This window comes from Chiroxiphia lanceolata, chromosome 2 (genome assembly GCF_009829145.1).
Source record: "Chiroxiphia lanceolata isolate bChiLan1 chromosome 2, bChiLan1.pri, whole genome shotgun sequence".
NCBI lineage: Eukaryota > Metazoa > Chordata > Aves > Passeriformes > Pipridae > Chiroxiphia > Chiroxiphia lanceolata.
The window spans coordinates 58,972,341-59,043,775 of NC_045638.1; the positions used below are offsets into that span (position 1 = coordinate 58,972,341).

The 71,435-nt window shown below is 41.3% G+C and overlaps 2 protein-coding genes across 3 annotated transcripts; one reads left to right on the forward strand and one right to left on the reverse strand.

Moving 5' to 3' along the window:
• Positions 1–1,683: 1,683 nt before the first annotated feature.
• On the reverse strand, positions 1,684–22,982 carry GPALPP1 (GPALPP motifs containing 1). Of its 2 annotated transcripts, none has more exons than XM_032680020.1 (8): positions 22,838–22,982; positions 16,499–16,643; positions 15,380–15,475; positions 11,447–11,555; positions 8,643–8,777; positions 8,255–8,419; positions 7,735–7,833; positions 1,684–5,533 (listed from the first exon to the last, which is right to left on the reverse strand). In XM_032680020.1, exons 1-8 carry the CDS (start codon positions 22,920–22,922, stop codon positions 5,315–5,317), a joined length of 1,053 nt encoding a protein of 350 aa, XP_032535911.1. In that variant the 5' UTR covers positions 22,923–22,982; the 3' UTR covers positions 1,684–5,314. The 2 variants fall into 2 exon arrangements, with proteins under 2 accessions (XP_032535911.1, XP_032535912.1); XM_032680021.1 differs by having other exon boundaries at positions 16,499–16,637; positions 22,838–22,963.
• Positions 22,983–23,083: 101 nt separating this feature from the next.
• Positions 23,084–46,712, forward strand: NUFIP1 (nuclear FMR1 interacting protein 1). The gene is made up of 10 exons (XM_032680572.1): positions 23,084–23,721; positions 23,986–24,071; positions 25,187–25,291; positions 25,949–26,011; positions 26,341–26,417; positions 33,300–33,392; positions 36,930–37,192; positions 40,052–40,180; positions 41,075–41,307; positions 44,458–46,712. The coding sequence occupies exons 1-10, from the start codon at positions 23,151–23,153 to the stop codon at positions 44,791–44,793; spliced, it is 1,956 nt and encodes a 651-aa protein (XP_032536463.1). The 5' UTR covers positions 23,084–23,150; the 3' UTR covers positions 44,794–46,712.
• The last annotated feature ends 24,723 nt before the right edge of the window (positions 46,713–71,435 follow it).

The following is a 71,435-nucleotide window of genomic DNA, read 5'->3' on the forward strand; positions in this document are numbered from 1 at the left end:
CACATGCGCTCGTGTGTCTCCCTTCATCCTCACCAGGGAGACAACCCAGGTGTCTTCAGAGGACTTTTAGTTCCCTCCTCAGCCCCAAACTCCAAGCCAAAGCAGTGTGGCTCTGTAACATAAACCAAGCCAGATTCAGAGCATTCACTTTGGAGACTCAAATGCTTAAAAAATTAATAAAAAGAAGTCGTGGTGGACCTAAGCCAACTTATGCTGTGTAGACTGTAGGATGCCACAGAGATATGAGCCAAGCATCCAGGATGGATCCAGCCCAATAGTGCTGTGTGAGCCCCCCTAGGCTGTCTGGCCAGACACTAAATAGAAGTGTCTTCAAGATGTTTATTTAGGAAGGGGCATGGCTAATGAAGAAATGGGTCCTGCTGAGCAATAGGGCTGCTGCTCAAGGTAAGGAAGGCAGACGTACCCATGGGGCTCTCCTGCTCCAGAATTTCTGCTGTTTGAACAAAAGTCTGGCTTGCAGGACTCAACCAGAGCAGCTGACAGGGTCAGGATTGTGCCACAGTTCTGCTGCTCTACCATAAACCCATCTATCAAGCTCCAGTGGGCAAAGGGTCTTCTCTTTCTTGAGCTGTAGCTGATGTAATAATGCTGCTCCTCTCCCCATCGTGTCTGGGCTCAGACAAATTCCTTCCTGATCTAAGCTGATGGGTGGCAAGCCTGTACAAACCCACAAGATCTAAAGGCATATCCTAGGAAACACAAAGCAGTAGCCACAAAACTCTGCAACTGGCTTGTTCCAGGACCAGTGATGGGGAGAGCTGCGAGGGCTCTTCCAGGGTTCACACAACTTAAGATGTAGCAAAAGTATTTGTTGATGTACACAAAGTGTTTTGCAGCAGCTCGGGTACTAGCAAAGGTAGGGAGAGAGGCTCTTCAAGAGAGTCAAACCCCTGGCCAGGTGTACATGTGCAAGGACAAGTGACTACAGCCCTATGAAGTGAAACAAGTGGTTGCTATGTTAAGCAGCCGAGAGCCTGGCCCAGCCACTTCTTTCCTTCCCCTTCCTCTAAAGTCTGCTTATGAGAATTCTTTCTGAATATTTATGTTTGGAATACTTATTTGGAAGAAGTCACAGCTGCAGCTGCTCCTGCTGAAATGATTGTGCTGCTGTCTCCTAGAGACTTAAGTTCCCACTCTAAAAGGAAGACTTTGTTTTTTAAAAATAAGGCTTGATTTGCCATGCTGATTCAAAATGGTATAATTTCTAAGAGCAATGGGATTTATTACTGGTTTAAAGACCAGTGTAAGGAAACAGACGACTGAAACCACAAGAAATGAAGATGGGATGATGAAGAAAGGGTTTTTGCCTGTTGCAGTGATGGTCACTTTGGGAGGACCCAGAAGTGGCTGCTATGAAAAAAATCAGCTCTGCACAGGTAATGCCTCAGCCTCCATGTCAAATTTGGAAAGGACAGAAATGCCACACTTGGGTGACTTACTGTTGAGGGTCACCACTTCCCATTCATCTGCCAGAGCTGGGAGCATAAGGAAGATGCTTTTCACAGATGCACGACGACTGGGAGCTGCCATTGCATTCCTTATGTAAAAAGACACCATTTCATTTGTAAGCACATGAGAAAAATCTGAAGATGTTGGCTGAAAGACACTGCATAACTTGTTGGGGTTTTTTTCCCTAGCATATAAGCCACTGCACACAATTCATAAGGACAGAAAATCACATGCATGTGTTTTATTTGAGAATTAGGTAATCACACAATTAGCAACTGTATGCACTGTATGCAGGTAGGGTGGCAGAAGTTAAGGATGCATGTTCACAGATTCTGATTTTTAATGCATATTACTCTTAAATAAACATATGATTCATAATTGGCTGGACAAAAATAACAATAGGTTTTCATTTCAGAAACAAAACAAGTCCCCAGGCTCAATTAGCTCTGAACTCTTGGAGTCCTCTGGAGCATTTAAAAACTTTTATCCATAAAACCCCCTTTCCTAGTGGACAGAAATATATCAGTGTTTCATCTCAATGTTTCTAGAAGAAAGCAATTTCACCAATGCCTCTTTGCTGCCAACAACATGATGCCATCAAAGCCATCAATAAAATGCATTGTTATTGCTGTTTATTATTTGGGAAATGCAGGTCATCCAGAAAAGCCAGCATGCACAGGGCATCCAGCAACACCAACAGCAGAAGCAAAAAATAACTCTCCACAAATAGGTGTTTACATCAAAAGAGCAGAGATAGGGATTTTACTCAGGTATTACTATATCATATTCTAACAAAATTTTCCAGCTCAAACATCATGGTAGATGTAAAGAAATCAGTAAATTTTTTTGAAATGCCTTTATTGCTTTTAATTGTTCCTTGGTAACAGCAGACTCAACAAGGGTTGGTTTTCTTTCTTTTCTTCCTTTTTTGTTATTAACAGATAATGTTCCTTAAAATTACTTTTAAACTTCCAATTTATCATACGCCTCCCACAAAAGCCTTCTTTTTATTGACCACACTATGAATTACACACCTATTTAACATTTCAGAAGGAGGGGGATCCTACTCTTGAGCAGAAATTTTCAACATCAGTATTAAAAAGGATGTCTATGGCAGCACAAACCAAAGGCAAGCACTTTAAAATCTAGGCTGGTAGACTCTTCACATCTCCCTGCCATTTTTTTTACAAAACAGGGTTTCCTGATATGCCTGGAGTCAATATGCTGAGACACAGGCTGACGCTGCAGAATAGCAATAGCATATATTAAATCTGTGTTGGGAGCTGGTTACCAGAGATGTTACATAGTAATTATGGAGAGGATTTTCTATGAAATAGATTCTGGTTTTTCAAATGAGATTCTGAAAAATCACCCCCTAACATTTCTGCCGAAATGCTTTACAACTTGTCTAAATTGTAGAGGATGCCTCATCTTTTCCCACAAAAGCTTATAAAGCTTGTAATTTACTGAGTTACTGCTTGTTCTAATGGCTATTTGAGGGAATGGCTTCACATGGGTAAGAGGAGATGAGTTTGTATATTAAGGCAATTCAAAGGTTCACTCAATTTACACAAAGTAATGAAAAGCTTAACTTGAGCTCTCAACAATTCCACTTTCTCCCAAGTTTGTAACATGGATTTCATCAAGTCTTTGAGAGGCTGCCTGAGAGCGGCGAAGAAAAGATTCAGCAGATGACTGAAAACAAGTTTCCAGTTCTCATCAAGGCTTCACTAATTAGAACCACACGTCCCACATACAAGAGGTATAATGTAGGACCGCAAAGGGCCTGCCTGCACTCCTGTTACAAGAGCTCTCCTCCTGAGCAACATTGCAGAGCCTCCACTCAAACATATCCCTGGAGAGGGCAGGAGGCCGTAATGGAGCTGGGGAGGGCAGAGAGCAAACAGCAGGAAGCCAGTTGGATGGCAAGGTCTAGCCACCTGTGACATCTGGTGACTGGTCCTCAGTTTGGAGGAGGAGGGACCAAGGAACAAAAATGAAAACAAAGCACATAACAACAACAAAATCTTCATACAAGCAGCCCTCATCCCTGCTCCAGACTTGTCTAAGTGAGGACTGCACGACGTGCTCATGAAATAATCTTCTGTCAACTGTGAAGATTTAGCTAGTCACATCATGCTTACCCTGTCATCGCTTCAGTTCCTGAGAAAACCCCAAACATTTCTAATACTGCTTTTCCAATTAAGAAATCTATATTTGCTCAGAAAGTAGAAATCTAATGAGGCCTTGCTGGCTGAGTTAAAAAAGTAGAGGCACTAAGAGAAGTCTGTATTAGGAGAGGAAAAATAAATAGCCCTTGTTTAAACCCTCCTCTCACCTCAAAACAAAAGGCTCAAAAACCGAAAATGGATTAAAGAAAAAGCAAATACAATACGAAATTAGTCTCTCTTCCTCCTGAAGGTAGCAGATTTTTCAGAGGCAAAATAAATTGTCTATTAAAAAAGAAAAAGCAGTATCTAAATACATTCTACGTAAGCATTCATTTGCAACACTGGAAACTCTCCAAGCCTTCTCAGCCCATAGAGCCTGTGGCTTGGGCTCAGGCCCATGTGCAATAAAATAAGACCAAGTTTTTAGCCATTCGTTTCTGGGGATTGTTAGGCCACTGCTCCATTAATGTGAACCAACCCAGGCATCATCTATCAGGGCAGCCTTTTTTAAATTACAGCAAACCCCACAGTATTCAATACTTCCAAACAAGTTACCAGCATCTCATATATAAAATTATTTCCACATATCAATACTTTCAGTAACTCCTTAAAAAGGACCCCAAGCATTGTTTGAATCAGAAAGGGTGAAAGTACAAGTCTAATTTTGAGTAACAAGAATCACAGAATCAATTGGGTTGGAAAAGACCTCTGAGATCATCAAGTCCAACCTTAGATTGATGATGTCAACTAAAGCATGGTACTAAGTGCCACATCCAGTCATTTCTTGAACACCTCCAGGGTAGTGACTCCACAACTTCCCTGGGCAGCCCTGTTCCAATGTTTAGCAACCCTTTCTGCTGCTCACACAGAGGAGGTAAAGAACTCTAAGCATGAATGTAAGCTTTTTTAAATGTCAGATTTATTTCCTTTTTGATACAGAAGAGCTGTTCTGCTCTGCAAATTAACTGGCAAAATCAGCTTAATTTTGATTTTCCTGTTGCATTTGCTTAAAAAAAGATGGATTTCTGCTGACAAGCCTTAAAAATTGGAACTCAAATTAGATTTTGTCTTCTCATATACTATTTTACAACTAAATCTGAAAACCTCAAGGTTCTACTACTTCTGCTACCACTAGCTCTTCCTGATATAGTACAGAAACTATACTGTATATATAAACCTGTATTTATGTACAGACAGACATTCACATAAATAAAAACACTGGGTAGATGTAAAAGCTGCCATTTGAGTTTATACTCCCCAGCAGGAACTCCAGGCAAGCAATGTTCTGCCCACAAGCCTAAGGGGAATTTTTCCATGGCCTCCAGGTCAGGTTCAACAAGAATATCTTAGGTGCGGAAGGAGAAAAGGCAAAACTGCCAATTGCATTTCAAGATCAAATCTAGCACTCCTTTTAATTAATTATGTATATACTAACAACAAAAAAATATACATATCAAAGTTTTAAAGTAGCAAATTTACATTATCTTTTTCTATACCAAGACTTTCCTTTACTAGGTTAGTTTTAGTACAGGTCATCCTCCCTAACAGCATATTTACAGACAAGGAAAAATAGTTAAACATCAGGATATTTATTTTGCATACAAATATTTACAGAAAAATACTTACAAAAATTAAGTATGCAAAGTTTAATTGACTTCAAAAAAGCTTTTATCTTATAAAAACATATTGCCTTTACTGTGCTCAAATTTACTATTCAGATCTCTGGATTTTCTTATAAGAGCTTTCTTCTGTGCTTCATCAAATCGATTGACTTTGAGATCCTGGTCTCGGTCAAATGGCCTTCTTTCTTGAGGTTTGGTCTTTTCTTCAGAAGCTTTGCTCTTCAGCTTTTTCTGATGTATGTCCATGAGAGATTCTGACCTCTTTGACTCCTGAAAATAATGAGAAGAAAGAAGAGGAGGTAAACTATTGCAGAATATGAACAACATATAGAAAACCTGAATGTAAAGATTGAAGTGAGGAAGACTAAAAATTCTAGAAAAAGAAGACAGCTTAGTAACTGGATATAGAATCATAAATTTAGCACACATGGAACAGAAAATATGAGCAATCTTGTCTAGGCTGAGTAAAATACTAATAATTCACTGATGTTAGATACCCAGAATGTTGTTGAATCTCCACGGACAATGGAGATAAATTATAAAAATAATGCAAAAGAAATAGAAGAGTTGCTCTGCCATTATTAGCAGAGAAAAATGAAGACATCAAGAGAAATATCTCAATGTACAGGCCTAGTTTCTTATATGCATCCCCTAAGCACCTGGTTTTGGTCACTGCTTGGGGCAGGAATAAGCTAGATACCCTTTTGATCTGACTTTCATGCACTACGGTGGTTTTTTTTAATGTATGCTCCTAAATTTGAATCATCTGTTGAAAGCCCACAGGACAAAGTCACAGGCTAGAGCCAGAGCATGTGTTTTGCCAAGCCAAGGGCTTATGTTCCATTTCTTAAAGAGCATGATCCAGCCCAAATACAACATAAAACTTTTGCTGATTTCACACAGCAGCAGGATTAGTCCTCACAACACCATATGGTCCATCCTGTACTCAGATACAGTGCATTTGTGTATCCAAACCAATTCTTTCATCAAAAAGTGCAAAAGATGAGCAGCTCTCTTTTCTCGTGATTTTTATTCCAAAGGTTCATTTTCCTTTACTTCCTGTGCAAACACTAACTTCATCACACGTACAAATAATGGTTCATACATGACATAAGAAATGATTCTCATGGAAAACAGAAAATGGGCAATACTTATTCAAGGTATAACCGTGTCAGTGTTGACAGAATCGCCCCAGAAAATGTATGTAACATCAGCATTGAGAGAATAAACTGTAAGAAACTATTCTAGGAATGAAAGCTCCTGTTCTAGGAAAGTAGCCTTGGTAAATGTCAGAAATAGGAAACAATAGAGGAAAAAACTGTAAAAGACAAAGCCCATAACAAACCACCTGAAAATCAGAAAAGAGTTAATTAGAAAAACAAAACCAAAACCAAAACAACCAAAGACAAACAAACAAACCCCCCCAACAAAACAACCCAAGAAACACTGTCCTTAAACAAGATGCCTTCCAGTTTTTTTGAGAGAATTCCATTAACCTTAGGGACAGTAAAGGCCTGTGTATGTTTTATTCTGCCAATGGTAGAGAGCAAACCCCAAGTTTTACACAAAAATTATTCTACTATATTCATAGTGACAGTAGAAACAAACAGTAAAGAAGAAATTTAAGGCAGAATGCTAATAGCACCCGATTTGCAAGTCTCTAAGTCGAGGGACATGTGATTTAATGAACTACAAATAAATTATTAGAAGAGCCAGATAAACATAATTCATGTAAAATACGCCAAGGCTGTAATTCTCAAGTTAATTATACTCTCAAGAGACCAGACTGCCTTCCATAAGAGTTCAGGCCGTACATCAGGGAAGAACTGCAACTAACAGCTGTAAGGCAGGCAACAGTCTATACACTCCAGTGGACAGGGCTGGTAGACAGAAAAGTGAGAGGAAATTTGACATGGAGTTCAGATTTCTAGTAATCAACATCTGTCTGTGAAAATTATCTGCTCATGTAGAGATTGAGGAAAACTACATGTAATGAAGTTGCTGTAATGAGCAGTTAATGTAATTAATGATGTAGTGTAATTGACACATTGATCTCCTTGGCCCACCAAGCCTCTTTTAGTTTGATGCATATTTGTCCTACAAGTTAAACCTCCACCATTGTTTTATTCTTGGGATGCTGGTAATGTGTTGAAGCAAGCTAATATTTAAATTAAGGTTGCCTATTCCCAGCAACCATGTCCTGACATGAGGGTGATTTAAGGAAAGCACCATCTAAAACTGAGACAATATATACAAACCCAAATTCTGTCACTTTGGAGAGGACTCAATCCTGCTCTAAGTCAATGGTAAATGTTCTAATGACTTAAAACAGCAGTAGGTTTGGGCACTAAAAGGGAACACTGTGGTGGCATCACCATGGGAACCAGCAGCACTAGAAATGAGAACCAGAAGAAAAGAGTAAAGAACTAAAGGAAATACATGAAGAGGAAGTATTTTGCGATTACACTTACATTGTATGAAGTCACTTGCTCAATGAGTCTCTTGTCCCTCCCAGATAACACTATTTCTTCCTTATCCTTACTGGTTGACTTTTTTGCCTCTTCTCTTTCCTGATGAGTAGAAGCAAATCACACACTATAATAATCAGAATGTCTGAAGTAAAAAGCAAGGAAGCCTATATCTACTTTAATCAATTCTGAAGGGTGGAGCTCAAGATAGAGCCCACTAGATATATTTTGCTCAGCTTGACAGAAGAAGAAACTGGACACGCTAATTGGAAATTCAATGAGTTGATACAGAGTATCTGACTACTCCAAAAGGAAGCAGGAATAAATGAATATCAATTATACTTAATACTGTTCTTTCAGTGCCTTTACCTTTCAGCCTAAATTAGTAAATTTTGATAACAAAGAAAAATCTGGGAAATAAAATTTCATGTAACAGCCCAGGGTATCTTTATTTGGTTTTCACAGAACATCAACAACATACATATTGCCTGCAGGTGTATTTGAGTAATGAAAAAATGCTCACCTTGGCTTTTCTCTCTCTGTCAGCTGGAGTATCTGTCCAAATAGATCTATCGCCTGATGTGTCATCAGCTCGTCTCTTGAATGTTCTTGGGCCAAATCCAAAACTTTTCAACTCAGGTGGAAGCTCTGTCATCCATGATTCCCTGGTAACTTGCTTAGGTTCATTCTTTGCAAAAGACATAGGGACAGGGGGAAATAAAAAAAGCAAAATCAAAAATTACTGTCTAAATCTCTTAGCTTCCAGCAGAAATCACGGATTTTTCTTTGTGTTAACAACTGCAAACACTCAGCATCTCCAGCAGAACTGCAACTGGGTTCACAGAGAAACAGGCAAAGAAAAAGACAAATACAATCCAGCAAATTATGAGACATTAAGAAATACAACTTACGCTGTCTGCTGAAGTAAGTTTTTCTTTCATTCTCTGAGCTCTGCGTTCAAATTCTTCAGTCACATCAGACTCCACCGGTCCTTTTGCAGGCATTGGGCCTATAAGATTGTCTTCTTCCTCGCTACTATCTGTTACCTTCCAAAAATAAAACATTTTTCTCAACCATAGTGCCGAGAGCATCAAGAAACACTTTAGCTTTACAGGATTAGAATGATTTTGTCTAGAAGAACATATAAACCTAATGCAATGCATCTGTCAGACAACAAAAATCTGGATTAAAACTCCAGATGAGACTTGTTCTAGCCCTTCAACGTGGATGCTTAGTCTCCATTTTGCCAAAAGCACCATCTCTTGTCTGAGACAAGACGGCTGGTAAGGACAGTGGCAGTACACCAAGTTCTGCTGCTTTACATTGCTCTGCATGCGGCCACACAGCCTCTGTGGCCGCAGGCAGATTTGAAACACACAAGGATACATCTTCGATACTTTGGGCTTTATCATCACTAGCGATATTTGGATGCATCTCCATAATAAGGGTAGCAATTTCACACTGTAAGAACTGTCTCGAGCTTAGATTCTGTAAGGATGATAGAAAGATTACCATGCAAGGTAGGGTAACAGTGGCGTGCACGGTACTACGCTCCTGGATGTGTAGCATCTGCCACTCTTATCTCTTGGTTCTGTCATTTGCTTCTTCAGTCCCTTCAGGATCCCTTCAGGAAGAATTTCTTCACTGAAAGGGTTGTCAAACATTGGAACGGGCTGCCCCAGGAGATGGTGGAGTCACCATTCCTGGAAGTGTTCAAGAAATGACTGAATGTGGCACTTAGTGCCATGGTCTAGTTGACAAGTGATCAGTCAGAGGTTGGATTTGATGATCTTGGAGGTCTTTTCCACCCTTAATGATTCCGTGATTCTGGCATTGCATTCTAAGCAATTATTTGGAGAAGGGCTCAAAAAACTAAGTTTGTAAGGGACTAGAGATTAATAAGAATCTTTGTAGTTGCCAGGGGTTGTACAGAAAGCTCACAGGTCCCTCCCTCCAAGTTCAAACAATACAGATGTGGATGGAGGCAAAACCAGACAGAAAATGGTGATGCCACAGTGTCCTGGAAGCAAAGCTCAGGTGCCCAATATCTACAAAAGAGCAAATATTTAGCCACAGTCGGAATGTGGGTGATAAAGCAATGGGAATAGGCATGACAAGGCTGAGCATTACTTGAGAATACATAAGTGGCAATTCATTATATTCACTAATACAAAGTGAAGAGTCAGCATGAAATAAGTTGCCTCTAAAGATGTACTACAATATAAAATAATTAAATAAATTAAAAAAAAATAAACAAAAATTGCTCAAATTGAAAAATTTTAGAAAGAGTATTATTAGGAAGAGGTAAGAAAAAGATCATTATTAGGAAGAGAAAAAAGGTGAGTTCTGTAATAGCTGTAAAAAAGCTGATGCTAGAGGATGTATTTATAAGAAAAGAGACTTTTTTGTTTGCAAAATATATAAGCAGACCAGTTTTGACATCCCTGCCTCAAGAGATTTGTCACTATGACAAATTGCTTAATTGTTATTTGGAGTTATAAGATGATGAGTATCTCAGAAATGTCAGATAATCTTTCTTCGTGATAGATTACGACAGCATTTGCTGTAGGAGGCTGGAAAATTATATGCTTTGCAACTACTAACCAAAAAAGTGAAGTTTCAGAGCAGCCTTTGCATCCTTGCTTCCTAGCATCTCCCACAGTGTCTGGGAGTTAAATGTAAAAATATAAGTATTTTGAAATGAAACAAAATAACGGTGAGTTCTCACAAGAAATTAATATTCACTTTATCATAGCATGAGAGAGATTCAATTGCCCAAGCACTGGTATCCAGCACCATTTTGGTGTCTTAGGGTATCCTGCCAGAGGTGCTGCTCAAGAAGGATGCAATCTTCTCTGAAGTGCTACTCCTGTCTGCCAGCCCCTTCCACAGACAATTTGGATTCCTCAGAATGGTACTGGAGGCCCACGTCCAGGGCGCTGAATTTTCCCCATACTTCTAGTTGCATTTTATCACATATCTTAGTCCTGAATGTTCTTTAGTAGCACATGCTTTATTTTGTAGTTAGGTATTAGACTACAAAACTTCTACCTAGGTTTTACCTAATCTGATGGAACAGTCAAAAAACACAAACCAAAAAGTTGTGTCAATGTCACTGTCCTGCACCACCTCACGCCCAGTTACAGGTATTATCTTGCTATTGATAAGAACAAATAGTGACACTATAACATAATTCTTGATTGTATTCTTCTAGATAAACTTACTTAATGAAGCTACTAATAAACATCCTTAAGGAGGTGAAGATTTGTGAAACATTCGATCATTTTGCTCTCCCATCAGCAAAGGAGTAGAAGCTGGAACTACAGGGAAATACTTTCATTCTAATAGGTTTCATTACTTCTTTAATGCCTTTAAAACTCTGAACTTTTCCAGGATGTTCACTTGTTAAGGATGGCAAAACAAAAGAAATAATGGAAAAATATTAGGAAGAATTATTGTGACTGCAGTTTAGGATGTCTAGATCGCTCGTGTTCAGTGAGTGCACCATTTATCTAACAGCAAAAGCACAACAAACCAGACCAGTCTTTTTGTTTTTAAGGCTTTGTTATGCTTCAGTATTTGACTCAGGCAAAAATATTCCAGACACTTCCTGGTCCAAAATTAAACTGTCATCCTGGTAAGTAAGTCTAGTAGTCTTTTTCAGGATGCAACTTGTTTAACCATTACTAAACAAAAGGCTTCTGTTTTTACAAACCTGAGGACTGAGTTCTGATGAAACACATGGTCCTATGAAACATTTGCTACTCCTGGTGTCCTCTGAAGGTCTCTTAAAGCCAGGTGGTAATGCAGGACCTATGATGGGTCTTGAAGGGGGAAAAAAATGTAGCAGATTAATATAGAAATATAAGTCAAATATTGATGCAAAGTGTGACTCTCCTTCCTCCCAATGTCAAGTGTGCCCACTATGCACACACCACAGAAATAACTAAGAGTGTCTCCAGTTTTTGGGAGGGTCTGTGCAGACAGCTGGGATGCAAAAAAATCCCAGGAAAGTTGCAGCATATAGTCAAGGAAATCCACTTTTTTCTTCCCTAGCTTCCTTCACCAGATTCAAGAGCAATGAAAGGTGTTAAGCCCAATATACAGTCCTCCTTCTCTAGCAACAAACCCAACTTTGTTCTTCTTGTCTTGCACCACAGTTTCAGTGCCCTTCAATAAACAGAAATAGTGAACTGCTCTGATTTTATTTTCCCTTGGAGTGGGGATCAGAGAAGGAAAGTTTTGTGATTACAGGTAATTTCACTGATTTGTTTTTACACAGCAGCTCTGCAAGCAATTTAATTCAGTTGTCTCCACAAACACGGGAATGTGAGAATCTCTTTTCAACGGTGAAAACAATTCAAAGAATAGTACAAGCTGTGTTTGCAGTATTGAAAGTCTTTTGTATGTGACTTCCTCTTAATAATCCACCATAATGTTCTTTAAAGCTAATAAAAGCTAATTAAAAACCCAAACAACTGTCACCTGAAGAAATATCCAGGTGACAGTATCCTCGCAATGTATCAGCAAAGACTTTTGTTTATGATCATCTTCAGTTCTGAGCTTCAGGGTGATCAAATGTAACAACGTGAATTTGCTAATTATGGTCTTCTTCTCGATCCCACATAAGCTAATCACTATAGCCCTGCTGTAGTGATATTATTGTTAGGATTTAAATTGGGGAAATAAAAATCAGAAAGTCTTGATGAAGAGCTAACAGATATACAAACAAGAGCAACAAATAAGAGCTCAGGCCAGGACAAGGGCACTGGTGAGGTTTCAAACCCAGGCAAGAAATCTTGGTTAAATATGAAGTTCCACCCCCACCTAGCTGCTGCAATTTTATCTTCCTCCCTTCCTTTCTGATTGCTTTGTTGTTAAAACCATGTTTTAAATTTCCAGTATAACTTAAAGAGGTTGAATTTAAACTGATAGAGATACAGCCAAAAAAAAAAATCTCTTATTTCAGTATATAAGTACCTTTATTTTGCATGAAGAGACAGTTAAATCAACCTATAAAAAAAAGCTTTCTACTAAAAGATATACGAACATCTATGTTGTGGGTTGTATCTGTGAAACCTATGAAAGACAATCAATCTCACATGCTCTGTCTTGATTCTGTTACAGCTCAAAGGATCTTCAAAGGAATAGAAAAATGGTTCCCATATTCATCCTTCCCACACTTTCCACTTCTTACGCTTCCCCCCCCATGAATAATGCTGCCTTGTCAGCAGTACACAGCTGACATGACTCTTGACAGCTTCCTGGATGTCCAAAAGGTCTCTCGATAGGTGAAGTCAATCTAAATAAAACGCCGTAAAACACATTTTACTGCTGTTACCAGCTTCAGTACCTATATATACATGTTCAAAAACGCCTCCCAAACTCATCATGGACTGAGCTTTAATTTAAGGAATATTGCATTTCATATATGGCAAAGAACGTTCTCCTGTTGTTGGACTTGGGAGTCCTTGTTAATGCATGTTTCAAGATGGGCATTTCAGCATACTTCTGATGTATAACATAATCTTTTTTAAGACAACCTTCTCTCTTTACCTTGATGTGTGAACGTTTCAGAAATATTTACGAGTGCTGCATTTCTGTCTAACATTGATAAACAGCAATATAATTTCCAAAGTTGAAGGAAATCTTTTCACATACATATTTTATGCTGGAATGATTCAAACCATTTTCAACAAGCTGCAAATTGCCACGTGAGCTGCCCCTAATCATGAATATATTGCTTTGACAAGTCTGGAAAAGATGTAACAGAACAAAAGCTTTTCTAGAAGAATGAGTATGTCACACAAAACTAATAAACAGTATGTCCATACACTGAAACAAACAGCCTGCATTTGTTTCAATTATTCATGGTCTGTTGTCAGCTTGCAATCTGCTCAAGGCTAAGGGCAATGCGGCAGGGACATAGTCAGCAGCAGTGTCTCTGCCCCGCAGAGCTTACACACCTCAGTGTGTCAGTGCAACCAGACTCCCAGGTGTACAGGGGTGGAAGACAGACAAGGCTCTTCCCATACATCACATCTTTCCCACCTATTTATGGAATCGGGCTGGGTGCAAAACAGCTCTGCTCAATCTGCTTTCTCAGCATGTGCTAGGAGCAGTTGTATGGTGAGGCAGGAAAAAAGATAGCAAGTGCCTTCTACTGCTTTAATCTCTCATACTCATAGACACAGAGCAGACTCTTGCCTCAATGTAAATGCAAGTTATCCAGCATTTTGGAAATAAAATAAATAAAAATAGAAGTTGGGTCAACATACAAAAGACAAAGGTTACATAACGGGTGTTAGTGCTCAACTCCCTAACCTTCAAACTACAAGGCTTCTTTTCTTCTTTTCCTACCACGAGTATTCATGTCAAAACTCAAGAAAGCAAGAAGGCTACTTCTGCTGATATTAAAAGTTAAAAGCATTTATTTGCTTTATTTGAGATCCCATTAGTTTTAGTGACCTCCAAAATTTTATAATTAAAATAACACACTGTGCATACGGAACACTAGAAAAAGGAAATCAAAGCACCAAACAAGCCCACTGAGCACGATACTCAAAATACAAAAGAGTTTGTTGGTTACAGCAAAGTATAACCAAATATATACAAAGAGGATACTTCCAAATAACCTTGGTCACATAAATCTTGTTTTTCTAACTGCTGCATCATAGCAGTTTAAGCAGTTTCTAACTGCTGCATCATAGCTGCATCAAGCATCATAAAAATTTATCAAAACTGAAAAAACATTTAACTTTGAAATTTCCTTTGAGATGGTATACTACATACACAGTTCAACAATAAACTGAGTCACCTTCCCAGAACTGAAAACTCACCGCTGACAAGCAGGTATTGCTTTATTTTATCTACCAGCTCCCCATTGCTCTGAGGAAGGTAACAGTGATCAAGAGACTTGTACTTTTCGTCCATAAGCATCCCCTTGGAAGCACCAATTTCACTAAGGATTATCATTTCAAATTACAGAAGGAAGTGCACAGGTTGATGTAAAGACTAAAAGGCTGTGAGACATGGCTGAGTTCTGCATAGAAAATCCATAAATAGGTATTTTTGGGAAGTATTTTATAATTGTGTGCAACCAAATGGAAAGCTTCCTCATAGAGACCATAAATAATGCTTATTTCCTTAGACCTGACAGCTTGTTTTCTAGAAACCTACACTGTTCAGAGGAGTTTTGTACCTGGAGACACATAAACAATAATCCTTGATGCATTAGCAAGTGACAGTTCTAATAGTCTGCACTGTGTTGCACCACACAAAAGCTAACTGCCCTAATCCCCCACAGACCAGAATGAACTACAGAACTGTGGATCCTCATACCTGTAATTTGGGTTTTTTTCTGCACTGATCTGAGACCTATCAAAAGAAATGGAAGAAATTTGACATTCAAAATACATCTGAGACAATTTACATTTGTTCTTTTTCTCTCCAACCAGGTCTAGGAGGGCTGTGTGTTCTGTTTCAAGGGAATGATGTTCCTGTTCTCAGAATGTGGAGGAAGAATTAGTTCTAATCATCTGAATCTGAAGTGCACAACTGAAGTGTTCTGTAATAGTGACACTAAATATTTTATCTAAAATAACTGTGTTTTAAGTAAAAGAATCTGAATATAATTCATTTTAATTACCTCTCTGGAGAATCATCCTGTTTTTTAAATCCAGGAGGAAGAGCAGGCCCAAAAAAGCCATCATCATCATCGTCTTCAAGAATTCTTTTTGGCTTTCTGCAAATACAGATTTCACTTCATAATTACCTTGACATACATAGCAATTATCTACATTTTAAAAAGGAAAAAAATACATAAAATTATTTCAGATGGTCTTATGTACTAAATATCCTACCGTTATCAAGGAAACAATGCAAAAGGATCCAAAATAATTTGAAGCAATTAAAAAATTGGGAGCTTAAGCTTCATTCCAAAAATGCTCTGACATTTAAAAATAAAATTTAAAAAAACAAAAACAAATCCAAAAAAACACATTATACTACTCTTCTTTCTACAGCAAAAGCATTCTTAATGTTAAAATGCCATTTTCTAGTCCCAAAGTAATTTCAAAATCAGCACACTTCTTTCTCCATTTTTATACACTGTCTGCATTTCGAGTAGTATTTTTCCCAGTAATTAACTGAAAAACTATTGAATAAGAAAACAAGAAAAAAGTGAGTAATAATTACTCTAACATTCATTAAGATGGCAAAATGACCTTCAAGTCTCTTATACAATGCCTAGAACAAACACACACAAATTCTAAACACGGCACTTGTGAGTAATCAACCCACCAAATGATTGTGTGTGCATACTCCCATTACTTGCTAAACAATTCAGGGTTTTTTTCCATTAGACTTGACTTAACTGAAGGCATAAATTCATGCCCATAAATAGTATTTATGGCCTCTCAATGCTAGCTAGTATACCAAAAACAGGGCAAAACAGTACCAAATATGTACATGATAAGTGGTGCCTGTCCTTAGTATAAACACCAAAATTACAAAACTAAAATAAGACATGTAAACACAGAGATCTGATTGCCCCAAATAACTTAATTCCACTGTAGGCTATCAAACTGGTCAGCTTAACATTCTGGACCACAAAGAACATGCAGAACATGTAATCAAAAGTCTTATACAGGTACAGAATTTACCTTTTTATTTTTTTACACACCGTTGTCCCTTTCTCATAAATTAGACAGACACATTTAATTTGCAATACAAGGTAAACATACAAATAAAGTAAGAACATACTTACTTGGATGCTGGATCTCCTTCTGTCTCCTCTTCAGAATCTCTGTTTGCATTTCTGGGTAGAGGAAGAGATTCCGAGTCGTCTTCACTGTCAGGAGTTTCTGAGCTACAGCTGCTTTTGTAGCCTGGAGGCAGTGCTGGTCCTGCAACTGAACATTCAGAGTTATTTGGGATCATAAAATCACAGAGTGCTTTGGATTGGAAGGGACCTTAAAGATCATCTAGTTCCAGCCCCCCTGCCATAGGCAGAGAACCTTCTACCAGACCAGGTTTAATAAGTATATTTATTAAACATTTCAAATGAGTATGATCTATCGTGGCATTCCCAAAATAGGTATCTACTTGGAATTAAGTTTATTCAATCACTGCTCTGTCTGGCATTTAGAGAAGATATCTAAACAAAATTCTACAAGTTACTTTTTTCAGCACCATATTTCAATGAACAACCTGCCCTGAATTATACTGATCCATTACTAAATGAGTGTCTTCTGGAACAGGACTAGAAAGACCTGATTTATATAACAACTGATTTACAAGGCACATGATATAAACCAATATATTTAAAAGAAACTACCCCCTTAATAAAGCATCTGAGGCTTACTGGTGAAGAAACACATAATTTGTGCATACACAGAGTGGGAGGCCATAGATTATTAAATGGGAGCATTGCAACCATAAAGTATTAAATTAATTGCCGGCCTGCTTTAGGAATAGTTTAACCATTAAGGTTACACCCAGTCTAGCTAAGTGTGAACAGACTTAAGCAGGCACAGACTTAAGTATTCTGCTGAAAAAGGGATGATTTAGGCATTCAGAGAATGAATTTTTTAAAGAATCGCTGCTGTCAGAAGGCCATGGTAGTGGATGGAGAGATCTTGTGCTCTGGTCAACTCTTCACCCTCTGGATTAACAACAAGGGGGGATATCCCAGAAAAAGAAAAATTCAGACTAACACTGCTAACAGGCCCAAGCTACTTCTGGCACTGTCCCCACCAGCAGGCACTGATCTTCATAGGTTTATTTGGATACAGTACCATGTACATGGATCCAGAAGGAGCTTAACCATTGTTCCTAAAAGCAAATGTCCCCCAAACAAGACACTTAACAGCGATACCCTCACAGACTCAATCAACAATGAGCCAACTGGAGTAAGCAAAGACTAGCAACGGCCCCAACAAAAGAGGCCTTCCCAGATACAGGACAACGTATGCAGGACCAGCATCCATTTACAGAGACACATTATGAACAGCCTACTGATGATTTAGCATCCTGAGGCACAGACATCATTCCTCCTTTTAATATTTCCAGCACTGAGTACAAGACTGACAGGACAGAGAGGTGTTTTGGTGAGAAGAAGACATTGTTCGCTTTATGAATAGTCAAGGGTTAGATGAAAAGATGAATGGTACCAGGAAATTGCATCTCCAGTTAAAGAACTAGGACTTTTTGATAGTGTAAAATATAAAACCTGATACAGATTATGGTTCCATTGTTAGCTGACAAAGGCCAGGCAGAAATCGAGTCCTTCGAGCAAGCTTAATAAAGCTTTTACTCATCTTGAGCATAAGACACAGAACAAGGACAGTCTACTAGTTACAAAGCATCCAGACAGATATACCACTTCTTTGTTTTCTGTTTTAATGGGAGAGACTTTAACTGGGACATAAAAATCCATTTCAGCACTAAGAAAGAAAAAAAAACAACAACAAACTGCCCCCTCACCCCCCAAAAAATCCAAACGACACAACACTCCAGCCTATAGAGGTAAAATAAGCTCAAGATGACAGAGAAACAACAGACAAATGCTAAATAGGAATAAAAACTGCTATCAAGAAGTCTCCTCTTTTGATATGAGAAGCACCACTACATAAAAAGCACTAAAACACCAGATAAAACCTGCACAACAGCTTTCTCCAGCTGCCTGGTGCCCTGACATCATGCAAGCAGATTTCATTTGCTCTGAACGCAGACAGGTAAGAGAAAGGATTTGGAGTGAAAGGAACAAACTCAGGTGCAGTTTGAGGAGTCTGATACTACAGAGAAAGAGAGAAATTGGGAGCAGCTTTGTGAGCTGGAAAGAACTCAGCTGGAGAGGATCAATGTCTACTACAAGGAAGCTGCTGGTAACAAGTATGTCCCACGTGCCATCCTCGTGGACCAGGAACCCGACACCATGGACTCTGTGTGCTCCAGCCCCTTTGGACAGATCTTCCATCCTGACAAATTTGTCTTTGGTCAGAGCAGGGCCAGGGAGGTGGTGGATTCACTGTCCCTGGAGGTTTTTAAGATGAGACTGGATGTGGCACTTAGTGCCATGGTCTAGTAACCATGGCGGTGTTGGTTTAAGGGTTGGACTTGATGATCTCGGAGGTCTTTTCCAACCCAGTTGATTCTATGATTCTAAACTCAAAACTATTTATGGAGGGAGACTGGTCCCACTGACATGTTGTTCAAAATCAGGGCTAACATACGTACTTTCATCCCAATTCCTCTCTGTCATGTTGGCACAACTGTTTGCATGGGCTATGCAATAAACTGGATCAGGGAACTTGAGAGGCATAAAAATAACACTGCAAAACCCAGCACTCCTCTGAAAGAACTGTTTGTTCGTGAAATTGCAGCCCAAGAAGGACAACCAGGAATGAAATAGAGACGGAGACTGATTAATTAAGGGAAAATGGCATTTAAAGCCTAAGGAAGAAGAAGTCATTGCATGTGGTGAAAAGAAATGGAGGAGAAATAAACTTGGGATTAAATCTTAATATGGTCATGGTACTGACTGAGACTAACAACCTGCACAGGCAAAGATATAGGTACAGATAGGGTAGTTTGGGGAGCCACAGGAAAGAGTAGAAAGGTAGGAATGGGAATTGCTAAGCATAGATTCTGGGAGCAAAGAAAAGAAAGGACAAGAAGGGAGACCAAGACCTAATCAGAAGTCTGTGAATGAAAGCCAGGGAAAAGTGGAAAAATGCAGATGAAAGGAGGAACAGGGGAGAGCTCAAAGTGTCAGGAAACCAAAACCAATGAGGTGAGGAAGACAAATGGGTGTAGCAATAGTAGAGCAACAGAAAAGCGAAAAAGTAACCAGAGCTCAGAACAATTTGGAGCAGAAAAATGGCATAAAAAAGTATGAGAAGGAAATTTTAGGGATGGAGAGGAGAGAAACAGAACCAAGTCAGATTGAAGTGAATGTTTTAGGGCTGCTAGAAATGGCCATCCTACTAATGTTGCTCTGACTTGCCTTCTCCAATGAGCTGGCTCTGGTGACTCTCTGCCTGAAAATTAAGTCAATTCAATTCAATTCAGAAACCAAATTAAAACCTTTTTGTTTTACTAAGTTAATTTCTGCTGTATTTTGGGATTCTGAGCCATCTATCATACCATCAGGTATGCACTGGGAAGTTCTCAGGGACAGACAGGGCCTTTCACCTCCAGCAATAGTGGTAGATCAACTCAGACATATCACATCAACACATCAGTATTGAACAAATGTGGCCCCAATGCTGAAACAGACAAAACTCTCTTCTACATCTCTGATTATTTTTAGCCATTCTCTAGCATTTCTCTCCTGCTGGTACAAGGACAGTGCAGTGGCAGGGACAAACAGACCAAAGGAAGCATGATTCTTTCAGCAGGAGCACAATTCGGCCAGCTTCAAAGCACCACCATGAGGTGAAGAATCAGGAAACGAGTGTGTCCCATGGGTTGGACAGTGACAAGACGAAGAAGGTGAAGAATTTATGAGGGATGAGCTTTTGTGTATGTCCAACTACCATCTGCTCCCATCCTCTTCCTGATTAAGGATGACGGAATATTAGTAGCGTCACTTCTCTGACACCAGAGATAGTTGGGTCTTGGAGTGCGTTTCCCCACACATACACTCCCCCTCTCCCTTTTTGTCTGTCTCCAATGGGCAATGTGGTTTGTCCTATGGCAAGAATAACAAATGAGTATTGCTGGAGAAAGTGTCTGGATGATGCATCTGGAGTCGGGGGAGGGCAGAGGGGGAGGGAGGGCAGGGTGGGACTCAAGGGGGAGCTGAAAAGTTTGCTACTGACTGTGGTGCACATCAGCCTGCATAAGGATATCAAACGCCACTGGAGGCTGGGCCAACTGGTCCCCCAAGGTTGGTCCAGGTGGATCAGCCCCAGCAGGGATGACTGCAGGGTACATCCAGACCAAAGACAGGGAAAACTCACTTTTGGATGGGTGAGTGTAAAAAGCACTAAGATCTGGTCAAGCATGGAGACAAAATCCTGAAGTAACTACAAAGGTGCTTTGTAATTGTGAGTTCTGCATGGCTAAAGACTGTAAAGGTGTATGTTTCTAATCAAACTTGCTTATAACCCTTTAAACATAAACTGTTGGCCATATCTGAGACTAAGTGGACCCAGCCACACCCAGACTTCTCTGAGAAGCTTAGGAAGCACAGGGGTCTCACAGAAGTTCATGACTCACAGGAGGGACCACAATCTAATTATACAATAACCTATTGTAATAGATGATAGAGTTGCTGTTTAGATACTGCACTGGCAATATTTACATACTGTACCAGTAACAAACCTTATCATAATCATACATAACCACTGTGTTCTACTTCTTGCACCTGGCTGAGAGCCTTCTCTTGACTACACTGCCACAAGCTGCTCAAAGTCCTACTTTGTTGCTGTTGGAAGGCAGAAACTATGAAAGTAGAATAAAAAAAATAAGTGTTCTTAAAGAAAAGCAATGAGCAGGTCAGTGAGATCACAAGGAAAGAAAACATATTGGAAAAGCTGTTCAGCTTTAAAAGGTGAAGCATCTCTTAGAACAGCTAGAACACACATGGGAGATTGTTACAGAACAACTTCTAGGCCCATCTGACTCAAGATCCAGCAAGTGTTACAGCACAGAAGACTGCAGCAGTCCCACCAAATGATTTTTGTCACTCCAGACGCAGGGCTCCAGCTGGAGCTGTAGTTCTGTACAGCAAAGTGTATTATGCCAAAGTACTTGGTCTCCCTTCCTCCTCTGCACTGTAGCAGTATGCCTCATGTGGTGAGCAGGTACACTTAGTTTTTCTGAGAAGCTGTTTTAAGTTAGGAAAAGTTTGTAAAAATTATAAAAACAAATAAACAACCTCCCAGTAGTTGGGGTTTGGGCTTTTTAAAGCAAATAAATTCCTTCCCCCACTTCACACAGAAATCTTCAAGCAGATCTGCCAGTGCAACTGTAATACTACAGAACTAATGTACACTGGGACAAAAAGTGGACAAACTAGGCTGAGTAACCTAGACTAGATACTGCCAAAACACTCAATGTCAAAAAATCATGATAAGCCTAATGATAAGTTTAACTTGTGGATTCATACACGATATAGATACTTGCAACATGCATCAGTACGTTGATGGAAAGTGAATAAGCCATCAAGACAGATATGAAAAGGAAAGGCTTCAGGCGCTCAAACAAGCTTGTAGTCAGGGCTTCTGCACAAAGGCAAGCTAGGGACACAGAGCTTCATGTTGCCATGACTTCAGCTAATGCAGCATCTTTGCTCCCTCTTCCTATTGCTCCCTCTTCTGGATTAAGAAATTAGGAGAGCAGACGAGCACAGCAAACCTCTCCCATCAAAGCTCCTTTCTTTGGGATAACCGAACGATCACTGACACACTGACAGAAACTGAATACGTATACTAGTGACTTGAACCTGGATTAAAGACAAGGAGTGCTAACTAGCTCAAAGAGCTGATTCCAGAGATATTACTGACAGGGAACATGCAAGCGTTTAAGTGTGGGAAACCGAGCTCCACCGCAGAAAAGCCAGCCTCGCAGTTGGCTGGTCTCAGAGGGGTCCCCCTTCTGACACGACGGCTCTCAACATCAGAGACCCTGGCACCACAGCCCCACTCACTGCCAGTCTGTTCTGCAGTGGTGGATGGAAACTGCCTGGAAAACTACAGTTTGCTGAAGTGGTTTGGTTTGACAAAAGGCCCAGCCTCCGCCTCGCTCTCCTGCCCACTACGGACTCGGAGCTACTGAAGAGCACAGGCTTCAAAGCCCACGTGAGACCTGAGCAGGAAAAAATAAAGGACTCCATGCAGTATTTTTCTTAAACAAGTTTTAGACCGTTTCGTATCTGTAGTTTCCCATCACACAAGGCTTTTTTTTTTTTTTTTCTGAAAAAGTCACTGTAATAACCCCCCCGCGAAAATTAGCTCCATCCAGGTCCCACACTGGCGTATCCCGCGCTGTGGAACACGGGTTGCAGAGCCCCGTAATCCCACCCCCGGCGCATCCCGCGCTGTGGCACATGGACTGGGAGCCTCGTTATCCCACCCCCGGCGCATCCCTGTGCCCTCACCCTGGCTGAAGTCCTCGCCCGGGTCCGCCTCGGCGCGGCTCGGGAAGCCAGGCGGCAGCGCGGGGCCGATGAGCTGTCGGGCCATGGCACAGGCGGCTCCGACCCTTCGCCCCCGTCCCGCTCCGCTTCCCCGCTCCCTGGTCCCCGCCCCTCCGGCGCTTTCGGATGATGCAGCTCCCGCCTACCCAGGAGGATTTACCTTCCTCACCCCCGGACGTGACGCGTTTATCGGCGGCCGCCGGAGTGGCCCCACGTGGTGGCGGGAGCGCAGCGCGGGGCAGGGGCCGCGTCCGAGCGGCCGCTCCGGCCCGGCATGAACCCCTTCGCCTGGTACCCGCCGCCCCCGCCGGGGCTCCCTCCTCCAGGGATGCCCCCACCCTTCTTCTGCCCGCCGCCCTTCTGGGAGCCGAGTTTCTGGTCTGCCCCCGGGCCCTTCCCGCCGCCCGGGCGATACCCGCCTCCCGACAGCTTCCCGCCCAGCACCTACACGGCCGCCGAGAACTACCCGCCCGCTGGGAGCTACTCGCAACCTGCCCAGAGCGCCCCGCCCGCCGAGAACTACTCGCAGCCCAAGGGCTGTCCTCCTGCCAGGAGCTATTCTCAGCCTGCCGAGAGCTGCCCTCCCACCGACAGCTACTCCCAGCCTGCCAAGAGCTACTCGGAGGCTGGGAATTACCCAAAGCCCGAAGGGTACTCGCAGCCTGAGGGCTACTGCCAGCCCACCGAGAGCTACCCGCCTGCTCAGAACTACCCACAGCCTGAGCGGTACCCGCCTGCCGAGAGCTACTCACAGCCCAAGAGCTACCTGCCCCCTAATAACTACACATCCCCCGCTGCCTGGCACCCACCGGCCTTTGGAGTGCGACCGCAGGGCCCGCATGCAGGTGAGGGACATGGGAGAAGTCGTCCCGTGGGCCTCTGGACTCCTTCCCATCCCACATAGGCAGAGGAGCCCTGGGGCTGTCCTGAAGCCTTGGGGGGTGGAGGACCCTCCAAACATGCTAGTCGTGCAACCCTCTCTCGTCTCTTCCCTCTCTCTTCTATCGTCTCTAGACCCTTCAGTGGGCCCACCGAGGTAGTAGGAGGGAGGAGGGACGTTTTACCAACTGTATGTATAAATGGCTCTTTTTTTTTTCCCTGTTCCAAAGGTGGAAATGGTAATTTCTCCCAGAAATGGCAAGGCAAGCAAGTCCCTGCATTTGGTAAACGTCCAGAAGAAAATAATAAGCCAAAGGTATGGGTTGGGGTCCCCAGCACAAGGGAGAAGTGGACCTGTTGGAGCGGATCCAGGGGAGCGCCACAAAAATGATCAGAGGGCTGGAGCACCTCTCCTGTGAAGACGAGTGGAGAGTTGGGATTGTTCAGCCTGGAGAAGAGAAGGGTCCAGACAGACGTTATAGCAGCCTTTCAGTATTTCAAGGGGATTTACAAGAAAGATGGGAACAGACTTTGTAATAGGGCCTGTAGCGATAGAACACAGCGTAATGGTTTTAAACTGAAACAGAGTAGTTTTAGATTTGATGTAAGGAAGACTTTTTTTACCATGAAGGGGATGGGAGGCTAGCACAGATTGTGCAGAGAAGTTGTGGATGCCCTGTCCCTGGAAGTGTTCAAGGACAAGTTGGATGGGGCTTTGAGCAGCCTGATCTGGCGGAAGATTGCCCCTGCCTATGTCAGGGGGGTCGGAACCAGACAATTTTTGAAGATCCCTTCCAACCCAAACTATTTTGTCAGTCTGTGATGGTGACAGTGTTGGGGGTCTTGCCCCACGGTGCTGTAGAGATCCCATACTCTTGTCTAATATGCCAACCCTTACATATGACAGTCTGTTAATACTGAGCCTCTTGAAAGATACATTTCAAGCAAATTCTAACACAGGTTTGTGGTGATGCCTGAGTGCCTAAATTACATTAATGCTCTGTGATATTGTAAAGACCAGACAACCAGATGACACTGATGTGTGTAGTGGGAGAAGGAAAAATCTGTGCTACCCTCTGAACTAGTACATGTCACGTGGCGACAGTCATAGTCTGTCTTGATAGGGAAGAGACTCAGAGCTGTTGCCTAGTTTGCCTCACAACCCTCAGTAAGTCTGTGCTAGCCTGGTGCATTTGCAGAAGTACTTGATTGAAGGGTGGTAGTGGAAGAGACGAGTGCAGCACACTTTGTTTAGGAGATAAGTGATTTGAACTTAACTTTCACATTATGTTAGCTTATCTTTGAAACTTTTGAAATGTGTAACTGATGACTTTATTAACAAAAATATTCATGATAGTACTTCACAACTAATTAAAAATAGAAGTATCTTGTAACTGCAATTTTGAGATTATTTCTTTTTTTTTTCTCCAGACCAAAAAGAAAAAAGAGCCAGTTTTCTCTCATTATTGTGATACCTGTGATCGTGGCTATCAAAACCAGGAGAAGTATGATGAACATATTTCACAGCATAAACAGGTTGAAGAGTTTGGCTTCTTTCATTCACTTCTTTCATTCATTCATTTCATAAAATCATTTTGATTTTAAACTTTCTGCCTGATAAGTAGTTAACTGTAGTCACTCTGTGAGTGGAGGACTTAGCAAAGAGGTTCCAAAGCTGTGTGAAGTAGTAGTGGAGGACTTTTTTCTGAATGCTGTGTGTAAGGGAGGTTTTAGTTGTATTTTTGGTTTTATTACTGAAGTATTTTTAAATATTTTCTTCTGAAGTATTGCTAAGTGATAGGAATTAGTTCACTGATATCAGTATAGCATGTACAGTTTTTGTGTGGAAAACATTTTATCGCAAAGATTTAACATTTAACTTTATCGCAAAGAAGTATCAAAATTTGAAATTGGAGTGTCTTGCAAGTTTTTCCCTTAGGTAAACTTCACGTTATCTCCAGTTATCAGATGCGTTGGCTGCACTGGTTATTCTAAAATCAGATTATATTTAAAAGCATATTATCCCTTGTTACTGTTTTTACAGTTGCCTTTGTCTGGAACCTGAGTAGCTTAAACATTCTGTGTAATAAACCGTGCAGGTATCTGCCACTGAGTTTGTTTAAAGTGTGCTCAAATGCTTGTTCATAGTCTGTGTAATTTGGCGTGTTTTGAGTTCACCCTCTTATCTTGCAGTGCACAGAAGAAGGTTGCAATTTCAGTGCACATGAGAAGATAGTTCAGATACACTGGAAAAACGTAGGTATCCCTCTGGGCCCAAAACATGAGTCTATGCCATCTTTACCATAGTCCCTTTTCTCATTCTTCAGTGGTTTCTTTTTGTTCATCTGGAAAGAAAATATGTCACCTCGGAGTAGAATGTGTTTTAAGGCAAGAGGACGAAAATATGTTGAAAACTACGTTTTTTTTAAAATGGATTAATTTTGTCATCACTGTGTGCAGTCTCACCACTTTTGGAGGTGAAAACAGTGTGATACTGCTATAGCTGACATAATGATGCCTTTATTTTTCCTTTTTCCTGTTTTTTTCCTTCCCCTTTTAAACACCATTGAATACTTCTTCCTTAGGCACACGCACCGGGTGCTAAAAGAATAAAATTAGATAGTCCAGAAGAGATTGCTAGATGGAGAGAAGAAAGAAGAAGGTAAGACTTGTGGCCTATGAATTTGTTTTACTGGATTTTCTCCATGTGATCATTAGATGACAGATGAAGGGCAATAGCAGCATGTACTTGCTGCTGCTGTGCTGTTCCACTGACCCTGCAAAACTCCTGCGGTAGTAATCTGTGTCAGAATGCCTTAGGCAGGAGAGTGTGAGCTGCAGAGACTATAATAATTTGTAGTATTATAATAGAAGGTCAAATATCAGATGAGAAGGGGTAGCTTTCCCAGATGTTTGATCTGGTACCCCAGGTTAGGTAAATGTCTTATTCCTCTTAGCCTGATCACTGATCACATTTTAAGTCAAAATGTGTGTTTATGTGGTGTTTTTCTAATAGTTAAAAAATCTGGAACTGTTGTGCAGACTATAATTGTAATCTATCCTGCTGTGTGCAGATTTCCACAGCTTAAGTTGTCCCAGTAGACTGCAACAGGGAGTTTTCCTAATTTTTGAGGACTTTCTGCATTGCTTGACGCTTTTCTACTGAAAGAGAACAGCATCAATGAATGATATTGTCTCAGGTAGTGTAACTTACATTGTATATAGGGTGCAAGGTAAAGTTCTTCTGTATGCAGTATTTCTCATAATTTCTCATTCTCAGATGTAAAAGCTTGTAACTTTTTTCTGTTGAGCAGGACTGAAGTGTTTAAAAATTCGTACTGTACTTCCATAGACCTTATCTCACAAATTTTTTTTTCATCAGAATTGAACAAATTAAAATCTGCCCTTTTCCATCAGGTGAAAGATACTGTAGGCTTTCCTCACTTCTGTTAGTGATTTAGAATATAGTCTTGCAAGTGATCAGTGCATGGGTTTTGTTTCTCTGAGCAGGAGTCCTATATGCAGAGTAGGTTGTGATACAAATTTAATTTCTAGACCATTGGTGATGAGCTAGGGCAGCGTACTGGTAATCTTTTTTTAGTGAAAATAAATCTAGTTGTCTGATGCAGTCTTACTGATGAATCCAGCTTGTGTTCATGTCAGAAAGTAATGCTACATTCTTGCTATGTACTTGACTTCCATTAATACATTTTTACATAGTGCTTTTGTTAAAAAAGAGAAATGAGTGGAATGTATGGTAGAATATTTTGTTTTGTTTTCTCACCACTTTTTTCGTAATTTCTACCATATGTCATCTTTTTTAGCAAATGAAGATAATCCATAGGTTCATATTGTTTTTTAAATATACTTTTGTTGATATATAAACAAATTATTTTCTCTCATGTTTAAAATACCATAGTTAACCAGACAAAAATTGGTTGTGATCTGTGCAAATACAAGCACAAATGTTAGATTAGGCAAGTTTAGTGTTAGGTTATTTTTCATTCCAGGTTTTCCTTTTATTCAAAAGATACTTGAGGGCTTGTTTTTTATTTGCTTTCAGTCTGCATATTACTGTCGTGTTTTTCAGGGGCCTGCATCTAATTTTCTAATAGTAGCTCCAAGGAAAAAGGTCAATACTCATGTACAGTTTTTGAGTGAGTCTTTGCTACTCATCTTTAACTTTTGATACACTTTTCTGTGTTGTGAGGTGTTCAGAAGAGTTCCTGTCTGGTGGTTGATTCTAAGGTTTAAGTGTGATGTTTAAGGTGTATGTGTCAGTATGTGCTCTACTGTTTACTAGAACATTAGCAAAGTGGGAATTTAGTGTACAATCGTGATTAAGATACTGTTTATGTAGAGAGTGGGTGCTGTGAGTCACAGCAGCCTTTATCTACAATTAATTATAAGGGTGATGCTCTGCTTGAGATGGTTTTGCTGATATTCTAAAGAATCTCATGGTAGATACTGTTGCTTTTTTACAAATTAATATAATTTGGCTGTGATACAATGTTGCTGAAAGCCTTTGCTTGCAGCACTGCAGTAAAATCAAAGGAAATAAAGTCCTGTGGTCACAACCACCCGAAAAAGGCAAAATGGGATTAGGACTAAGCCAAACCACTAGATGGAGTAGTGCTGTGCCTTATTTTGGTACTTCAAGCCTTCTGTGGGCATCTTATTTAGCCGTGACGGATGGGTATAGAATGACTACCTGGGTGGCTTTTGTTACTCTTTGTACAGCAAGGAAGCTGTATGAGCATCCTTCCTTTTTTAATTAAAAAAAAGGGGGATGGGGGCAGGCAGAGAGAGAAAGCCATCTGGAACTTTTGTGAAGCTTTAATTGGGTCGCCAGCAAAGCATCAGTTTAGTACTGAAAGTCTGTTGTTGACGTGCAGTAAACATTGCATTGTACAAAAAAAAAGGACACCAGAGGGAGTCTGAGCTATTAAGCAGTCTTGGCTTATGGTGACAGGAAAAAAATCTTTTTCTTTTTAGAAGCCCCAGTCAGAGCTAAGAATGAATCTTTTTAGGTCATTAGTAGTTTGTTTCTAATTAGGTTGCAGTGATTTAACATGTATGTTTCCATGTTGCATCCTGTCTTGCTTGTTCTTTTGGTCGTTGTAAATAATTACTTACAGAGTTGAGATTTTTCTTCTTAGTTAGCTGCTGTGTTGCTCAGTTGTGTATCCTGCTTAAAATCTTCTAGATAGAGCCTGTGTTTAAAGTGCAGCCTTACTCGTGTAGCGGAAGGAGAAGAGATGGTAAGGAGTCTCTCTCAATGAAGTATGCTGGGCTGGAATGCTGTTTCCCTGTTGAACCTGCTGAACCAAGCAATCTAATTAAGCAAACAGTAATAAAGTTCCATGGGATCTTAGGGTTTCCCTGTGTTTTGCAGACAGATGGTTGCGAAGTCTGACATCAGCTTTTCTTGTTTTGATTTGTCCTGTCCTTTACAAATGTTGAGAAATGTGCTGTTTTCAGCATATTTTTTCTTAAACGTGAGCTTAAAGGGAATTATCTGCAGTACATTTCCTTAATGTGTCAGAATGGGATAGTGCTGTCTTCCCTTCTTCCCAAGTGAGATCTGGGTCTGCTAGCCCATCTGTTTCTCACCAACTCTTCTCGAGCAAAGGTTATTAGTAAGAATGCGGCAAGGCTGCTCTAGTGTTACAGCAAATCATTAAATGTGCTGTTGCTTAGGTTTTAATACAACACTGGAAGATTTTTGTCGTCTTGTGTGTTGCTTGTAAATTCTTCCCCTCCTCCCCCGCTTTCTTTAATCTGATGGGATTGGTTTGTTCAGATAGGGATTGTCTGCTGTATTTCCTTGCAATATATCTCATAGGCTGAGCAATGAATGAAGTCCAGTACCATTAACCACATCACTTTTAATTAATTTGTGGTTCTCTAGTTGAATAATGATAATTCTAGAGTAGCTTGGAATCCTTCCTGGTGTTGCATTCATAGTAGTTAAATATGTAATATGAAAAATAATTTCTTAGCACTGGTGAATTGGAGAAGGCAAAGCAAAGTAGAAGGAATGTGTTGGTAGATCAAGGTAACCATAGATACGATAAAGTTTACTCTGATCTGCAGGGATGGATTAGCAATCTGTCTCAGCTAACATGGTAAAATCCGATGTGGGACAGTGAAACCAAGATTTTTTCAACTTTCTGTTGTGTCTCTTTGTCCCCTTTGGGCTATCCATGTCCCCTTTGCTATCTGTGTCCCCCTTTGGTTGTGCGTATGCAATTAAGATAAACTCAGATTATTGAGGCATTTTGATCACAGTGCTGTTCCTATTAAGTTAAACTTGTGTAACTCTTGACTCAGAAATTCATTGTGTAAACTGCTATAGAAACAGGTCTCTTTTCTGTTAGACATTGGCAAAGCTCTGGGTTTTTTCACTGCTTGCTAAGAGCTAGTTTACTCTGATGTTTATGTGAGCAAGATACAGTATGCTGGTCTATAAAAAGAATGTATGGCTCTGGCTAGTGCACTCACTTATTGAAATAAAAAATCTATTCACTAAAACACATTAGTGATTATGTTCAATGTCACCATTCCCTGTCTCTGGAAGCTTAGGGTAACCTTTACCTGCATGTCTCACTTTGTTGGTATATATCTAATATACTCAGCTTGAAAACGAGTTTTCTAGTGTTATCTTGACAATTTATGCTGAAAAACTTCCAATTTGGATTATAGAAGTGTCTATGGTTGGAAACTGCAGCTGCTCTGAAATAGGGCTGACCTCTCAGGCAGTTCTGGTTTCATGAAATCTGCTGTGCCAGAACATCGCTTCCTGATTTAACTCTCTTTTACAGTAAGTTGCTTAGGTTTGTAAAGCCTTTGTGGGGACTGATGAAGCTGTTTGTATTCAAGCTCTGACAAGCTGTTTGCAGGACATCAGCGCTGGGCTAGTTTTTCTACTTCAGTCATGTTTGTAGGTAGCATTTTAAGAACCTCATTTCGTTAGGGAAGGAGGAGGGCATGCCATCTTTGAAGGGTTCAAACCCTAGTCAGCTCATTGTGTTTAAACACATGGCCTTTTATGTGGAGAGATTCAGTCAGTATAGGTTCTTCCTTCTGCATTGTCATACCTATGTTCAGAAGCAGTCTTCCTAAATTTAACCTTCCAGAATAAGAATTTTCTATATAAAAAGATTAAATTCCTCTCTTTTTGATTTTTGATCTCGCTTGAGTACTTTGTGGCTGTCCTTTAGATAGTGAAGTTTACAAAGTCTACCATAAACCTTTACCTCAAGACCATAATGTTTCCATTGTAGGCATCTGCCTCCACATGGGGTCCAGTTGAATTTCCCTGCCTCCATGAGTAGATCTAGCCAGTGCTAGGAGGTGCACAGACCTCTTTGTATGGGAGCTGCAGTACCTGATGAGTTCTGGAATTGCACTGGGGCTGGTACGTTGGAGTGGGTGGGTAACTTTGGTCTAGGCCTCTTTGGACTGTTTGATCTTTGCAAGGTCAACTGGAGTTGACTTGGCCCACTAGGTCCCGCTATGACCCACTGGTGGGCTTAACCCAGCCTTGTAACACAGAGCACCTGGGGAGGAGTAAACCCAGTCTACCACAGACCTAGGCTGATGACCTGCGGATTCGAACGTCTAGAGCTTACTGCCCACCACGTCCTTAGATGGAAGAATAAAGTCGCTCATTGTGAATGAAATGAAACATTGCACGTGTGCTCTCAGAATAGGTACATTTTCTGCACGAGTGAGTAAAAAGAGTTGGAGAAAATAGACAGGTGCCTTCAGATGTACTCCTGCGGGTGTACTTGGACTTGTGACTTGAGCTCTCGCCAGCTGTTAGTTACTGCCTGTGTCAACTGGAAGGGTGGTTTGGGAGAAATCTGTCGATCTTGGCAATGAATCGCACTGAAAGCCTTCATGCAGTCCATAACGGTGGCTTGGTGGAGGGAGTGGTAACTCATAGGAATGAAAGTGGGAGGCATTCATGTCTCAAATCATGTTGCAAGAGCATGTCTGAATATGTCCTTAATCAGCATAAGTACTGGAGCACTTTGATGACTCCTTTGTTCTAGGATTTAGGGTCTTCCCTTATATTTGAAAAAAAACCAATTTTTACGACAGGCTTGGGGGGTTTTTGAGCACAACTACTTATTTTATAACTCACTCTTCTCCTGTGAGCCTTTATATGTGTGAAGGAAAGCACCTTATTCCAAAACCGTGGAGAGGTGCCAAGCACAGAGGTCTTTGTCAATGCGAAGCTCTTGAGATTAAAGAGTTCACTGCGTATTTGTTGTGTGCTGCGAGTGTTATAACAGGGATGAACAAATGTAACTAACAGGGAAGAGCAGAGATAAAGCATCACATCCCTGTGCTCACTTGAGCTGTATGGCGGATTTCTGGGAGAAATCCAATGAAAATAGATGTTGACAGCTCGTGTTCAAATCCTCTTCAAGGAGACAAGTTCTGTAGTGTGTTTAGGTTTGTCTCATAGAAAATGCTTCTCTTTTTCCCTTGGTATGTGGTTGAAGCTGTCTTGAATCAATGTGACACTTAACATTCATGCTGTAAAATGGGGAAAATGTGTGTGATATGATTAAATATTTTAAGAAAGATATGTGTCTTTTTTGATAGCTATATACAGTGAGAGGCTGTTCTGAGTTTCTCTTTACTCCATTTTAATAGACATCAAATATTTATACTTTGTGTTTCCATCCAGAAGCTGGGGGACTATGTGCATGTGTTTCTCATTTACCATCTTTATCTCAAAGCACTGGGATTTAGCTAACGAATGTTTGCAGAGCAACTACTGTAGACATTTTTGGGCTTTGGTGGTAAAAAGCCTGCTCTATGGTCTTTGCATGTTAAAACCAAGTGTGGCATTTTTCTGTAGGAAAGGATTTTAAGGGAGGTGGGGAACGGAAGAGACGGATGTTTTGGGAGATGGTTATAACAGTAGATTTCTTTTGATCTGCATGACTTAGCAATTTTTCTTGAAGCTGGAATTAAAAAGAGGCAGTAATTTTGGTAAACTAGAGGTCAGTGTGCAGGCACGATGCTGAATATTGCTTGAGAGGAAACTTGTGTGCTTTTCCCAAACTGTCACATTAAAGGAAACTTGTGCACCCAGAAGCTGTTCCTATAACTTTTTTTTTTAGTATTACAAGAATGTGGCAGTTAGTTTGCTAAAAGCACGTTGTGCCTTTTAGTGTCATTCAAATAATCCAGTTGAAGCTCTGTAAAAATAAAATTGGAGGACCAAATGATGCTGTTATGTACTGGAACAAGCAGAGGGTCCATGACTGTAACCAAACTGTTTGTCTGTAGCTCGTTTGATGGGTATCTAAGCATGATAATTTGGTAGATTTTTTTTTTCTTTTTTAATCTGGATGTGTTCTTTTCCCCACCAGTACCTTTTTAAGAGAGGAACAGTCTGTTAAAGTTCCATGAAAGGTTTAAAAAATCTGTAATGTTTATAGAGGAAGCTGGTTTGGTAAAGGGGGAATTGAGAAAGTACAGTGAATCCTTTAAAAGCCAGTGACATTTTTTTTTCTTCTAGGAATTTTCCTACATTGGCCAATATTGAAAAGAAGAAGGCGATGCAGGCGCAGAAGGAGGAAAGGGGAGAAGTGCTGACTACGCAGCAGTTTGGGTAAGTGTTTTGAACCAAGCTTGTTGCTTTCTTCCTTCACGAGTGCACTCTCTTACTGTGGGCTCCCAGAATTTACTGCTTCCACTGTATACACAGTCTAGCTGCCCTTTAACAGAGGACAAGTCATGTGACAAACTACAGATGTAATATTCTTTTGTTTATTTCATAGTGCTTCAAAGTCCACTTCAGTTAAATGAAACAATAACTGTATTAAAAATCTGATAGTCTTGCTTAATTCTGTACTCAGGTTTGAGAAAACCACATTCTAGTGGCCATTCATTAGATCATCATAACCTTGGTCTCTGAAATAGTAGTAATGGGGACAAAATTCATGCAGCATAATAAATCCACGCGGTCTAATCCTTTAATGCCTGAAAATGGCCAGGAGAGATTTTATGGGCAGATTTGGCTTCTTAATCTCTCCTTTCAGACGATAAATCAATAATCAAGTGAAAAGGGGAGAAAGATTTAACTTTATTTTCATAAATTTTTCATTATTAATTAAATAATGCTGCTTCTTTCTTCTTATCTGTCTGCTACCATTGTTCTTGACATGGATTTTTATCCATTCTCTCCCTTATAAATTACTTTCCAGTGTGGTTTTGTTCTTCTCTCTTCCCTCAATATCATTGTTAGGTGGAACCAACTAGCTTCATTAGCTCTCATTTAGTACCTAAAATATCACTTGTTTAAACTAGAATGACTGTGCTGGAAGGCAGGAGCAGACTCAGTCCTAAGGGACTCTTGCTAAGTACCATTTGCTGCTGCGTGGAAGTGAAGCTGGGGCTTGCCTAGGTTTTTCTTTTTTTATGGGTGATGGTGCCAAACAAAACAAAACTTGCACTGTGGTAAAGTGGTTGAACTAGTGCAGAATAAGAAGCTAGTTTAATTTGTTAAATGTTGACAGTGCAAATTACCTTGGTGCAGCATGGGCTTCAGAAGATCCAGCACTTACCTGCCCCCTCCAACTGGTTGCCTTTCATAACTTTGGAAGGAAAGACTTACAGGAGACTGAAGTAAAACTTCTTTCAAAGAATATAAAGTTGCAGAAGTGCTTTAGACCCAGGAAACCAAACCTAGGCCTTGAGACTAAAGCTGCAAATATATGTAATATTACGTTTGGAGATTCTTATGAGCAAACATGAGTTTTCCTTGTCACAATAACAAACTGTTTGATGTCTACAGGTTTGTTTGCTAACTCCTGTGGCTCTGAGTCAGATGCATTATGTAGTCTTAAATGTCTGTCAGCAATTCCATGCTATTACATTTGCTAGTAGCTTTATATCGGGAAAATTGTTTGGGAAAAAAAAAAAAAGCCCTCAAAATTATAGGTTGTTTGCTTTCACTTAGTGACCTTTTACTCTGGTTGATTCTAGAAATCTCCTCTTTTTTTCCCCTCCCTCCCCTGAGCTGCTAGCAGTATAGACTTGATGAACTGTCCAAAAGTTGTCATTTCTGCTTTGTATATCAACAGTAAAGATTCTAGAATTACTGCTTATCTGGCAAATTTACTGATGCAGAAGGCAATAAACAGAATACAGCTTGTTCTGTGCAAGCTGTACTATTAAAGCAAATAGCTAAGTAAGATTTAGAAGAGATTAGATGCTTAACACTTCTATGGCGCTTTCCATTTTGGTCCTCTGAAGTGCTTTACAACTGCCAGTTCTCAGTATCCTTGTGTGTAAGATTAGAGATGCAGAAGGACCACTTTGAAAGTCTGTCTGGTGTCTTGCAACAGCAGAGTAATAGCACATGGCTCTCTGTCCCCTCTGAATGGGAAGCGAAGAGCAGTATATCTTTTATGAGCGAACGGTAGAAGACAGATGCCAGGCTGATGTTTGTGACTTTCGGGTTTCTTTCTAGGTGTTTGACGCCCCAGGGAACTTTAAACAACTAGAAATGTTGTTTTTAATCCTTGGTCAAGGACAACACCTATATTTGCTCAATATCTTTTAGGTTATGCAACAACATGCTGAATTTAGAGCCTGGTTGTACAAATTCAGAAATGCAGTTTTCTCTCTAGATGGAGTTGATTACGGGAGCTAATATTAGCCATCTTTTGTGGATGAGAGACTGATGCACAGGAAGGCAGTGGCTTGCTACTTGTGCCACAGGAGCACTGTACTGTGGTGGGTGACACTATCAGGGCTGAGCAATCAGTGTTAGATGCTGTCATGAAATGACTGGAGAGTGAAAATAAATAGGTTTTGGTGTGATATAAAGTCATATTGACTGCTATGACAGGCCGTGTTCTCTTCTCAAGAAGGACTTAATTGATTTGGAAAAGCATAGAAGTGAGCAATGCTGGTAATGGGAACATTTCTGTACAAGCAAAGTAGTGGATGGCTTGGAAGGGCTGTATGATGGAAGCCTAGAAAAATTGCATAGGAGGAAGATGTGAATGAAGTGTGGCTATACATTGTTTCTTGTAACTCAGTAAGGATGGGGGTACCAAATGACTGTTTTAGATGTCAGAACAAAGACAAAACAAAAGAATTCCTTTGTCAATACAGCATCCCACAGCATGAGGTGCATGGTTGACTAGGGATAATAGGACCTCTGCCATGCTGCAGGTCAGGCTAAGGCAAGTAGTACTGGTCAGAATGAACCATGGGGCTCATTCAGGAAAGTAGATCTTGTGTTTTTTGCTGTTGTAATGTAGTGATATTAGTTCCAATCTTGTTTTGGTGAATTAAGTTTCTGTTGCTTGAAAACAACTGTTTTCAGGAAATTTAGGTTGTCTTTTCTGTCTTCGTCTCACTTATTCTTGTATCTACAGACTTTGACCAGAGTTTGTTAAGCTTTCCATGTATCTTCCTATAAACGTTTTGTGTTTATAGGATAACCTGGAAGATTATGAAACCATGGAAGATAAGTGGAACCAGCATGCTGTGCTTTTCCTATATTTTAGGACTTGTTCCTTTGCTTCAGGTTTTTTAAAAATTCATTACCTTGATGGACATTTCTTTTATTCCTTTTCCTTGGAATGGAAAAGATGAATGGCATATTAGTTGCAGGCAAGAGTAGGTAATCATTGCAGCTGATGGTGTCAGATGGCTGAATGGATTTGGTACAGCAAGATGCTTCTCTGAGCTGTAACCAGAAAAAGGAGACTTCAGCAGTGGAAGTATGCTTAGAGTGGATGCTTTCTTTTTCGTTTCATGTTCCTGCTGTTTTGAATTACTTAAATGCTTAAGTCAGGGGAATACTTGTCGTCTTTGTTCTCTGAAATGAAAACACCACTGCAGATGATCAAGGAACTTGCTTAGCCCATGTACCCTTAGCCTTGTTAAAAACTAAAAGTCACGAACTTCAAACTGTTCATTCAGGTTCCAGCATCGTCACATTACCCAACCAATGAGATGAGCTGTGACTGCCTGTCTGGTCTGTCACCATATGTTAGCAGAGCTGGTGTAAGTCCTACCATCATTGCGTGTTGCTAAACCTTAAATGTGGGCCTGAGCCATTTGGTTACATCAACTGATTTTATTCTCATAGCTTATCATTTGTGTTGAGATTTGTGTTTCTGTTCTCCAGCAAAATGAAGGGGATGTGGAAACCTCCAGGAAATGGAGAGGCTCATGGGCATCACGGAAGACACAGGAGAAGACAATGGCGCCCGTTCTGGAAGAAATTTAGGAAAAATGGTGGGGATTATCATGTACATAGAACTCAAAATGAAACTAATGGACCAGAAAACAGCACGTATGAAAAGGAACATGAAAAACAAGAGACTTTGGCGGGTCAAGCATATGAGAAGGACGTGGACCCTCTCGGTCTTCTGGCAAATGGTGAAGTTGGTAAGATAAAGGAACTCGGAGAACTTTTATTTTAAATAGTTGTTTTAAGTTTAAATGCTAAAACTTTTACTTGCTAGTTGCCGTTTTGGAAGTCTGACATAAAGTTTGTGTGCAACATTACGCATTCTGTTGTAAATACCGTATAATATTGTAAAAGACATACACCAACGTAAGTTGCTAAACTAACATGTAAAATAAGAAAATATTTAGAAAGCTAGAAGAAGATTAAAGTTTCAACAGTCAAATTATTTTTTAAAGACTATTAAATATTCCTTTGTGGTTTTGAAAATAACAGTATTTAGAATGTGAAAGCAAATAGATTTCCTTGTATGAGTTAAATTAATTACTTAAAATGTCAGTATTTTTCTTATAGTTCTGTTCTTTGTCGTATTATTACTCTTGATATTCTCCATATGTGTGTTCTCTGAAGTATTGCTGCTTAGTTTTTGGGAGGTTTTTTTGGTGAGCACGTCTTGTTTCCACATGCTGGCAGCAACATAAATTCTTCAGATATAATTATTTATAATATAATCAGCAGTGGTGCAGTACTCTTAGAATATGGCATGTAAGCTGACTTATAGTCTAGCTATTTTTAGCAACAAGTGTAGAATATATCTCCTGGAAAGATGTTTGATGCTGAGTTTTTCCTCTTGAAAACATAATATTCAGTTAGTGGGAAAAAGAACTCAGCATCCCCATGCAAATTGTTTATTGCACTAATTTCTGCATGTTGGGAAACTTAAGTATGCTTAAATATATCTGTATTTCCCCGCAGCATCTGTGTTTTACTTAATGATAAAAGGTCTAATTATACCAAAGTACAGCTAGTAACTTCTGTTACTATAGGCAGAAAAGGAATGTAGTACTTGCTTGTTACACATTATTAAAGCCGGTTTGCAGCTTTTTAGACTACTGAGAAATGTAGCCAGAACAGATAATAAAAACTGCAATATAACTAAGTAGAATTTTAAAAAAAATAATACAACTGAAATCCATGACTTTACTGTAAAGGTACATTTTTCTGGAGTATTTAAACCTTGTATTTTTTAATTAATGAATTTACTTAAGTTCTGTTTAGTCACTAGTATCTTCAAAGCTAAGGAATTGAATAGAAGATGAGAAAACAGAATTTTCCTTTTGATTTATAAGCAGAAACAAGGTAAGGTGATGAACCTGTCAGGTGTAAAACTTGGAGGAATCTGCTGACCAGAAACAGGCAGTTGTACTCAGTAGTGCCTAATGCTTCCTCCAAATATGTTACTCTCAAAGAGAAAATGTAGTCCAGTAAGTGTGTTTTCTTAATTTTATAAAAAGCAAAATAAGGGTAAATATTTAAAATTTAACAAAAATAAAATGAAAAGGCATCCAACCACAGTATACACTCAACTTTTTGGATGAGATAGAAAAAAATCAGCAATGAATCAAAATAAGTGGAAGTAAAAGGTACTTTATAATTGCATAAGTATATACAGGTGCTGTATGTTCTCCATTAGAAAAATGCACTGAATTTGGCATGAGCTGCGAATGTAATTGCAAACTGGCATGATTACTAAATCAGAGAGAATTGACCTTTCTCAAAAAGTAAAAAGAAGCAGGTAAGTAGTTTAGATAAATTACCTGAGTATTTATCAAAAAGTTGTTTTACCCATCATGAGTTCCAATTAATCAAATTACCAATTTCTAATGTTATATTAAAAGAGAATAGAGAAATTTGTGATTTCAAAATAATGATCTCAGAAGTGTTAATTTCAGTAAAATCTTCTTAAGAAGTATGAGGCAGCTTTCCCGCAGGGCAGGCTTAGACATACAGGGGATGGGAAAGGGCACAGCTCTTTTCCTTTGTGAAAATAAGGTTGCAACCAGTTTTTTTCTAGAAGTACCAACAAGCTAGTTTTTCAAAAGGTTTTTAGTAATGGGAGGGATGTGTCTGTGTATATACATACATTTAAAAAAAATACAAAATTTGTATGCAGGTGTATTACTAAAAAGCATTTCTTAGTTTTCCTGCTAGTTGTGGCAGTGTTTACCTGAGAGTCTTTCCAACATTTTACTTCATATAGATCCTTTGTTTCAAACTAAAGCCATCACAATTTTGCATTTTTATTTTTAGGGATCTTTTTCTTCTAGGCCTCTGTTTTCCTAGTATCCTTAAATTTAGTATTCTTGGTCTGCTTGCCTCTTGTCTTCCTAGTATTCTCTTTTGGGGTGGTTCAAGAGTATAATACTTTGCTTACATGTGCATCCATAACGCTCTGCAGGGATTTAAGTATCAAGTGGTCTGAAGTACTGCTGAAAACAGATTGTCTAATTTGTAGGCTTGGTTCTCAATGTCCCTTATGAACTTCTAGTACTGTCCAAAAATGTCTTTGCTCTTCAGTTCTCACTATGAATGATTTGAATTCTCCTTTTTTTTTTCTTTTTTAATTCCCCCTAACTGGCTTTTAAAACCTTCTCCACACCCCTCTGTCTGCAGGACTAAATCCAGCAGGACTAAATCCAGCAAGACTTCAAAACGTATTATGAAATCCTCTCTCTCTCTTTACCTACATTTGATAATAAAACCTATAATTACGTTTGGTATGTGAAGAAAGAAGCAGAAAGCTCAAGCTTGTGTTCTGGAGACTTTTTGTTTCAGTAACGTTGCTGGCAGGACTGTAAAGCAGTGGAGACACAAGTTTGCCAGCAAATGTCCGAAGAGGGTAGACAAATGTGGGGTTTTTCTCTCAGTCCGTGGTGTTGAGCAATGGTACCCAACATCAGGCTTGTGTGGTGGCAAGACGGGGGTTTAGCAGCAAGGCTGGCTGTTGGCATACAGGATTATTAGGAAAAAAATCCTTCTTGCCTTTTCTTTCCCTGCAGAATCCGACAAGGACGAAACAGCTGATGAAGATGGGAGGCTGGGACTGGCAGTTGTTCCCAAGCAGGTGACCTCTGCCCTTAGTGCCTTGTCGGTCAACTATGGCAGTGCATCCGACAGCGAGCCCGAAGGTTCGTAGAATCACATCCTTGCCCTTTCTACCCTGTGTCACACCGCAGTGATGTGGACTTGCGCAAGCAGGACATGTGGGTTTTTTGCTTGCTTTTTCTCAGCAGCATGTCCTGGGTTGAGAGGGGAGGCATAAAATGTCTTTGGTTAGGTTGCATGTCATTGAATTTCCCAAACCTTTTTTTCCCCTAGTTGGGGAGAAAAAAGCAACCTGTTTTCAGTCTTGCTTCAAATCATATTTGAATAGTCCCAGGAAAAAGCTGTTATGCTCACCCTGTGAACTAATTTCCCTGTCCCTAAGGGCTTTTTCCATAGAAGGCTGCTGGGTGTTGCAGTAAGACTACGAACTCTAGTACTTGTATTTTGTGCTTCTCTGACTGTATGCATCAGTGTATGGTGAAGAATTGCTGCTGCTGCTTGTTTTTGCAGATAGTTACTGTGCCTTACTTGCCCAGGATGGCCTACCCAAAGTTAGAGAGCATCTAGCAGGCCATGAGTTGAACTTGGGCATCCTCTGTCCTAATTGTATTATGATTTTCTCAGCAGCCAAATTTGCAACAAGCTATAATGTGAAGCAGAAGTAATGTACTTCATAAGTTATAAGGAGGCAGAGGTTTGAAAATCTCATTCAGCTCTTACTCCTTCTATTTTTCTTTTTACATTGCTGAATTTAAATATCTTGTTTTCATTTCTGTAAATGTTTAGAGATTATTCTTTGTATTTAAAAAGAAAACCCCAACCAAATAAACCCCTCCTTTCCTCCAAGTAAACCTTGAACACCTTCACATGAGGTTATGTGAGCAAGAATAGTACTAACGAACTGCCAATGTGTGGGGATATAAGCATGTTAAAGAGGCTTTTAAGTTTGAGATGAAAGTGTGTTCTTTTTCTTTAAGAAATCCCTGTCAAGACTGCAACAAAAGCTGAGAAGAACCAGGCTGTGCTCAGAAATATGCCTCAAACTACTTATGTTCCTCAGAGTCAAAACCCAAATCAAAAACGTCCGGAATATGCAGGCACGAAGTTAAGAAGCTCAAATTCAAATGCACGTCCCCCCAGAGGGCCTGATAACTGGGGCAAGAAAACATTACCTCTCCTTCCAAAGCGCCGTCCAACTCTGCTGGAAATGGTAATAGTCTTAGTGCTAAAATAATGCCCCCTGTGCAAGAGTAGAACTATTTGTGAGTGGTTCTTCCCTGTGGGAAGTTAGAGCAGTCTGTTAGCAGAGGGTCTGTCTTAAAAATAGTGAATGTTTCACTTGAAGGTATAGATGCTTAAATAGACAAATAGAAATACCCTGGTGTGCATTCAGGTAATGACTGGTGAGCATGAGATGACCATCATGTGCCTTACATGTGCTGCACAAAGAACGAAACCTTTATTCCTCTCTCTTCCCTTCCCTGTGGTAGTATCCAGTGGGTTTTGTTTGTGTGTAATCCCGTCAGCCTTGTTCTGATCTTCTTCCCTTTGCTCTCAGCTTTGCTATTCAGCTGCCTTCCTCTGGTCAAGGAGTAGACACAATTTTTTTTTTCCACATGCAAAGAGACCTTGTTGATAAATATGTTGGTGACTTAAACTACAGAGTGGTGTTGAGCTCCAACCTGCACGCACAGGGGTTTCTTCTCTGTAGGTGTGTTTAGTTCAATCTGAGGAAAGGACACCACTGGTACCTTGAAGAGCGACAGGTTGGTGTCTCAGAAGGGTAAAAAGAGGTTTGTAGGGGTAGCACAAAGCAACCTATTTGGCCACAAACCTCGGTGGCTTTCTTTAGAAAGCTCCAACAAAATTTTGGAGCTTTTATTGCGTTTATTACTCAAAACCAGTATGAGATAGGTAGACCGCCTTTGTGATTCTGTAAATAGTCAGCATAAAGCTCTCCCATCAAGGGAAAACTTGCTATTGGCAAAACACAGGAGAAAGCAGAGTGGCACTGACATCAGGGCTCTGAAATAGCACAGGATGTTTAGGCAAGAGATACCTGATAAGGTACATCCCAAGCCGCAGATGTGGGAGAAATCCCTTGGTAGTTTTTTTAACACATAGTACCACCGCTGCCAAGAATTAAAGTTCCTAATGACTGAAAAGGAAGTGTTTGTCCTTTGTGTAGCTCCCTAAGCATGCAGTTGCCTTTATCTCTCGCTCTTCAAAGTTACTGGTGATCAAAGCAGTGACAACTCTGGAAGAAAGTCAGATGAAGTCCCACATGCTGAGAGAAGCTGGCAAAACAAGAAAGCCTGAGCTGAAGCTTGCCAGTGTAGTCCATTTTTAAAGTTGCGTTTTAGTGAGGGCTTTTTGCCCTTTAATGTTGCTCAAAGCTGTTGCTAACGGAAGTGTACAGTGGCTGTGAATCATAGAGGAGTGCCTGAGGCTTGCAGGTAGGCTTCCAGTGTCATCAGAAATGGTCAGTGTGTAAAAACCTTGAGAGGGAGCAAGGCTGAAATTCTACAAAATGCATCCAAATAAAAGGGGGGGTGGTAGGAGAATAGCTGCAGATATCTATTGGCAGTCATTTGCAGTGAGTTGGAGCATTACTAAAATATGTTTACTGTAGCCATGCAAATAGTAATGTGTATTTAGTCATTCTCTATGCTGACAAAGTAAAAAGCTTGTGTAGTATCACTCCACTGATACTCATCCCTACATTAAAAAATAAAATACAAAGATACAGTCTTTGATAGGGTGATGGTGCATCCCATCTGTGCCTTAATTTGTCCATTTGGGAATTCAGCAGTTTCTCCCAGTCAGACAAAGAGAGCATCAGTACACTGTCCCTTCTCTGCCCTAAAGGACATCTCTTAGTTCAGATGGAAGGTTCCCGAAGGCTCATTTTAGTTGTCAGCTGCTTGTAACACCTCTCAACAGCTAGTCTAAGTAGAAATATGCAGACTTAAAAGTGGCTGGTTAAACACTGTTGAAACTTATAACAACAAAAAAAGCTACTTTGTGACGTTTCAAGCCAAACTAAGCCAGATCTCCTGCAATGTGTAATACAGCTCTCCTGCAAATGGTTAGGAAGTTATAGATTTAGCCACTTGCTTCAAATTTTTTGTTTGTTCAGAGTATTAATTCTGCTGACACTTGCAATGACAAAAGTTCCTTCAGCTCCCTGGCTGATAGCTTTTTTTTTTCCCCCTACAACCAAAATGAACTTCAATGAGGTTAAAGGAGGTGAGGGAGGCCTCTAGCACTTTAAGCTCCTAGATTTAGGTTGGTGTATTATAGCCCAAACCAGTTACTGCTGTTTAAATCCACAGTACATCTGGTACCTGATGAAACATGCCCTTTCCTTGTATTTATCTTTTACTCATAGGGGATTTAAGTTAAAAATGTGTCGGATATTAAATTGCAGATACAGCATAACTTAGAAAGTGTAATAGATGCTTATAGACTTGCTAACCTGATGTACTGGAATGCATAGCCTAGTATTATAGTCCATGATATGAGAACATTGTCATCTCAATCTACAGTCAGATAATTGGGAAGGAAATCCCTCATATTTTAGTATATTCGGTGATGTTCTCTGCCACCTGAGCACACTGAGATGACAGGTTAATCCAAAGATACCACCACATATGTCAGCTTGTTCTAGCTACGTTATTGCTTCGATGGTGCTAAAAGAACAATGCTTAAACATGTGTACTTTGGGCATGTGACTATTTTTCATCCTCTTTCATCTAGTTGTGGCATTATGAGCCTCTATCACTAGAGCAAACCAGCCTTCACTGCTCTAACAGCCTGCTGCTGCCCAGAGGGGCAGCTCTCTGCCTGCTGCCTCCTCTCTGGGTGCCTGAGCCCACCTCTTCTCTGCTGTGCTGTGCCCTTTGCTGAGCCTGCTCGGTTTTTGACACACACACCACTAAAAAAACAGACAGTAGAAAATCCTGGAATACCCCACTACTTGCTGCTAATTGTCAGGTTCGTTTTCTTCTGGCTGCTGAGTTGAACTGGGGCAGTAAGAGGTCTGATCAGCTTGTGCTGATTTGAGGGAGGGGACAGCAAGCCCGTAGATGGCCCAGCCCAGCAGGCTGAGTGGTAGTGCTATCAAATGTGCTTGCTGACTCTCTCAAAGCCCCAGTCAGGTGGTGAGAAAGCACCAAAGGAGAGAATACCCGGCCTTCTTTTGCTGTGTCTCTATGGCAGTCTCCAGCCCCGTGTGTCCAGGACTTGTGTGTGAGAGCCAGCTATTTAAATTCAGAGATGTAGGAAATCACTGAGTAGAGCCACACATCTTGTGTCAGCTACAGAGCAATAGATCATCTTCTCTTTTTTTTATTTCCAGTTACTGGCCCAGGACATCCGACATGAAAGGAATGTGATTTTGCAGTGCGTTCGATACCTCATCAGAAATAACATGTTTGGACTTCATTTTAAAACAGAACCACAAGCTGAAACAGAAACTGAACAGTCCTCTACAACTACAATCTCTTCAGTGGACAAACTCGATGAATCTAATTGTTCTCGTAGCTCTGACCTTCAGGTAGCAGGAGGACAAGAAGATGAATTATTAATAGCCCAGGATGAGAAAGAACTTATGGATCAGACTTCACAGATGGTTCACCTGGCAGATGAGGACACATGGGAAACCCCATCAGTTCAGTGTGAAGGAACACCGTAGAGGATGTCTGTTGTGGACAGTAAAGCAAAGGCTTACATTTTCTACCCAACTGATGCTTTTTGAAAGACATCAGTATAACAAAAAATCATTAAAGTACACAGTGAGAGCTGTTAAAATCACTTTCCTGATCTGTTCTGCCTAAGGTGGCCGTTTCCTTGGAAAAACAGCATCCATGTTCAGTAATTCCATTTCCCCATGGCACAAAGGCAGCAGTGGCACAGAATATGACCTTCCCTAGAGTAGGTGCAGAAAGCCCCACTTCTGAGCCTCAGAGCTCTGAATGTTTTACCTTCTTATGAAATGTGTGTCAGTCCATCACCAGAGCCAAGTAGTGTTGTGGTAGGATGGATCTTCATATGAAATCATGGCCTGGTGTGTCTGGTGTATCTTGAGCGTCCAGAAGTATTTCAGTGTAGTTTTGAAATGACGATTCAGTGCACATATTTTTTTTACTTCAGCTGTTAAAAGATATATCCAGTATAATTCTAATATATCCAATGTTAAATAAAGAAATTAAATGTAACATATAACTGACCTCTAAAAGTACTATTTGTACCATGCATCTCCTCCTTTCTGAATTATTTATTAATTGAGCCAAGAAATTGAAATAAGGGTGCAGGCTGCTGTAAGAAGCCTTTTTTACAAAATTAATAAATAAATATACTGTAACTGCTTGCATCAGTGCTAGGTTGCTGGTTTACATCAGGTACCCAGTGTTAAGCCGTAGGCCTTAATTGCTGTTAAGGTTATTGCCTGACAAATCTAACTCTTGAAGCAAATCCTTAATACTGAGTTTAGAAAGCTTACCAAGAGTTACTGGCTTGTCCTTTTTAATGTGCACTGGGAATTTATTAGTTGGCCTTCTGGAAGAATATCTCCCTTGGTACATTGATGTGATGCTCCTACAGCACCCAGCGATTGTTTTTTTCATGGGTTTGTGAGTACAGCCATAGTGTTGTGAGCACTAAAAAAAAAGCATCAGCCAAGGTTTAGAAACAAGCTTAGTCTTTTGATTACATTGTGCATTTGTTTGCCAAAATGCTTCTTGTCGAAGGCAGGTGTTAGTTTGTCACATTGACACCAAAAACATGCCATGAAAATAATCTGTTCTCAAAACCTCCACTTCAGAATCTGCTCTTTGTCTTTTAGTCATGGTAATGTTACAGTTAAATGTTGGGAGCTGGTTTTATTTTTTTTTTTTTTTTGTTCTTTGGTAGATGTTTAGCCTTCCATCCCACCATCTAAAATATGGAGACTCACGTGGGTTTTTTATTGCCTAATAGCTGTATTTTCTTTTCTTTGGTTCCTTAACTTGTGCCACACATCCCATTTGTGGAGTATAGAAAACAAGAAAGAGTTGAAAATTCAGTCCTGCTGCTCTGCTATTTATAGCTACAACTGCATATTGTGTTTGTAATGCACTGTCTAAATTTATGGAATTATATAAATATCAACACCCTTGTAAAATTGTGTATCTTGAGAATATATGTGCAGAATAGAAGCAGTGATCATAAACATTTATATTTCCAAGGCAGATGATTCATTCCTCCCATGATGATCTCACAAGCTGTCTCAATCTCACTGACTTGCCTCTGGCTCTTACAGTTCTTACTGCAATGAATATACCAGCAAAGGACCCTCAGCCATGGAGATCTGGCACTTGGGCAGAACCTGATTTCAGTGGAGTGGTACCAGTGCTGTTGAAAGCAGGGGTAACAGCTGCAGGAAAAGAAATAGATGTCTTAAAATTGCTACTAAATTGCACTTTAAACAACACTGTCTGTATTGAGGTGATGGCATAGCTTTCTTTTGACTGTACACTCTGACCTTATGTTTAAAAAGACAAAACCTTTACCCTGACTTCTTTATACTATGTCATTACAACTTGAGAATATTAAACTTTCACACAAAACCAAAAACTTTGTCAGACAAAAATCTTTTGAAAGTCTGTTTCATGTAGACGGGAAGAAGTAAGTTTCTTCGGAGGGAGATCTGTATGTGGCATAAATCAGGAGTTTTAATCTAGGACTTGTTGTATACGTGAGGAATTGCTATTTTTCTCATAACAGGCTGTTTCCACCAACTCATACAGCAGACACGTGGAGACATACTCTGCAGTGATGTTAAACCCTGAATTGCAGTCTTGGTCTGTGAGTAGAAGGTCTCTGTCCCTTCCTCTTCCGTACTTCTCTTTTCCTGTTCTTCCAGACCATGTTCATACTTCACATACCCTTTCCTACTAATCAAGAATGTGCTTTCTTAGTACTTTGGTTTCAGCCTTTGTATAGGAAAGCTACCATAATGACCTTTTCTGGTACTGTCAAATGCCTGCAGGCTTCTCTTGTCCCTGCAGCTTTTCTGTTAAGGGTTAGGAGAGGTGCGTTTTGTTCACTCTAATAAAATAGCTCTCTTTGTTTGTGTAAGAAGAGCCTGTTGTTTCTGACATGCTGCAGGAGCCAGTGTCTTTATTAGGCTTTGTGTAGCTTTTAGCTTTCTCATTGTCTTGGTTTGGGGTATGATAGTTTCTTATGGGGTTTTTTGCAGTATTAGTAGGACAAAAAGAATCCTACTGCTCAGTCTTTGTGACTCACTTTAGATAAAAATATTCCAGTGACAACCTTCACACTTCTGAAATTTTATTTTTTATCTTTCTTCTTTTATAACTTAGCTACTGAAAATGTAATTGTGGGTGTCTAGTTTAAATTCAGTACCCTTGGGCTTTGGGTTTCTTTTTGTTAGTTTTAAATCCCTCTCACCTACTGAGCTAGAAGAGTTGAGAGAGGGAAGAAAAAAATCAGACTTTACTCAGTTGTGGTGGTGCAGCTTGGGCAATTTAGGCTTGGCTGTGAACAAAATCACTTCTACTACAGCACAGCTGCTCCTGAGAGGGTAAGGGAAACAAATGGTGTGCATTTCTACTCTGTAGGATTTCTTGGTCAGTGAGGGTCTTTGCAACTGATTTTACATGTTGATGTTGCAGTCTTTGCATCGAAAGCACTAGAGATGGGGTAGTTTCGTTAGCCCTGCTTAAAAGGGAGAGAGATGTCCCTGCTGCCAGTGCTCTGATTCTCTGTGTCATAACTGGGTGTCCCTCATATTTCCCCTTGTTCCTGTGACTGCTAATCCAAGTCATATGGTGCAATAATTTTTTTGAATAACAGTCATACAGTCCTAGCAGGTCTTAGATATTTAAAAAATGTTGAGGAACAAATACAGACTCTTTGGGCAGATTGTTCTGTCAAAGGCAGAAGCCTGTGCTGGAATACTGTATTCCCTAAGCTGTTTATCTGGCATACTGTGTCATTGTGAGGTTACTCTTGAATACTCGTAAAAGCAAATGCAATTGGAGCAAGTTTCTGAGGACTGGTAGGAAAACAAATAGCAGTTAAGGAGGATCTTGGGACCTATGGACTCATCAGCTTCACCTTGACTCCAGAGAAGGTGAAACAGATGAGCTTGAAAACCATTTCCAGACATAATAAATACAATCCTAGAATCATAGAATGGTTTGTCTGGGAAGGGACCTTAAAGATCACCCAGTTCCAACCCCAATGCCATGGGCAGGGACACCTTCCACTAGACGAGGTTGCTCAAAGCCCAGTCCAACCTGGCCTTGAAGACTTCCAGGGATGGGGCATCTAACAGCTTCTCTGTGCAACCTGTTCTAGTTCTCACCACCCTCACAGTAAAGAATTTCTAATAATCTAACATGGAAGAAGGTGTTTGGGTTTAGTCAGCATGGCTTGATCAACTGGATGGTCATTTACAGAGAGATTACTTCCTTGATTGCCTGAGGGGGTGCAATAGGTATTGCTTATTGTAGATTTAGCAAGGCTTTTTATGCTGTGTCCTATAAAATCCTCATTGGGGAGGCTAGGTAGGTGGATGATGAGGTAGATGGAACACTAGCTGAACTGCCAGGCTCAAAGTGTTTTGATCAGTCACCAGCAGGTCGACAGAAGTGGTCCTTTCTCTGTGTTCAGCATTGGTAATGTGTATCTGGAGTGCTGGGTTGAGTGCTGGGCTGCCCAGTATGGGAAAGACATGGACATACTGCAAGTCCAGTGCATGGCACAAAGATAATGAAGAGACTGGAGCATCTTTTTTATGGGGAGAAGCTGAGGGAGCCTGCAGAAGAGAAGGCTTGATGGGTACCATGTGGATAGGTAACTGATGGGCAAAGTAAAGAAGATGTAGCAAGGATTTTCTCAGGGGTGTCCGTGGATGAGACTTGAGAAAAGCAACACTAACCAAAATACAGGAAATTTCTTTTAAGTATAGGATGAAACATTTTTACTATGAGAGAGGTCAAGCACTGGCACAAAGCTGTGCTTTTGTGCTAGTTAACTTGCCCAGAGAAGTCATGGCATCTCCATCCCTGGGGATATTCAAAACCCAGTGTTGCAGCCTGCTGTGCCAGAACCTGCTCTGAGTGAGAGTTGGGATGGACGATCTCCAGAGGTGCTCGCCAGCGTCAGCAGCACTGGGATTCCGTGGGCTGAAATGGATGTGCTGCTGAAAATTACTTCTTGGTGTAGAACACTTGCTTTGAAAGCACTACCCCTAATGAAATGGCAAGAACAGGCAGACCCCATGGGCTGCCCTGTCTGCACAAGGTTGATGGGCTGCATCAAGGATTGAATGGAAAGTCCAAACTCAGCATCTGCAAAAACAGGTACAACTCCATGGCCTACATTTGTCCCTAGTGTTTGCCTTTGTTCAACCTTGGACTTCAGCTCTGTGCATCAAGTTGCAGAGGGGGATGCTAAATTCAAAGCTTTAACTCTCCTTGCAATGCAATTTGAGATGGATGAATGAAAAGTGCTGTGTAAGTGTTGGGCTTTGCTGTTACTTGGTGAGGTGAAAAAGAGTTGTGTCGGTCTGGGTATTCACTGGTGCAGTCTGAGAGTGCTCAATACCTGAAAGAAACTCCCACTCTTCCTACTTTTCATTACTCTTCTGGCTTATGTTGTGTGACTCTCTTCTTAAGTTGTCCTCTGATTTCTAAATATACCCTTCAGGGGGTGGTTCTTGTTTGGCAAGACAGCTTTCTTGGCATGGTATAATTTTTCCATCTTTATTGTATACATGAAGGAAGCTGTATAGATTGAGAGTGAGTATGGGCTCTTGTATAAAAGCAAGAAGAGCTCAGTAAAATAAAGCTTTTGCTGAGGAGTTTCTGACACATCGAAGTGGTCATAGGAGCAGTTGTTTTGGGGGAGGGGAAATGTGGATTTAATTCTCTTTCAGATTGACTAAAATCATCGTGAAAACACTGATCTGTGTTCTTGTTGTGGAAAAGGAGACAAGAAATCGGAACAAATGCAATATGTAGTTGGAGGAAAACAGCAAACTCATTTTCTATTTGTCACTGCAAGCCGGGTACAGAGTTGTTAAACCTGCTTCCCCCCCTCCAGTCGCACCACTTTACTTTCTAAACACAGATTGATCTGCTTGAACAGTGGAAGTGTATCCTTGGCTTTGAGGAGGCTGAAAGAAAATTGGCACCAATATTTGTCTGTGCTGATCCACTGCTCTCTCTTGACTAGCAGGCATCTGTTCAGAACTGGGTGTCTTTTAAACTCTGCTTCCTTGGCAAACAGTTGGGGTGAAGTAACTAGATTTCCCAAAGGACTGACTTACGGATGGATCTGGGCAAGGAGGATATTTTTTCAGCTCCAGAAATGACCCAAAGCATCCCAAAGTACACCAGTTTGTAATGATTTCAGAAGAGATGTCTTTCTTATGTTTGACCAGAGTATAGCATTTTTGGAACATTGGTTTTAGATTGGTGAAACCTTGCATTTCACTTAGGACAAAAACGTTTAGTTTCTGTTAAAACAGAAAAGAGGAAGCCAGAGCAGTTTCTCAGCATGAGAAAAGGTGACCCCCATTCCCAGGTTCCCAAGAGAGAGCTGTTTGGAGTGGCCCCCTTGGGGCATGTGGGGCTGGCCGGCCCCATCTCCTGCCTCTCCTTGATTCCACGTGACCCAATGTGCTTCCCTCCTGGCAGAGGAAGAACCAGGCTGCTTTGCCGAGGGGCTGCATCTCTTACCTGGGAGGATGAACCTCTGCAAAATGGAATTTAAAAAAAAAACAAAACAAAACCAGAAGATGCTGGAGAGAGGCAATGTGTTTCTTGGAGGATTCCTGGTCAGGGAGACATGGGGGGTCCACGTCCTCGGGATGATCCTCTCCTGAGCAAGTGGTTTTGCTGACTTTCTTGCTAATTAAAGCTGTCTGCTTCCCTCCTCCTCCCACTCTGCTGGGGCTGGGGAGTCTGGGCTCAGGCTCTCATTTGCTGGAGCTATTAAGTAAATTCAACCTGAATTTGAAAATAGCAGTGGGATTACTTAAACCACATTTCTCAGCAAGTTCGCTGTTTGTAAAAGTCTTCATTCTACTGTACTTGAATTTAAACCCTCTTTATTTTCTTTTGGTCTCTTAGCCAAGAGATTTTGACTTTCAGGGGCAAGATGTCAGTATTGTACCAGCCAACAGGTACTGGAGGGAAGGTGATTGCATCATATAGTGGCAAAATGTTATTGCAGATTTTCAAAAGTAGAGGTATTTCCCCACCTTTTTGTTAAAACAAATTCATTCTGAATTTTGGAGGCGGTCTTGTCTTTTGTGCTATATTAGGTGATACAATTGATACAAATTTTCTCATAAGAGAGAATGAAATTCATCTGCCCTTGCGCTGTGGAGGGAAAATACCATTAACCTGGTTTTCTGTTGTTGCCCTTTGGTTTCACAGCCAGAAGCATCTTTTCCATCTGAGTTTCAAATGACTCTTTTGGGGGACCTGATATCTGTTAGCCCATGACCTCCATCCACACATGGGAGCTCATAGCTGGTGTCTGACTGTGACATCCTATGAGAGAACCCCAAGATGACCAGAATCAACATGTCTGGTGCTTTCCAAGAACAAGGATGTTGTGCAGGGAGCAGTGTTTCACTTCATGTATGTATTTATTTTTTAAAGCGTATTTCAAAAATGCTTGGGCATTGTATTTGAGCATTGATATTGGTAAAATAATGTAAATTTGCAATATTTAGGAGATCAATATCCTCATATTGGTGGTTCCAAGGCCATGCCAGGCAGGTACCCCATCCCTCTTGCCTGTGGGAATGCTCCCCACCTTCTGGCATGGAAGGTATTGGGGAAATCATGGCATAAGCATGATGTGGCATAAAAAAAGCAGTAATGTGAAAAGTGATTCTTCTCTTTGGGAAACAACTGATTCATTGTCATCATTAAAGTTAGAGTCGGTGTGGAGCACAGGCTGTTCCCAGTGGAGGATTACAAGATTCAGTTGGGATTTAGGGACGGAAATGCATGCAGGATTTCCTTTAAAAAGCCCTGTGCTTAAGTAGCTATTTTGTTAATACACTAAAAACTAAAAAACTCAGGCTAGTGGGCTGCTTTCTGAATTTTTGGGGTGTTTTGGCCCACCCTGCGGCATGCCACTGGCAGTGTGATGCACTGGCATGCCACGTCATGTGCCAGAAATGCAGCTCTGTAGTGGAGTTTCTTGATAAGGGTGCTGCGATGATCTACTCAGTTGAAATACCAGAGCACGCACAAATAAAAAGGTGGAGCCAGATCACCTGTGGAGCAAAACACAGGGTCCTGGCACCTGCCTCCTACTCCTCTGGCCCAAGGCAAGGGGGGGACTGGCTGGGTGCAGGTCAAGGTTTTGGTGCGAGTGTGGATGATGCTGCTCCATCCCATTAAGCCAAAGAGACCAGGATATCAGCCCACTGACACGTCTGGGTCTCAAGGCCAAGTAACATCCCTCTGACCCACTTTGAATTTACCACTTAATTCATCTTCTCCAGTGCTATAAATAATTCAGCCTGAGGCAGTTCAATGGTGATAAATAGGACAATAAATGTAGTACTGCAGTGAAGGCTACAAAGAGAGCAGTGCTTTTAATTGACTGTTGCATGGTGACTGGGAAAAGCAGAGAAAACTCACTCAAAGCACTGCACACAAACGTCACCAAGCACAAGTTCTTTGATGGCTTTGAAGTTTCCTAGAGTAATTCAGCCCTTATCAAAGCGCCATGACTCACATAATGTTGGAGGTTTGAACCAGAAGATTGCTTGTGACTCCAAAGTCTTTACACAAACTAATTTAACCTCATGGGACAACTGTGAAGGTCTTGTTTTATTTCTGGTAGGGCCTTTCTCAGTCTACTTCATTCATTCTGCCTCCTGAGAGCCTGATAAAACCTGAAGGCTGTAGGTGGAGACGTCCACAGCTCTTACTGCCAAGCCCTGTGCTTAGACCACTGTGCAACACCCATTTCTCAGTTAAAAGATGTCTTTTGCACTTGACACCCAACACTGCTAATCAGGTGTCCTTACTGCTCAAGTGTGAGCCAAAAGCAGGAGTGACAGCAGTGGCTTTGCAGGGTTAGACCAGGAGGTTGTCCCAGTGACATCAGCTGTTTAAAAGCCAACCAATTGTCACCAACACTCCCAGTCTCCAGGGAAATAAACTGTTCTGTCCTTTGGGCTACCAAGCTAGCCTTGAAAGCAGCAGCAAGCCTCTGGAGGCTGGAAAGGGTAGCACATCCATTGTATTCTGTGTGAACTCACATCTGAGTGTGGAAAATAACCAGGCATGCAGGAAGCTGGGTCTTTTTGGCAGCAGAGCAGAGGCACAGCATTCCTTCCTGTGGTTCTGGGGAGACCTGCTTAAAGCTTTTTGGCTCACTAGAGCTGCAGTTGCATCGTCTGAAGAACATCCCAAGTGTTATGATTTTCTGCTCCCTGATGAATTAGGCACAGAGCTTTAGAGTCACAGGGGTTTTTTTATGTGTGCCTATTTTTAGCTTAATTTTTAATGGTCTGCTAGACTTCTCTGTAGTTAGCTAACAAAATCTGGTTCAATAGGTTACTGTGCTATATCTGTGTCCGTCTGACCTGCAGCTATGAGAAAAGCTGGGGCCAGGGAGTCTTGGAGCCTGCATTTGTACACTGCCTATTCTGCACTGCTCAGGGAGCAGACGTGCCTCTGCTCTTTCCCCTGATCCCACCCAAGCATGGAGTCCCAGAATGACTCATGGGAAAGGCCTGTTTAATTTTATAAGCCTGGGATTTCTGCTTAGGGTCACAGTGGTGGGGATGTAACTTGACAGGAGCTGAGATCTGGCAAAACCACTTCTTGGCTGTTAACAGCTCCAAGGAGTAACGATAGAAAAGGCTTCTCCAGCCTGGATCTCATGCTCCCCTGGGAGCTGGAATTGCTGAGTAGTCTGAAATTTGGTCATCTTCAGCAGGATCTTGGCTACCACTAAGAGAAGCATTATGGGGCATGATGTGGGAGAGGAGGGGAGGGAGGATAAGTACAGTCTCCATAGCCAGCCGAGCTCTGATAGGTGGCTTTGAGAATGTGATGCCCTATTAAGGGCAAGTGAATGAGAGAGTGACGACTTATAAATACCCACTATATCTGGGGAGAAAAGAATCAAGAGACAGATGGGCAACCAGCCATCAGTTTCTGGACTTGAGAAGATGCTGTTTACACCAGGAGACACTGACAGTACCTAAACCTAATATGCATCTGAATTCATAACTCCAATAGTAAGCATTAAAAGGGTTAACCATAATAAAACCCTAGCTTGGCATTGTATCTTTTCACTGAGAATCACTGAAGTAGAGTTTCCCTCTGACCCACGTAGCTGATCTCAAACCACTTGGAGGCCTCTTTAAATTCAGGTAAGCATCCTCCTGAGCTGTTTTCTTATAGCTCTTTCAAATTTGTATTAAGAATGCTGTACTTGAAGCCATTTTGATCAACTGATATTTGCTACATTCCCAACAAGAGAGTAAGGTTGAATTCCACCTGATCTTGGTAAGGTGAGACAGTTTTGCTCATGGACTTTTCTTTTTCTTCATGGTTTTAACTGCACCACCTTCATCATTGCCTTCAGCTTCATGTAGCAATGCATGAGAGGAGGAGCATAAAATCAGCAGGCTAAGAGGGACAAAGGGTCATGGAAGTAGACCTTGGCAGATAAGCTGATGCGAGGAGCCTGGTCAGTTCCTGGGTGGGTAATACATCACTGCTGCGGCAGAGCAAGAGGCCACCATCTCTTGCAGCTGAAATGGAAAACCCTGCAGTATCAGAGGTGGGGTTTTTCAGACGGATGGTGGTGGGGTGAGGTAGATACAGGAGGGTGAATTGTAGGTACTTGCAAGTGCATGGCTGGGAGAGGCAGTGCCTGAGAGTTTTTTTCACTCAGGTGAGTCTCCTGATCTCAACTAGAGATGCTAAATTCAATATTGATCTTCAAATAATTTGCTGTCCTCAATGGATAAGGTTTGGCCTCCAGAAGTAGGACCTGTTTCTCTTTGGGGCAGGAAGCTCCAGTATAAGAAGCCAAACCTCTGAAAGAAACCATTACCCTGGTCTTTCCCTGACAAAGCAAGCATCTCACACTTTGTGTTTTCTGTGGGAGATATGCTCAACCTGGATACATGTTTAGGGGACAGTGTGTGCCCCTTTGAGTACCTTGACCTCAAATTTCTGACAGAGCTACTTTGGCTTTCAAAACAAGGGGCCCTTCTTTTGCCAGTGAGGATGATGACCTTACAGCCCTTACATTTATGGGTTCTCAGAAATGAAGCTGATGAGTGCTCTGTCAGCGCTACTGTAGGAAAGAAGGTCTGATAGGATGGCGTTGATGTAATTTGTAATCAATTACATCATTTTCGAGTGACTGTGTAGTGTTTAGAGGGGTTACGGTACCAAAACATTGCTTGAAAACTCTAGGCTTTTGTGTTCTCTCTACGGTACTGTCTGTTGGCCAAGCTCATACCAGCCTCCACAGATCTTCAAGGCTAGAAGTGTGTGCTGGGTCTGGTTTGCAGGTAGAAGGATCCTAGCAGCTCAAGGAATTGTCTTGGAGGCCTTGATCAATGCTGGTGTGAGGTTTTTGTCTCAGTGTGCTTGGAGAGCAGAGCAAATGCTAGCAAGGTAGCCAGGTTTAGAGGGGAAGGGGATTCAGGTCAGGGTAAGACACTCCTGGCTTAGAATGCACTAAACCAGCAAAGCAGTCCTCTAGCACCAGCAGGACCACAGCAGGACTTCTGCACCAACACCTTTCCCTAGCAGGTCCCAAAAGCAGAACTGGTTTGAGATATTGCTGAAAGCTCTGAAAAACTCACCCCTGAGTGCTAAACTAGAAAATTACTCCTCACAGCCCAAGTCAAAGGTAGCTTTATAAGTAGGAAGGAGTCTTGGAAAGATCCTATGAGGGCTGTGGCTTCCTCCTCCATTCCCTCTGTGTAGGGAGGGACTACACTGCCCAGTGCAGCAAGTGTTCATGGAAGAGCTGCCATGTGCCATCTTCCTGCTTCCTTCCCCCATCAACACTGTGGTTGTGTCCAACGTCGTACCTTCCTGTAATAGCAGCTATAACCAACCCTGTAAATCACACTCTGTAATCATGGGACTCAACATGGAATAACAGGATGAATATATTTCCTCACTTTGAGGAAAACAAGCAGATACACCAAGGGACCCCACAGGTGCTGAAAACAGTTCATACCAAAATCCAAACTGTCCTAATTGTTTGTCTTAGTGGTGATTTGTGCTTTTGCTGTCTCTCTAGCTGAGCATCACCTCTGTCCTTCTCACTCTCCTCTGTTACCTTCTGAAAGGGCAATGGCAACTGCAAATGCACAGTAAGCCATGTCTCTTTGCAAAAGAGTTTGGAAAGGAAAACAGTTGGCCAGGCTTCACTTTCCCTCTCCATCCTATATGACAGACATTTACGAAAGTGTCCTGATAAAGGCCCTAGTCGTCTGCAGAGCACTGGTGTTGCACCTGAGAGCTCAAACTTTGTGTTTTCAGGCCTTTAGTCATCAATAAACAGAGCAATTGCATTCTCATCCTGGATGTGCTCTCTCCTCTGCAGTGAAAGTGTTACCATGGATATCGCTTTGTCTTGAGAGACACATAACCAAAATGAATTTAAACAGATGCTTGTGGGTCAATATTTCTATAGGAGCAAATGCACCTCTTGAGGCTTCCTAGAGTTATTTTACTTGTCCCTGATGCAAGGAGCATGAAGCACCCAGAGCTTCAGCTGAAGAGGTAAAGGGTACTCCTTAGTTGTAAAGAAAGAGGAATAAATTTTGTAAATTATTTTGCCCAAACCCAGAAAGATAAAGGAACTTCTCTAATAGCAGCAGCCGGAAAGATCAGGTAGAAGTTTCTCTATTGTTTCTTCTTGACAATTTGAAACTACTTTTTCTTGCCAGTCCTAATTTATTTACTTTTTTTTTCAGAAGTGTCTTTCAGTCTGGGGTTTCTAAGATGTGTCATATTGCAGCTCATAAATGGACCTGTGTTCTGAGAGAACAATAGTTGTTACTGTTTAATGCAGAGATTTGATAAAATTTGCTAATGACTGCTGCAGAAAATGGGCAGATAGAGTGGAGAGAAGTTTTCAGTTTCTACCCAGGAGCAAAACTCCCACTCCCTGACTTATGAATTTCATTAGGTGGAACTAATTAAAGGGATGTTTCTTATTACCAAGATGAGAAGCAGTCCAAGAGGAATCCAGGGAGGTTTGTACTCTGCAACACAATTGCTCCGCTTTTGAATCCTGTGGAAGCGTTGCGTCCTATTTAATTTGACATTCCTTGTGTTTGTTTCTCTTCGTGACTCATCGCACAACACTGGCAGCAGGCCTAGGAAGTAGGTTTTGGGATCTGGCGTGGGGACACTGGTGGATTGTATTCCAAGTGTTGTGCTTACATTGCACCACCAGCCATGAGATCAGCCAGCGAACTGTGTTCATACTGCCCAGCAAGCTGGTGGCTTAAAAAATCAGATTAACAGCTGCTGTGGCGAGTCAAGGCAGACTTGACTTAGCATTTAATTTGCCACATCTATTAACCTAGCTTGTTTAATATAAAACAACTTTAGCATTTCAATAAAAAAAGCTCTGCAAAACCACAGTTCTTCTAGCTGTTGCATTCTGCTTTTAAGCAATAGGTCGATCCCTTCCAGCCTCTCATCCATCCCCTGACAGAGATGCTGCACTGTAATCATCAGACCTGCACAAAAATAGGGTGATCAAGTAATTGTTGGCAGAAATTGCACTAGGGCTCTGATTTCACCCACTGATGGGAAGTAAACACATTGATTTTCACACTGATGGGGAGTTGATGGTGAGGGAGGGTTATGGCAGGTGGCAGCAACTCTGTCTCAGCTTTTCAGCTCTCAGTCTCTTTGGTACAAGAGACTGAGATCTTTGCTCCCTCTGGCTTAAGCTAATTACAAGGCAAGGGCATCGTGCTGCTCTTGTGGACTCTGAAAGTGAAAATGCTAGTAGTATGTCTTGGGAAAGACTGAGTAGCTTATCTAGCACTGCTCTTCATTTGGTCTTCTGCAGAATAAAGAACTCACAGCAAAGCAAATAAAGTGTTTGTGAGGGTCTTTTGGCTTTGCATGGACATTTCACAATAAAGCCAGCAAGGCATAAAATACAGCTGGACAGTAGGCAATGTCAAACCCCACTTCTTTAACTTGACCACTCTTTGTGGGAGGACTTGTCTTTCTTCACTCATTTCTTCTGAAAGAAGACAGGTGACTTCTTGCAGCTTGATAACAGGAAATGAGTAACATTTGCAGAAAGCACCATGAGAAGGGATCATTTGCAAGCAGAAGAAGTAGATGCGTCATCAAAAGATATTTGCCTGCAGTGCCTATCATAATAGTGTTAGTGGTTTCTTGTGTCACTTAAAATGCTGTGTTTGTGCATGTATGTGTTCTGCCGGACACAAAGGTAAGACCTCAATTAAATTAAATCTAGCTTAGTTTTGTAAATTTATGGGGAATTTACAAAGTGTCAGGTCAAGGGCAAGATGCAACATTCATGCTGTCTTATGAAAATCTGAATAGCAACATTAATTTTGAGTGATTCTGGATTGATCTTTTTAAATGTTAACCAGAATTCAGCTAAGCAATGAAGCAAACAAAAAACTACTCGCTGTTGCCTTTCTTGGTACATGCTTTCTTAAGAAAATAGTTCCTCAAAATAGGCTTAGCCTTCAGAATGACCATTGTGAGGTCAGCAGGAACAAATCCAGCTCTTTCGCTACTGTGCAGCATTCAGGGCTGTGAAGGAACAAGAATGTCCTCGGGAATCCAAGGCAGCATGTACCCAGCTTCTCAGGTGTTCCTGAAAATGCTTGTTTGCATTTTATTGTGCTCTCAGGCAGTCAGGAAAAAAGTTCAGAGAGCACATAATTCTCCCTGAACTGAAACATCTCCTTTTTTATTTTTTTTGCAAGCACTAGGTGTGGAACAGCAGAGTGTTATTTGCTGTTGTGAACTCACACCAGCTCTTCTGTCCTCTTTCACAGTTAGAGAACTCCTTGTTGTTACACAGTGAAACAACTCTGGGGCTGTACAGGTACTAGAATACATGAACAAAAGTTGAATTAATCAAGCCATTAATACATTATTTAGATTTTTTTTTATTATGACTATTTTGCAGCTTGGAAACAAAGAAGAAAGCCAAAGCCATACCATCAGCTAGATGGAGATAGGCCAAAACCTGGACATACAAACACGCTCTTTCACCATCTCCTTCTTTTAAATTCTTGATGAGTGAGCTTTTTCAAAGCTTCCTAAACAGCTGTCTGTCTTCCCTTTTGGAGAATAGGAAATGGAAAATGGGAGCCATGACTGAGGCTGTCAGGAGCAGTTGCAGACCAGCCTCTTCAAGCTCTTGCCTTCACAGTGGGCTTTCATTCTGGGTGATAGAAGAAAACAAGACTTAGGAATGGCCTCATCTGGTGTCAGTGACTGATCTTTCTTATCTGGGGGAGAGATGATGGAAAACGTGATTATTGGAGTCTTCCTCCAAGTTTATGTTTTTATATATATTACATGTGGTGTGGTGAAAGGACACCACATGTAACTTCTTGTAACTTCTCGTAGGGCAGATCGAGCTCCATAGATGTTGTTACTTTGATTGTCATACAGTCCAAATCAGTTTAGCACTGGTAAAACCTTGTGTTTTCCATGAAAAGAAATATCTGTCTCCAGACTGGGCTGTCAGCTCTTCAGTGCTCACTCTGACTTTCTCTGCAATAAAGTGTTCTTCTCCAAGGCTGTAATTTTCTATGAAGAGAAACATTAGATAGAGGTCTGTTTTATCAATTATCCTCATAAAAATTATGTGGCTTCTCATGGTAGGTTAATATTATATTTAGAATGACATTTTGCCACTCACTGGAATAATAAACACATTACCGTGATGACTTCCATTTTTTTTTAATCCTCTTTCTAGTCTTCCCTCCTCAAGGACTGCTTATCCCACAGGGAAAGGTGGTGCGTCAGCAGGATGCGTATTAAAAATGTAAGTGCACTTTCTTCTTGAAATCTTGCAACATCCCAGAAATATCCTAATGGAATAACCTGACTGCAGGGTTAACAACTGCAACCTGTTGAAACATCAACCTAAATCCAGCACTGGTCACTTGAGACCATATAAGAAACACATCTTGATAATAACTTGTGCTTCCCTGCTGAATATCCTGTTTTAAAAGTTTATCTGTAGGACCATCTAATGCCCCATGCATAATTTTCCCCACCTCAGCACTGGATGGCTACATGGGAATAACAATGATTGGTATTTCCTGAGCTAGATGATTTATCTGAAGATCTACCCATCTCCAGTCTTGCTGCTCCATCTTAAATAATGCACATGTCCTTATGTCCGAGTAGCTTCTGCATGAGAACAGGATTTATAATAGCTACTCAGTAAGCTCATAAGAAGCTCTGCCTCACCTGAAGGTATAATCCTTTATTTGTAACATCCCAACTAGTTACCACTGGAAAGGATTATGGCTCCATGTGAGAAATGAACAGGACCAGTGGAACCTAAGAGGTTAAGAGGTTGTTTTTTTCCACACATTAAAATGTCGCTAAGATATATTTACTTAAAATCAAAGGAGACACTTGGGTACACTTTGCCAACAGGAATGCTCCTGAGTAAGTTTGCTCCTCGTATGTCTTGCTGATGTCTGCCTGTGTTTTACTTGGACTTTATTGCCAATGAGAAATGCATAAACTATACAGATTTTAATGTGGGGAAAATCTGAAACAGCAAATGGTACCCATGCTTTAATCCTGTAGAAGTAACAATGATGAATGTTATCTGACATGCTTTTACCAGTATAATTAAATGGGGATATTTCCACTAAAACCAAAACAGGTGAAACAGCAGAGATTCAAGATTTGACCTGAATTTAACAGTGGGTAGTTTTGCCTGTCCTTTACTGAGCCCTGCTGAGATGTGCAGGCTTGCTGGAGGAGGGGGTGAAGTGTGTCCAGTAGCAGTGAGGCAACGTGACTCCCCATCTAGCCCTTCTGCGAGGTGCAAATCTGCAGACCCAACCCCACAGGACTGTCCTGGCAATTCCTGATCATCCTTGGGATCCCTGGAGTATCTTTTAATTTTCCAGGAAAGTGCAGCCTGCTCCAGTGACCTGATCTCCTGCACATCTCGTATTATAAGTACAAGCTTGAACTTACAGCCTGACTGTTCTCCAAGTTTGTACCTGAAGGGTTGGAGTAGAAATAGGATAGGGGGAGATTGCTTGCTAGGACAGGCACCAAAAATAAAAGGCATCTGAGCAACAAGTGGAATCGCACAGCCACAGTGCTGCTCTTCTGATTGACAGTTTTATGTGATCTTTTCCTCTTCAGGACATTTGTGGGAGGCTGTAAATATATAGTCTGTGCAATTGTTACTGTGGAAATGAGGGGTCCAATGTCCCTGTGCTTGGGACTGGGCACTCTGGTGTGCACTGAGTGTTGATGCCATCATGGAGGGTTCTACTGCTGGGCTGCCTCTTCCAGCAGCCTAGGGAAGGGAGAAAAGCTTGATGTTTTGACATTGGTGCTGCTTATGCGGCACGAGTGAAGGCACACATATAATGGCTGTGGCAATTTGTCCTAATTTGGGATTGTAATATAGGACTATTCTGTCTCTCTTCATCCTTGCCCCATCATGGCTTGCACAGAAAGCCCAGTGTGCCATGGTAATAAGTGCCAGCGACATGGCTTGTTCTAAAACATGCAGTGAAACATCACTGCAAGGCCTGAATTGCCCCAAAATACTCAAGCCTCAAAAGGTTTCTTCCCAGAGACACTCCCATGCAGCTGCATGAAGATCACACAAAAATTCACCTGCGCCTCTTTCACTGGGAACACTACTTGTAGCTGTGAGAAGAATCACTGGATTAGTGATGAAATGTGACCTCCACTGCTTTTCACAGCAGGGTGCTTCAGTGTTAGGTGGTTTCACTTACAGTACTGGGACCTGGATGGCCTGGGCATACCAGGGATGTTCTTCACTGTGAATACCATGCGGCAGGTCATAAGGCAGAGTAGGCTCTTTTCCTCCAAATGTCAAAGCCTAAATTCTGCCTGAAGCTGGTGCATGGTTGTGAAATGAATTTTACCACTCCAGAATATCTTCGCTGCTTAGTTTCTGGTTACGGAGACAGGGAGAAGCAAACAAAGCCAGAAGGGTGACCCAGCCCTCTGCCTGCTAACTCTGAGCCTGGAATCTGATACTACAGAGCAGTGGTTATTTACAGGATGCTGTGACTTTGTGCAACACCGGTAAAGTCCACTGAATCTAGGGAGTGAGGACAGGGAGGTTTTGCTTCATGAGTAACTCCTCTGCTCAGCAGAATAGGCCAGGCAGTAAAACAAGGCTAAATGAAAAATTACAGGGTGAATTTGGCCTCATAATCACACACAGATAATTTGGTGCTTGAACAGAGTCAGTTGAATATAAACAAGTCTACAATGTGCCTCATTAATTGGAGCTATTTTTCTGGAAAGCCCCATGGAAATATGAAGTGGCTTTACTCTGCAATTTGCAATAGTTTGCTATTAAATGCGTTCAGTTTAATTGTGGCAATGCATCTCATTTTGGAAGCTTTCACAGCCACCATGTAAAAATAGCAGAAAATGGCAGAAACCAATTCCCCGGCACAGATGTCCTCCTCCATTTGCTGCGTGCAGTTGTAGCAGACAGGTGTGCTGGGTGAATCTAAGCTGTGAGGCACAATAATGCTGATGGCAGTGAGAAGCATTCTGGGACAAGTGACTTTCCTCTGCCAGTAGCACCACATAGAGTAGGATGTCACAGGTTTTGACTGTCTAAACAGTCTGACCTTCATCCAACTTTGGCTTTCTATCTGTAGTCAAAGCAAGAGACCAGTACATCTTCACACAGATATGGTACCTAATGTTAATCATATTGACTGTTTTATGCTCTAATCCCGTGACCTCCCTAAGATGAGATCATGCTGGGCTGCCGTACATCAAATGCTCGCATCAGCCTCTCATTGCCTTTGGCCATATGTTGTCAGAGAAATTAAAGAACATTTCTAACCTTAACATGCTGATGTTTAAGACACTAACGTAAAACGTTTTTCCATAATTGGGGGTCTAAAGCCCTCTCTTTAAATGTATGGTTTATTTTAACCTGTACGCTTTAGTCTGAACAGAAATGTATGAGTAGGTGAAGCCCAAAGCTGATTAAGAGCCAGGTGAGCACGCCCAGCCCAGAGCTCCTTTTTTTGATGACAGAATACACTCATTACATCAACAGCCATTAAAGTCTATTACCTGACACAACCAAAAAAGAGACCTGCAGACTGTTTAAGTGATTTGGTTTGTCAATCACACTGCATGGATATGGACTTTCAGCAAGCTGAATATGACCAAAACTGGATCATCCAACCTTTTCAAAGAGCTCCGGACTCACTGCAACATGTGGCCAAAAGGGGTTAAGAGGAATGTGGGCTTGGAAGAATGAAAATAGCTGTCAAATATTTATCCAGCATCTCTCTTTCACCCTTACAGCAATTGCTGGTGGTACATAATCACTGTGCTGTGCCTGATGCAGCTTCTGTATATTAAGGAACCTGTGATAGATGATGAAGTTGTGGCTTTACTCACTGCCATGAGGACAGGTCTCATTCATGGGGGAAGCAGCAGAGAAGTAATATCTTGAGTAGGAGGTTCCCAGAGGTCTTATCTACACAAGTACAGCTTAATGATGATCCGTGAACTCGGTGACATTTGCAGCACGGATCTTATCCAGTCCGTAGTCCAGCTTTGCCATAGTGGGACAGATGAGTAGTCTCTTGACCAAGACCTTCCAACTCCTTTCTCTGCACACGTGAGCAGCCTGTCTTGGAGAATGTCAGTGCAATTTCACAGCGCATATTTTTCAGGGGCATGTACTGTGATGACACATGTCACCCAGTGTCATCTGTGCCTGAAAAAATATGGCATTCAAGAGTAAACACTTGGCAGAAGCAACAGCACAGGCTCAAATGTAGACAGTAATAATTTATGCTGTGCAGACTCTGGCTTGCTGGAAGGGGGCATGCTCTCTGGAAGGCAGGGAGGAAAATGTGCTCCTAATTTTACTAGACAACTTCTGCCCTCCCCTCCTTTTCCTTTTGTAGTTGCCAGTCTCCCTGGTTATTCTTAAAATAGAAACATCTGACGTCTTGTTTAACTTATTCTGGGGCCTGCAGGGAGGAGGAGATAAATCCCCTCTCTGCACTGGTCAGACTCTTCCAGGAAGCCCTGCTGGGAATTACATCCCAGTTTGCCACCTGCCTCCAGTTTCACACTCCCTCCCTGCTCTCCTTTTCCTGCCCCAACTTCGTGATGGGTTAGGGACTTCCCTGCCATTATCCCACTGTCTCACATCACTTTCTGACACTTTCTGGGAGTGCTGCTGTCAGGCATAATGCTGGTGACAACTGCCACAAAAAGGTGGGACTACTCTGTGCCATGCAGGCAGGACACCTACTCCTGTAGCAGGGAGAGAAGCTCAAAATGGAGAAGGGATATTTCAGTGTGGTTGAAGTAGAGCTCTCCTTGAATTTCAATGAGCCTATTATTGTTGCCTGCTTGCTTGCAGTTAATCCCCCCATGTGGTATTAGCTTCAAGAAAGATGGCTCAGTCATGTTGCCATGCTACTGAACACACTGAGCCAGCCGCGAGAGGGGCAGATTGTGCTTCCAAATAGTTTGTGCCTCCCAATCCTCATACAATGATCCTCTTGTAAAGATTGGGGTTCTCCCCATTCCTCCCTCCCGTGGGGGATTGCCTTTCCCCTTACTGCTGATGAGAAACCCAGTCCGATCTTTGTTTTTCTGAAAGAAAAACATAGGGAAAGCCTGCAGGACGCTCCATGAGACATCCTCATGGGGCAGATTTTTTTGGCTCCTTTCTCAGGGGAAAATGCAGGCAACACTCAGAGTCATGGAGCCTTCAGTGGTGAAGTGCATGTGTGCTCTTTATGAACCCAAAGCAGCAGAACATCCCTCCCTGGAGGAGACAGGTGTACAGCTGAGCACAGTGGAGGTGTTCCAGCCCATGGGACTGTAGGTAAGTATGTGCCTACATCCCCTGTAATCACATTGCAGCAGCGACTGCCCCATCCCATTTGTCCCAGGGACAACCATGGGACAGTTCTCCAGAGAGGATGTCCTGCTCCATATGTGATCTGGAGGCTGGTTTTTTTTTTTTTTTGGTGGGGGTTGTAATGCAGCCAGGATGCCATTGGGCTAAATTCCATCCAAGCCACATCCTATATAATTTTCTAGTCCTTGTTATCCTGCCAGCTCAAAAGTTGTCCTATCTTCTAAAAAACCTCAATTACAAAGCAGTGGGGAATGTCATGGAGGATAGAAAATAGCAGTGAGAAATACATACAGATGAAAAAAATAAAAACTTTCCTGGCAGAAATCCCCTGAACCCTGGAGATATAAGAAACTTCTCTCCTTGACTTCTCTCTTTTTATTGTTTAATGAGCGCTCTCACTCTCATGATCAGTCTCGAGCTGAAAAGTCTGGTCAGGCCTTGGAAATGCAGTCTCTTTGTGCATGTTGCATCTCTGTGTTCTCATAGCTTTTCAATGAGAACAGAGGAACAAGATACAAATATGAAGGTCTAGCACAATATACAAATTAATTTTAATATACACCATTGGCTAAGGAGAACCTCAGTTTTTCAAAGGTAAGCAGGAACTCAGGAATGTTTGTGCATCATGATGGAGAGCAGTAAGGCACTTACATGTGCTAAAGCCAAATTGATCAATAGGCTTCCAACTATTTAAAAAACGAAGTGACATTAGAAATTTCTATTTAGATGGATGTGACAACAGCAGTAGTATGTGACAAGCCCATCCTAGTTCTCTTCCAGCACTGCAAATATTGTTTGGCCATCTGGCACCTGAGAGTAGGAAGTTTAAATTGGATTTTAATAATACATTGCACTGTCTGGAAAGTCAAAGGAAACCCACTCTACTTACACCTTAGAGACTGCAGTCTGTGCTGAATCCCAAAGCGTGGAGGAAATCTGCTATGTCTTTTCAAAAGGGTGTCAAGCATTTTGTTATAAAGGAAAAAAAAATACAATGAAAGCAAATGACTTGGGTTTGTCATTTTCTGTTTTACAAAGGAAGCAGCAATGAGGTGACAGGTGTGTAAATTCCCCAGCAATACTGCTGAACACAAAGCGCACTCTGACTTGAGTCTGTTCTTGAAAATCATTTGCCAACCCATCTTCTAGAAAGAAATGATCACGCTAAACCCATCATTTCCTCCTGAGCTCTGAAAAGTTGGGGTTTTTTTCCACATTTGTTTCTCCACAGAAACTGAAATGTTTGTAGATTGAAAACATAATGATGGCTCTTAAAAGAAACGGACTTCTAAAATTAGAGACTAACCCAAGAGACAGGAGAGATGAATGATGGTAGCTAGCAAGGTTTGCCACTCCCTCCAAACTTTGTGGTATTCCAGTTTGAAACAGCTGTAAATCATTTCCCTCTCTGACCTAGGCAAAGTGTTATCAGTGGGTCCCAGCACAGCATGCATGGATTTCATGGCTCCCTTTTGCTCCTTCCTGCTATTACCCAAGTAAAGTCTTCAAGTCCTAAATCACTGGGGTAAATTATTAATCACATGTGCTGTTTAACTAGCTACCACATGGTTTTCACCTTTCAAACTGGAACCAAATAATTTTTTTTCTTCAGGATGAAAAATACTTCTGCATGCAAACACATGGGTTTCTCTGTAGCTTTTATAATATTTGTTAAAGAAGGCTAAAAAAATGTTTCTGTCCATCTCTGCCCATCTCTGTCCTCTGTACGTGTTGCAGCTTGAATTGCAAAATACACAATGGTGCACATTATTTTGAAGAGGTCTAACCAGGGCTCCCTGCAAGGGCAGGAGCCATGCCCGGCCATCACCACCTCATGTGAGCTGCGATCCTCAAACTATCTTTTGGGGGCAAGATGGGCCTGGGCTGAAACCTGAGCCAACAAATACATCTGCCTAACAGGAGGGATGGAGATCGATGGTCTGTGAAACAAAGATCATGTTCTCTGAGCATAGAGGCAGCTGCAGGTGACCATTCCCAGTCCAGATGTATGGACAATCCCATCTTCACTGGCAGAGGTTTTCCACTGGGTGCTGAGAAGTTGTGAAATGCAGTGATTAGCTGCAGGGTTAAAACCTTCTCATGGTGACAATCACTGCCCAGAAGGTCTGTAGCTGAGGCGAAGAGTCATTAACCCTTACTTTATCCCTGCCTGGGGAACCTCAACCCTTTTCTGCACTGTCAGATTTGGCATCACCAATCTGCTGGTGCATCTGGTCTGTAAGTGAACCAGCCAGCCTCTACACTGCCAGGCTGAAGTTCTTCCTGGTCAGAGAAAAGGTTACAATTAAAACTAGAGGTATTGTTTGATGTTCCTTGTCTGGTTGTGCATCAGCTGCACTGGCATAAGCCTCTGAGCCATAGCACAGCCAGAGCATACGAACGAGCAGAGGAGAGTGAAAATGGAGCTACCTCTGCTGCCGTTCATATCTCCTCTCAAAGTCCTTGGCAGTCAATAGTTCCGGAGAACACCAGGCCTTGGAGGATACAGGACATGCAAAATATACCTTGCACATGCTGTATTTCTGTGTTGGGTGGGGGTTTTTTTGGTTGGTTTTGTTTGGGGTTTTTTTGGGGGTTGTGGTTTGGCTTTTTTTAGGGGAAGAGAAGTATTTTCCTTCTTTTAGAAACTTCCTGTTATTTTGGCTTTTCCTCCCTTGAGCTCTTCAACTTAGCAATGATTGAGATATATGTGTATATATGTATTTATTTGTACATTTTAAGTGCCTCAATCAGCATTTCAATCAGCTGAGTATGAAGCCTGAGATGACAGCTCTCCTGCTATGGCTGGAAAGTGGAATTGGAGTCTGCTTTGGCATTAATTTTTGTCTGAATATGAAGAGGTGAAATAATATTTATATTTAAATATATATTTAACTTTATGAGGGCTCAGAGGCTACACCATTTTGGCTGCATGATCTGGCTGCACTGTGTCCTTACAGATATTTATGGAAAGTGACAAAAGGGAGTACTGAATTTAGGAACAATCAAGTTGATAAACTTGGTATCATTAGGATTTAAAAAATCCCAAACCCAATAGTGTATTAAGTATGTACATAAGGGTGTTGTATAAAATGTGCTATGGTCTTAAACTACATCAGTGAAAATATGGGTTAGGTGTTAGGAAATGCTGTTGGCAGGAAAGGATAATGAAGCATCCAAACAAACTGTCTAGGAAATATGCAGGATCTCCATTGCTGCATATTTCTAAGATCATTTGAGAAGGGCATTCACCAGAAATGAGATAAATATGTTTAATCTTTCCATGGACAAAAGGATCCATCCAGTCCATTTTTCCATATATAATTCCCTGCATTGTTGCATAAAACAGAAATTATTTTTTTCCAAGTCAAGATGTTAAGGTAATGGTTAGATACACACAGTACCTTCTGTAAGACAAACTGTTTTATTTGCAAAAAAGTGTTTAAAGAATTCAGGCTCAGAAATTCTTCTTCAGGTGTGAAACACAGACAGCTTACTTCAGAGCTGGGAGTCTTACACACATCCACAAACTTAAACCTGCATCTTTCCTGGGGAGCAAGAACTACAGATCACTGTTGACACAGTTCTATTGTTCAGTACAATCCTCCCCAGCTTTACATTCCAGGAGAGGTAAATCAATTATCTGCTTCCCTGGAGATTACCTACTGCTTTTCTTTTTTCTGCTAACAGCTCTTCTTCTCCATCAGTATTAGCTATGTTATCTTTCAGAGGTGGTCCATCTGCTACGACTCTGGCACACAGCTGCAGCAACCTACATCTGCAACCCATCCAAAGTTAAGGATGGAGTGCTTCTACCACATTTTTAAGACTAGTGTTCTGGTTCCCTTGAGCCAAGACTCTGGCTTCATGCCCTGATCTCTCTGAAATGCTACCTGTCCCAGGGTATGCACCTATTCTGCAGTAGAAGGGTCTCTGATCTATCTGCTGCACAAGGGCAACATCACTCCTGACAGGTGTCTGCCCACCTGTCAGTGGTGGAGACCTTCAGGGGTGGAGAAACCACAGCTTTCTTGGTCTTCTCCAGTGCTTCCTTATATTCAGTTTTAAAAGCATTCCATGCCCTAAGGTCTAATTCCTCACTTTACCATTAAATAATTTTGTAATTGACCTGACTGCCCTTCTCTGACTGCCCTCTTTGGTCCACCCCTGACAGAGCTTGTGTTTGAAGTACTGTTGCCCAAAATCTGCAGTTCAGTCCCACTGAGGGCTTTGAGAGAAGATCATCCAGTGGAGCAGAATTACCTTGTGTTTTCATGTTGGAACACATTTATACATCCAGTACAAGACTTACATTTTTTACAGCAACAAGATATCATCGAGTTATGCTCAGCCTGTAGCCAACTTCCCCAAAACTCCTCCTGACCTCATAATTCCCTGGTGTGATTGTGTGAAGGTGTTTTATACTGCGCAATACAGAACATTGTATTTGACTAGTGAAATCTAAGTCATATCGTTTTGCAGTGTGCTTCTTAAATTACTATTTTTTTTAATTCTCAGTCAATGTACTAACATACATGTAATCTCTTCCATCTTCACATCGCTAGCAAAAGTCTCTTCCATTCTGTTCCCAGGTTGTTATGGAAAACGTGAAGTGCCATCAGACTTGGGACAGAGTACACAGACCACTGCTTGAGCATCCTTTCAGTCTGTGACATGAGACTATGGCTATGATTTTAAAGCCACTCTTGCAACCACCTCAAATAATTTAACCTAGACAATACTTTCTGAGCTGTAAAAAGTCAAGATTCACTGATTCTCCCACCATCTTGTAAAGAAAAAAAAACTTTCAGATTGGTCTGATATAACTCGATACAATTAGATCTGTTTGATGCATGGTGGCTGTTATTAATCTCCTTGTTTTCTCCTGTGAACTTAGAAAACTGTGTGTGATTTGTTCCAAGAGGGTTTATAGAAGTGAAGTTGAGCAGTTGTTAACTACCAGAGGTAATCCTGGAGTCCTGAAGTCCACAGAGCCAACCCAACCACTATCAGGAATACCATGGGCTGCTTTAGGTACATGCTTTAGGTCCTGGATATTTTGAATTTTCTCTGCATTGCAAAATAATGGTAACTTTGATATTTAATTAAAGCAGTTATCTTTCCTATCCATGCAGAAATGTGCTGTAAGTATTTTATAGGTAGAATAGGAGTGTTCAACAGAAAATGCTCAAGCAGCTCTGGAAGATGATGACAAAGCTGAATTCCCCTCCTGCTTAGGTGAATCCAGCCCTTGACTGTGGGGCTCCTTGGAACAGCATGGAAGAGAATAAGAACACCAGACTTCTTGGAGGGCAAACAGTGGGATGGTGGGTGCTCTTGAATTCAGGCAGCAACTGCTTTTGGTTTGGTCTAATGAGGGTTTGGGTGTCCAGGGCCATATTTCTAGGGTCAGACTCAGACTTTTCTTGCCTACCTTGCACACAGTTGTCATTTACTCCTAAAGGGCTGCAGTTGTTCATGAAAAAGATGGGCAGATCTGGGCCTTGAGAGAGAAAAAAACCCTGGATGTCTGAATAATTACTGTAAATGGAGAAGCTATGTATCTTTTCAGATGTGTGGGTAAGGAGGAATCTCATGACTGCCTCCCGCACAGTAGTATGCACCGAGGGGCTTTTAACCCCAGCAGTTTGATCTGGAAAAATATCAGTCCTCCCATAAGTACTGCTTTCACTGTTTCCCTTATTGTTGATCTAAGAATATGTTTCAGGTCCTCAAACATGACAGAAAGTACTCCAGATGAGTAAATTGCTCCTCAGCTCCAATAAGCACGTTGCTCCTTTTACTGCACTCACAAACATCCAGTGTGTTTTGGCTTTTCATTCCTGATGTTTTCCCACATCAAGCCTAGACGCCCTTAACTTTTCTTATCTTTTTTTCTGTGACATGGTGTGTTTATTCCTATATATTTTTCTCTGAAGGTGACTGCAACCCTGTGAAAGGGTCTGTCCAACTCCAGCCATGACAGGTGCCTTCAGCTGCTGCTGAAACTGCATAAGACATCTAAATACAAGTAAAACTGCCAAGTTCCAGGGAAAATCTAGTTTATTGGGGTTTATTGCAGCCATGAAGGAGGAGGGGGCAGTCTCGACCTGAACCTCCCCCAGACTCCTGTCTTGTAGT

What these genes read in the sequence shown, in the direction of transcription:
- NUFIP1 (XM_032680572.1), top strand. Translation starts at nt 23,151, where the DNA reads ATGAACCCCTTCGCCTGGTACCCGCCGCCCCCGCCGGGGCTCCCTCCT. An exon ending in TTCAGATACACTGGAAAAAC is followed by an intron (nt 26,012 to 26,340) that starts GTAGGTATCCCT and finishes CTTCTTCCTTAG; the next exon opens with GCACACGCACCGGGTGCTAA. An exon ending in CTGACTACGCAGCAGTTTGG is followed by an intron (nt 33,393 to 36,929) that starts GTAAGTGTTTTG and finishes TCTGTTCTCCAG; the next exon opens with CAAAATGAAGGGGATGTGGA.
- GPALPP1 (XM_032680020.1), bottom strand. Translation starts at nt 22,922, where the DNA reads ATGGCCCGACAGCTCATCGGCCCCGCGCTGCCGCCTGGCTTCCCGAGC. An exon ending in GGGCGAGGACTTCAGCCAGG is followed by an intron (nt 16,644 to 22,837) that starts GTGAGGGCACAG and finishes CTGAATGTTCAG; the next exon opens with TTGCAGGACCAGCACTGCCT. An exon ending in CAGGATGATTCTCCAGAGAG is followed by an intron (nt 11,556 to 15,379) that starts GTAATTAAAATG and finishes TCCCCCTTCAAG; the next exon opens with ACCCATCATAGGTCCTGCAT.